This window comes from Leptodactylus fuscus, chromosome 2 (genome assembly GCF_031893055.1).
Source record: "Leptodactylus fuscus isolate aLepFus1 chromosome 2, aLepFus1.hap2, whole genome shotgun sequence".
In the NCBI taxonomy this organism is placed as follows: Eukaryota; Metazoa; Chordata; class Amphibia; order Anura; family Leptodactylidae; genus Leptodactylus; species Leptodactylus fuscus.
The window spans coordinates 33977689-34049777 of NC_134266.1; the positions used below are offsets into that span (position 1 = coordinate 33977689).

General features: G+C 42.7%; 1 protein-coding gene across 1 annotated transcript; it reads left to right on the forward strand.

The window, feature by feature from the left end:
- The first annotated feature begins 1323 nt into the window (after positions 1-1323).
- Positions 1324-59996, forward strand: FOXN1 (forkhead box N1). The gene is made up of 10 exons (XM_075263576.1): positions 1324-1550; positions 8411-8534; positions 29732-29880; positions 33456-33905; positions 36934-37059; positions 53156-53283; positions 54385-54481; positions 56658-56865; positions 57739-58233; positions 59731-59996. Exons 2-10 carry the CDS (start codon positions 8474-8476, stop codon positions 59994-59996), a joined length of 1980 nt encoding a protein of 659 aa, XP_075119677.1. The 5' UTR covers positions 1324-1550; positions 8411-8473.
- The last annotated feature ends 12093 nt before the right edge of the window (positions 59997-72089 follow it).

Sequence of the window (72089 nt, forward strand, 5' to 3'; positions counted from 1 at the left end):
CACACTGCACCCCACATCTCTACCCCACAGTACACCCATGCACCCCACATTTTACCCCCCCACACACAGTACACCCATGCACCCAACACCTCCAACCCCACAGTACATCCATGCACCCCAAATCCCTCCCCCACACACAGTCCACCGTGCACCCCACATCTCCCCCACACACAGTACACCCTGTACCCCACATCCCCCCACACATACAGTCCACCCTGCATCTCTTGAGAGACCACACATCTCTCCATCTCTTCCTGCACTATACGGGATACAAAGACACACCTACCTAGTCACGTGACCGTCTGATGTCAGACAGGTCCTTCTGAGTACAGTAGTCAAATTTTCCCCTGATCACCACCCGCTCTTATCCTGGTTACAACCCTTTGACTGTTATAAGAGCCGATGGTTATTGGGGGAAAGTTTGTTAATAAGCAAAACACTTCAGGGCAGAGCGGGACATGCGGTAAACCGTGCAGGACAGCAGTCTAAAATCGGGACTGTCTCATGAGATGCGGGATGGTTGGGAGCTATGCTGACCACGTCCTAAGAAGTTAGAATTTTAGTCACTAGGTGTACTTGGCTTAAAAACGGCAACGCACTGGGGTCGTGTTAGGTCCTTATGCCATATATCTCTACTCAACCAAAATAACCCTAAGGCAAGGTTCACACCTGCGCTTGGGATTTCTGTCCCTAAATCCGCTTGAAAATTGCGAAGAGAAAAGTCCTACAAGCATGGCTTCTCTCTATGCAATTTTCCCACATTTTTCGGGTGGAAACCTAGCGGACCCCATTATAGTCTATGGGGTCCATGGGTTTCCAGAGGTAAGTGCTTTATAAGTGGATTAGGTTTCTGTTTTTCAGGTCCCCAAGTGGACATAAAGAACGGAAACCTGAGCGCAAGTGTGAACCTAGAGTAAGACTAGGTAGGCACCCATGTAAAGGACACCATGAGCACAGTATTAGTACTCCCATAGTATATAGTTGTTAGAAATGTTTTGTGCTTTTCCCCATGTTGTCTGGTGCTCGGCACTGATCCTACAGATTCGTCTGTTCACATGAAGTGCAGCTTGAAGAACCTGTACCTTAGTCACTTTTTTTCATATTACATGCAGATTGCCTGGGGCAAGTAAGAGCTGATATAATAATTGGCTCACACAGCCATCTGCCTGCCTTATTCCAACTGATGTAATCTCACATGTATTTCGACATGCTTTTTTTTTTTCCTACCTGATTCCACTCCACTTCTGACATATTCCCTGATCTAATTCCTGGGCTCCAGCAGCAGCACGCTGTTGTGCTTCACTAGGAAAGTAAGAGGAGACAACCTACATCTTCCACTCGCTTTCTGCAACTCATGCGTAGACGCCAAAGTAAAAGAAGAGTACAAGTACAAGGCCCAGCTATTTCATGCTGAGGATCGACGAGGTGCCATACAACTGGAATACAGTATTTATACAGTCTCAACGGCAAGAACCATCATCATCATCAGCAACACTTGCAATGTACAATACAAGGAGCCAAGCACTCTGAATACAGGACCGGAAAGTAGGGTAAGTATTCTGTGCTGCTAATATATTAACAATTTACTTGTTTCTATGCATTTTTTTGTATTTTTTCATGTTTTTACTCATAGGGTTTTTATGTATATTTCAGCTATTTTATTTAGATTTGCTTTAACACTTGACCTAAATTATTCTTCCTACACTTGTTGTGCTTGACAAGGTCGCAGCTTATAATACGCTTTTTGGTACCTAGGTCAAACAGAGACAAAGTTTTAGCACTTGAAATAAATAATGACAAGATGTCCAAGGTCACAAGAAGCAACTCTTGGAATGTAGAACCGCAGCCTCTAGCAACATTGTAACATATCAACTAAGAGACACTGTAAGATGTTCAGTATCCCAATGTAAAAGTGGTCAAGCTTTGACTTTTATGGTATTATTACTACTGTATATGCCAGCAAGTATATAGAGGAATAAAAACAGATCAGCAAATATTTACCCCTGTAAGTCCTGGTGTGAAATCTCACCTGCTATCATAATAGACAGATTGCTATTTTTTATTAAAATATTACACCTATTTAAGGGATTTAACCATTTCATCACCTTATTTTATTAGCTGATAGAATTACAATTGAGATCATTAAAAACTAGTGGATACCATAGGATGGGAAGCAGGGACAACAGATACAGCTGAGGTTTCTAGTATTGCCTGCACAGGTTCTTATAAAATACATTATTTACTTAGCATTTGGCTTCTTTGCACTAAACCGTAACACACTTGTTCCTAACATGTGACTCTCCAGCTGTTGCGAAATGAAAACTAGTAACCTGCTGAGAGTTGTAGTTTCACTATAGTAAGGATCACTGCAGTAAAAAGTTGTTACAATATTGCAACATAGTTTTAATAGATGTTGTCCATAGACTTAACAGTGTTGTCTACAAACAACCAATACCTCAAATTGGTTACAATGTTGTCAGTTTCATTGATAGGACATGATTTATGAAAGAGCAGACATGCTGCTTCTAGATTCCAATAGACGAAACGTGTATATAATACGCTGCATCCTTACAATCCATTGGAAATGTTGTCTTGTTTATATGGTCCGGCTTCACGGTCATGGACAGATCTGATTTGTCTTTTTGCTGCTGCTATGGAATATCTGCCGCGTATCCGAGTCGCCTGGATCTCCCATATTACTCCGATCTCAATCTGTTATTCTGCTGTATACTCTTTACAGAATTCCAGAAATGTTTCTGTTAGTGTCCGCCATGGGAATTTGTAATGCAGTTTACCATCAGCCGGTTTCTAGTTTGCACTGATCTGTCAGGTTTTCGTTGCAGAATAGTATGGCTGGTAAAAAATAGTAATCTGACATTTTGGTTATTTTTCATTAAAGACGCATTAGGATTTCTTAAAGACAGTCCTTGTGTGTCGGAGTTGTTGCCTGAATTGCTGAGAATTTGCTACAGATTTGCTACTACCATTGCAAAGGGTAAAATCTGCGGTGAAAAGCGTCAGCATAAATTGACAGGCTAGGGATTTAATATCTACGCCATGGGTCAATTTCCATGTATATTTTGTGCAGAATTTGTTTGCACCTAATTAGTAATTTTATAAATAAATTTATAAGACTATAGAATTATAGAATTGTTATCCATGAGTTACAATGGCTACTGTCAGCGCTTCAGATCCACAGCACGTCTGACCCATCTGATTTACGGAAACTATTGTCACCACTTATTTTGTTATAGATGCCCAGTGCTTATACATTAGATACATATTAAAAGTTCCTTGCATATATTTTACATTCTGATATTCCCACATACTAAAATTTTAACTTTGCAAATGTTTATAAGTTACGCCTTGAAGGGTAAAAATAATCTCTAACATTTACTTAAGGACTAAGTAGCATTGAATGAGCAGAAGAAGGAGACACATAATTCCTTTGTTATGTAAAGTAGCACAAACAGAGATTACGTAAGATTCTATTTATTGTCACTGTGATGTAAAGCCACAGTACTGTACATGGTATATATATATATATATATATATATATATATATATATATATATATACAGAAGCAGCAAAGGTTAACATAACTCAATGCAGAATGTTAATTCAACTCTTCCAATGGGGTTTCAATGACTTTTGGAGTCTTCTAAGATATCGCACCGCAGAAAGTCAAGTTATGTATATACACTGTATATACTTCCAATGTCATCTTAAGAATGAGGTACAGAGGAAGCCGCCTGCCTGTTTGCTTTATGTTGTGTATATCATACATCATAAGATACTTTCATACTGGCATTATGAATGTCCATTGATTTCATCCATCCTACGGTGACAGCAATGGTCATTACTAGAGATGAACGAACACTGTTCGGATCAGCCGTTCCAAACAGCACGCTCCCATAGAAATGAATGGAAGCCCCTGGCACGGCGACCGGCCACCGGCAAAGTGTACGTGCCAGGAGCTTCCATTCATTTCTATGGGAGCGTGCTGTTCAGAACGGCTGATCCGAACAGTGTTCGCTCATCTCTTGTCATTAACAGCAGTAGAGTGACTGATGCAGATAGATCCCCCTCGGCCTGGGGTCCGCCTGTATTCACTCTAATGTTAAAAACTTGACAGAAGTTTTCTTCTATCTTGTTTGCTATTTTTCGGATGGGATGCAGAAATTTTTCTTCCATTAGAAAAGTAAATAATATGACCGAAGAAAGCTTCCGTAATTTTAATTTTTTTTACATTAGAGTCGAAAAGGCCACCAAACAGAGGGGGTTCTGTCTGTATCCATCATATCACCATAGTGTCTGTTGCTATGATCCTATGATGGATAAGAGCAACAGATATTTTTTAACAGTAGTGTGAACATACCCCTACATTGCTGTTCATTTATACTCTATACAATACTTGTAACACAGTCCTTATAGTTCTGGTCGTCCAAAAATCTGACAGACCCCATCATCAGTCAAGGAGATCCAATAGGAGACATTGACATCTGTTTGAAAGTGGATCCATCTCTCTCCTGTGCCATGGTGTTAGTGTGAACAGAGTCTAGAGATGAGCGAGCACTGTTCGGATCAGCCGATCCGAACAGCACGCTCCATAGAAATGAATGGATGCACCTGGTACTTCCGCTTTGACGGTGGCCGGCCGCTTAACCCCCCGCGTGCCGGCTACGTCCATTCATTTCTATGCGAGCGTGCTGTTCGGATCGGCTGATCCGAACAGTGCTTGCTCATCTCTAGAACAGACCCTTAACACACTTACCAGTATACCACATAAAACCGCCATATATAAGTAATAAATGTTATCTGGATTCCAATCCAAAAATCTGCCATCGGGGGCATCTGAAGCGTGACATAAAAGTCATCATAGACTTAATAGTAGTTTCACAACAGGTAAAACGTCATCTAATTCTTAAGTACTTTATTAAAGGAACATGGCTAATATTTAACATAAAATACAGAGCGGACGGGACATCTTCAACATTTCCTATAAAGTAAGTTCCATTTTAATGTAAATCTTCATAGGTAAAAATACTCAATGCTATGAGATATACCGTACTGTAGTAGATGGATATAAACCGTAAAAATGACATTTAGAAATAATGTTCTTTCCTAATATCATAAATTATATTTGGAACATTCTGTTTCGCCATCACCATGGTGCTAAGTCACAGGTCAGGCACTTACTGTACTTTGGGTGAATGGTGCCTTAGCGTGATAAGGGATTGAGCAATATAGTCATTAGTTATAGGCAGCCAAGGAGATGCGGTATTATGTAGGAGCCTTAGGAAAGGGCATACAGGTGTTCACTATGCACAGCGCAGATTTTGTAACACCTGATAGAAAAATAACTTCAATACAAAATCTATAAGTCCTCGCCTACGATGTGGGTCTTCTCCAACACCACGGCCTTGGTGCGACGGCTACTTCTGCATCCCCTATAGTTACGTCTCTTACAAATACAAAAGCTATAGTCATACACAGTATACAGCATATGCCAGTGCCACAATACTATATGCCATCCTTTCATGTCCTATGAAGACGGAAGTATCTTTACCATTCTGCATAATTGAGTACTAAGCTTATGCTGCTGCTCATAGACGTCAAAAAATATATTACCCTCCGTTCTAGCTGTACCCTTATAAGATTTAGCTAAAACTTGATTTCTATTTTAAAGCATTGCATTTAGGTCATAAAATGTTATGGCAGGAACACTCTTTAGGCTAAGGCTCCACATAGCTAGCCGCAGTAAAAAAAGCGCTGTGGGAAAATCTGAGGAGGCAATGCATCACAGTGTTTCCCGAAGTGCTTTTTACAGAAAGTCTGCAGAGGTTTCCTCTGTGGACGTTCTCCTTCCACATTTTGGAAATTGCAGCATGTCTGCTGTGCATATTTTTCCGCAGTATGTGGATGGGATTTGCTACAATCCCGTCTACTTTACTGTGACTGATATATGTGCATCTGCTTTTAGTGTCTTGCATTGTCATCTATCTGTATCTGCCTATCTATCTATGTTTCAATCTATCTGTCTATTTGTGTATCATTTGTGTTATGCAGAATCCATTTGGCTTAATATGTGTTCCTATTACCTAAACCGATCTTTCCTCTATTTCTCCACCCTCTGACTTCAGTGTCTTCTCCAATTCATTTCATATATAAAGTTAATAAATAGGACTCTTAGCAGTGGCATAACTAAAGTCTTGTGGGCCCTGGTGCAATCTTTTGTCTGGGCCCCCTACCTCATCCCTACAGCAAATTCTTTATAATGATGGTTACGGGTGCTAACGAGTTTAATCCACCTTAGTGTGGTTCGGGTAATCTGTGGGTCTCCTTGGCTTATAGGCCAGATGGAAGCTGCAATCTCAATACTGATACCAGTGCTTATGGGCCCCCTAAGCCTCCTGGACCCTGCTGCAATTGTCCCCTCTGCAACCCTCTCAAGTTATGCCCCTTGTCTTTTAGATTATATGATCTGATCATAATTCATATTCCATTATGGGAACTGAAAAACTGAAATTGAAACATAGACAGATCTCTTATGATAGACACAAACAGTTCCAGGTGGACCCAGTTGACTATAATGGAGTCTGGCAGCTATTCTTTCTAAAGTCTATCACTAAGTCTACAATTTTTGATGGAATCTGCTCCTAATGAAACCAGTACAGATGTGAACATTGTCTAACAGTGCCAGAAGGAGTCTAAATAATATGGCTATAAAGTACCCAAATAACAGCTCAATAGTTACATGCGGTATAATGTACAATATGTTTCAATCCAGACTTTCAGGTATGACCATAGGTAGTCCATGCATGGTAAAGATGGAGTTGTAAAACAGGATGCATGGTTAATGTGTTGACTACGGCCCGGGCCCCACGGACCGGAAACGCCGCAATTTGCCCACAGCGGAGATGCTGCGGGAAAAATCACGGCATTGTACAGTGCAGGCAAAGTGGACGAGATTCATGAGAATCTCATCCCCACTTTGCGGAAAAGATCACAGTGCGGACACGCTGCAATTTGCAAAGCCGTTGCGACTTTGCAAATCGCAGCATGTCAATTATATCTACGGAAACGCCAGATATAATGTTAAGAGAAAGTCCGCAGAGGAAAACTCTGTGAACTTTCTCTTAAAAGTGCTGCGGAAAGAACCGCAATGCGTTCATGCAGCGGTTCTTCCCGAAGTGCTTTACTGCTGCGGATACGACCTGCGGGGCCTTAGCCTTAAAGAACATTTTGCCCAAACCTTAGCCATTTTATCATTACAGTTATATAACAATATATTACTAGCTATTAAGTCAATTGTAGAGGTAGGTTGATCTTCATAAGTTTTTGCAAGACAAGTTAATGACAAAGGACGGTCAAAAGACCATCAAAGCTGAGACAATGGATGTCATCGGGATTCATTTTTGACCAAAACTTCTTGTGTAGTTATTCATCCTGGCAATGGACGCCAATTACGCCAAACAGGAATGTAGAGAATACAACTTCTTCCTGTTCTGCGGAAACTATCTTTATTGTTCCATCCATTGTTCGGATGTTAAAGCCAATGGGATAATGATGTGAATAATGACATTTCTTTCTCCATCCCACATATAATTGGATACAATGAATAGGAAGAATGAAAATTAGACAATTGATGGATGATATTTGTCACCAATCTTTTTCATGGAGGACAAATACCAATGATACTGATATGGCAATTATAACTATCAATACTAATAATTATATCACAAAATATACAAAGTGACCCAAACATGTAGAGTTAGTAGAATTCCAGTGGATTGGGAGCCAACAGAACCTGCACTGGTTATAGCCATCACATGTAGGCTATCCATCCATTCTGGGGGGGCCAGTTTGTTCCATTTTTGGACTTCTACAACTGGGACCCCATGAACCCCACAAACTTTTATAGGGTTCAGTGACTATCCTTTATAGTGTCCATCATTTTGCCAGATGAAAAAATCCTGTATGCAGAATTGTCTGTGATTTGTGATTGAATCTGAAATTAACTCTATAGAAAAAACAAAAAACTTGAGAGTCTTCAGTAGTTGATACCTTTTTTAATGGCTAACTAATAATGATGACGGATTACAAGCTTTCGAGGCTCTCGGCCTCTTCCTAAGGCCAAGAGCCTTGAAAACTTCTAATCTGTCATCATTATTAGTTAGCCATTAAAATAAGGTATCAACTACTGAAGACTCTCAAGTTTTTTGTTTTTTATATTCCATATCCACTGGCTAACACAGTACAAAAACATACTATTTCCTTAAAGTAACTCTAGTAATGGAACCTCTGCCGACATTTGAACATAGCCTTAGAGAGATGTCAGGACTGCCCTGTGTCTAAAATGTTGTACTATATATAAAACCTTAATATTAAATATTTCTCTCGTCCATAGAAAGACGATTTGGCAAAGGCACTGATGGATGTTAAAGAGACAGATTTTTGTCAATGAGATCACATGGAAACTGAAAAGGACGATTTCTCTCAGCTGGAAGAAGAGATGGTGAATACACAATCCGGTAAAGAGAGAATCTATTATTTATAGCACATACTGTACATGAGAGCAAAATGCAAGGTTTCTGTAATGGGGTCCGTCGGGTTTCCGCTCAAAAAGTGCAAAAAAAATTGCATTTTTCAAGCAGAATGAGGGACGGAATCCTCAAATGGAATCCAATCGTTGGTGTGAACCCAGCCTGACTGTGCTTATAGCTCAGTAGGGACGGTGCGGATGACAGACTCCCATTAAAGTATTCAGTAATCCAATTTTGTGTGTCAATTTAAAACAATCTACAGGCAAAATATACATGAAGGTTTAGTAACTTAAGTTTGTAATTTTCTACTGCATTAGTGATGTTTTCTATTAGTAGAGCACAGAACCCACTGATCTAGGGGCAAACAATTGGGCATGTTGAATTTCAACATGGCCCGATCCATTATTCTGAAGGGAAATACGCCACAGCCTGAGCTATCTGGCAGCCGCTTACGCCCTTTCATGTGTGGACCAAGCTGAGATTTCATGCATTTGGCAAGTCAGTAGAAACACCCATATGCTGAATGACTGAAGGAGTGTTTGACTTGTGTGGAAGGATTTTTTTTTTTTTTTTTAAATTAAAGTCTCCATATTCACTTCACTTATCTTGTTCCAACATTGCTTGTGTCCTCGGCTAGTCTCTACTTCCAGGTCACTCTGAACACGGGCCAAGGATTGGAACTTAAAGGTCCTTAGGATAGGTCCTTAGGATAGGTCATCAATATAGGATGATCGGGGGTCTGACACCCCCCCTGGACCCTCACGATCAGCTGTTTGAGGAGTCTATGTCATGTGCCGATGACGTCATGTGGTACATCAACAGCTCAGTCCTATTCAAGTGAATGGGGATGAGTGGCGATACCAAGCCTTTCCCCTATGATATATACTGCATATACTGTGCAGGGGTCACGGCGCTCACCTGAACACTGCAGCCTCTTCTGACTATAAGGATAGGTCATCAAGTCCTCAAGTCCCAGAAACCCCTTTAATGGCGCCCCATGACATATAACATTCAGGGCGCACACCCCACCAGTTCGCACTTTGCTGAGCACCTGTGCCATTTTCTTAAGCATGCTGATCGCGAAATTTTTACCGAGGCATACTGGTTAATAGACTAAAGCGCATGCTAATATTTACAGGCTGCAAGTCTAGCCAACAAAGTAAGCTACAATATTAAAACAATTACACAGGAGTACAAGGCAATAAATTATGTAGATCAAAAGGGTGAAATTTGTGGTATCACAGGGCCCCACCTAGGGCCCCTCCTTCATTCATCCTTAGGCTTTGTCCCTCAAGGCTCTAATCATTTTCTTAATAGCCATGTATGAAATCTGAATTGGATGACTTGCCAAACCTAATGAAGGGCGTTCATCTGAGACTTTGCAGAAAATATGGAGTTAAACCAATTTTAATTCTGCCCATAAGGTGCTCAGTATCAATACACGTGCGCACTGGTTTTAGTTTTATACCGTCACTTTAAGCTCCGAATGTGTTGCCAATTTCTATTATTTAAATTAATTAAATAAAACCAGAATTTTTTTAAAATTAATTTTCTGATTGTAGTTTTTCTTATTCTATTTTCTGTACATGATTATGGATGGAGCCATCTGGCCTGAGCTTCTCCTTTATAGGTTAACAGCATCTAGTGATATGCGTTACAGCACAGTTATGGCCATAGAGAGAAATAGTCTGAAATCAAATCAGCCCCACAGAAGTTAATGGAGCCCCAGTCACGCAACCGAATTGGCGCTCCATTCACAAGGAGGCCTTAGGGGGACTTATGTTTCCTCGTCCTCCTCATCACTAGAGGTCCAGGCAACCAGCCTGATAGGGGATAAATGTCCATAATGGAACAACCCCTTTAAGCCTTGCATAATGTACATGTAAATCGATGGGTTGTCTGCGCAAGGCAAGTGCAGGTGATTCAGAGCGAGAGATTCTCCAAAAGATGAGGATGCTGAACCCAGGATCCTCCTAACATTGTATAGAACATGGTTATCTAATCAAGAAGACCCCTTTAAGGAACATCTATAGGAAAATGTAATTATCTTACTTGTATACGTGATATGTAGCACACTTCACACTATATTTAGGAGTAGGTTAAAAGGGGTGCTGTGTTTCCTTAGGGAGACATCACGAATGCAGCCTGTCTTGCAGTGTGCGGCGTCTCAAAAACTGTGCATGCTCTACTAGTAATATTGGGAAAGGAATATGCAAGTTATATCTATCAGCTATCTAATATGTCTGTCATTCTTACTGTTATGTGTCAAGACTGAGTAAATGATTGGGACAAACTATAAATGTGTGACTATAGGCAATCCTAATATCATAAGACTAGATTGTCAATCTCACTTCGATTATATATACTTTATTAATAAATAGTAAGATAGATACATGGATGGATAGATCTATAGATAGATGGATAGATAGATAGATAGATAGATAGATAGATAGATAGATAGATAGATAGATATGGGATAGATAGATAGATAGATAGATAGATAGATAGATAGATAGATAGATACATAGATAGATAGATAGAGATGATAGATGATTGATAGATAGATAGATAGATAGATAGATAGATAGATAGATAGATAGATATGGGATAGATAGATAGATAGATAGATAGATATGAGATAGATATGGGATAGATAGATAGATAGATAGATAGATAGATAGATAGATAGATAGAGATGATAGATGATTGATAGATAGATAGATAGATGATAGATGATTGATAGATAGATAGATAGATAGATAGATATGATAGATAGATAGATAGATAGATAGATAGATAGATAGATAGATACTGTAGATGGATGGATGGATGGATGGATGGATGGATGGATGGATGGATAGATAGTTTCCAAAATGTACAGTCAAATACAGTAGACAAATCTCATATCCAGTCATGTGACATCTTCGGTCAGCCACCAGCTACATCAGTACAAGTCAGCCTGAAGGTATACAGTACACCGAATTTGTGCTTTTGTTGGTCATATATAGTGGATTTATCCATGTTTTATTGTCACGTCTTCATCAATTATTTCTTGCTTTGCTTTCCATGCATCATGGACGTGTGTGTTATAGAGTCATTGAAGCAACTATAGCTCAGATACCCATGGACAACCAACATGAACTTAGTTACGGCAGCTGTCATCTCCTAATATTATATTCATTACATAGGTTTATATGAATATACTGAACCCCTTTAACTGGGCTATGACATAAGAGATAAAACTGAGAACTGAAAGTGTATCCAGCATCCAGGTGCACTTAACCACTGAGCTGTGCTGCTGGATGTAACTCAGTATCACTATTAATCATATATGGGTTCCTCTTAAGTACAGTACAAGGTCTCTATCATTTGCAAATATTTGTAAGGAAATATGTGAACGTGGAGTTAAAATGAATTTCATTACAAAGGTCAGGTTTAAGCTTGTCTGGGGACTGGAATTTGGTTAGAAGACAAACTGATTTACGTTGATATTCTTCATATAGTGCTGTCCTCTCCAGGGATAGTATCTGCAATGAAGAATGTTATGTAACAACATACAGAGTCATATCAAACAAACTAGAGCACTACTATGTATCTGAGCTGCACAATACAGTGTCATAGCTCACAGTAATACAGTAATAGTGCACGTGTAATATAACCTAGTCATGTATGTAACACAGCTAAGTCTCTGAACATAGTCATTTATATTGAGCTTGTACTGAGAGTCCAACCCAAGATTTGGAGTCTGGGGGCTTGTTGTGTGGCGTAACTTGAAGTTTCTGGGACCAAATCCGAGATCTGTAATGGGGCCTCTACCTAGCTTGTGGCCCCTCATGGTCCAGGGCTCAGTATAGACTTCAATCACTGTACCCCCTATAGCTATGCCCTTGGCTGTACCCACCAACAAAGATCCAAAATGGCCCCTATTACAAAAGCATGCAGCCATGTTGGATTTTTTTTTCAGCCAATCGAATGTCTACAATTATGTGGCCAAAAGCTAGAAATCCTTCACTACTCATGCAAGAGCAATTTTCCTAATATTGTGTGACATGGCAGCCACTTCAGTGTAGTCCCTTAACGGTGGACGTGCTCCGATGTACCAGATATTCACAATCTAGTGTGTATGAAAGCTTTAATATGGTCACTGAAGAAAGAGAGTTATTTATTTCCCATTGCCTATATATAGCGGTAACCAATCTACTCAGTATTGATTTTGGGGTGTACTTACGTAAACGCTGTTGCTTACTGTATAGGTAGAACGGAGAAGAAACTCTGAGGATTACCTGCAAAAAACACTGCGAGAAAAAAAACGCATTGCATTATTTGGCTGTGTTTCGCTATGTGGGGACTTAGCCTACGCATCATGTCTCAGCCCCTTAAGCTTTGTCTCCTTTTAGTTTCTTTCTATCACCAGAATCCCAATATTAATGACTATAAATACTTTGTATCACATTTTGTTTTATAAACATCGCTAAGTTCTAGTCTCACTTTTTAAAACATAATTAGTAACATTCACTGAAATGACACTGGTAAAACCTTGGTACTTTCCAAAATATTAGACCCCACATGATCATCACTTAACTCATCTGCGGGATTTTTTGTAAGGGGGAGAGGAGCCCTCTGCAGAAATCAACTTGTCTTTAATTTTCTTAAATAGACAGCTTGCTATACATCAGGAGGAGCTCTGCAGAGTAATAATATATATATATATATATATATATATATATATATATATATATATATATATTAATATTCACAGATCCGTATATACTGTCTACAATCGCGATATAAAATCTCAGTTACTCTGTAGCTGAAGATCACTATGAAGTCTACAATAAGAGACAGCACTGGAATTAATATATACACCATTGCTCTACCAGCAGAATGTTAGTGTTGGCCCATGCCAAAGTAAGATAAGATGAGATTATATGAGATAAGATAATCCTTTAATAGTCCCACCATGGGGAAATGCCAGCATTTACATCAAGGTCTTTACTGATATCTTCAGGATCCTCATTAGTTTTCTCAATCATTTTGCTTGTATGAACCTACTTTTTATTGTAATACTTTACCACCGATGTGTCATTGTAGATTCAGTGCCAGTAGCTGTGTCAGCACACAGGAGTTTTGTGAATCATTGCTGTACGGAACTGAAAAATCCCGGTGTCCTGTTCTGTTTGTGGCAGTCTAAAGCTGGACATGTCTCATGTTAATATGTCCTAGCAGGTCTATTGATATAGAAGCTAAATACACAGTATGAAAGCAAACAAATACTGTATGTTTACTGCTAGTCCGGTGTTTGTCTTTGATAAATTTAGTAAGCGTTGGTAATGATAATGTGTAATGGTTAATGTTACTTATGTATAATAAGAAGAGTATAGAAGGAGAGAACAGAATCCCATTAACTATCCATGAGTTCATCTCTTCTTACTGTGAAGTTATTTGTTATGTGGTGGTGCCTGGAAGTGGCCATTAGAGATGAGCGAACACTGTTCGGATCAGCCCACAGAAATGAATGGAAGCACCTGTGACGCCGGCCGGCGGCAAAGTCAGCGTCACAGGTACTTCCATTCATTTCAGTGGGAGCACTGGAGGTAGTCAAGCAATATGCTATCGCTATTTCTGCTATTCCCACTGCAGGCCCTGTTCCCACGGAGTAACGCTGTGCTCATTCTGACATATAAACACAAGTCAGAGTGATCGCGTCAAAACAGAAACCCATTGACTTCAATGGGTTCCGTCTTATGCGCGCTACACATTGAAATCAATGGGAGGCTTTTTAGCCCATTGATTTCAATGCGTTACGCGCGTTAAAGCGTTTCCCCGCTTTCAACACTCATGACAGACCTAATGCTGGATGAGAAATCTGCTGCATCCCTATAATGTCTAGGTTACGTTTATACGACCTGTTACTTTGTGCCAGAAGTTTACACCAAAATTTTGCACATATTGTTGCATTACGTCTTTTCCATCTAGACTAAGCCCGCTTAGAAAATAGGACCTAAAACTAGATGCGACATTGTGTGACTAAAATGCATCGGTTATCAGCCCCCCCCCCATTTCCTGAACTTTGTTTAATTTAATAGACGCTTCTAGATTGATTTGCCCCCACTATTTCTGGCAACCGGTGCAGGTAGTTTTGGTGCCTGATATGATAGATAGGCTTCTACTGTTTAGTGAGTGGTGTCAGGCAGAAGCAAGTAAGGGGGTGTGATTTCGAGATCTCTGATGCTGTCCAACCAGAGACAGTGTCAGGATTCTAAATCCCTCCCCCTTGCCAAATCCTGCCTGAGACCACTTACATGACAGTCAGGAGTCTAGTTATCACATCAGCCACTGATTGCTCAGGAATGGTGGGGTCTAGAGAAAAATTCTAACTGAGGTGCAACGCTTCTTAGACAAGGCCCCATGTAGCATCCCAAAGCAAATAAGCACCATGGGCAAACACATCAGAGGTTTCCTCAGAAGTCGTTCTGCTTCCATTATACCTATAGGGAAACCTCTTGCATTTGCATAGGCATTTCCGCAATGGTTTTGGAAATTGCAGCATTTCCACTAGGTTTATTTTTCAGGGATTCTCTAGAATCCCATCCATCTTGCGGTGACTCTAACACGCCATGTTTTTTTCCGTGGCGTTTATGCCACATGGGGCCCCGACAAAACCGTAGAACACAATTGTTTAGTATGGTTATTTATTATATATACCTTTAGCACTCTATATCAGTTGTGTTGCTTTTTTTTTTTAATCTAAAGCGAAAAGTAATACAATATTGCACTAGATATTTCCTATTATTGGTTTCTTAGGCTTCTATCTAGTCTATTTGTCTCCATGATAATGGGCAGAATACAAGTTCAGTCTGATACTTTCTTCCAGTTGTCTCCTTCTTTGCGCTAGCCTATATCTAGTAGGTTAGCCAGAAACAGAGGACTGACAAACAAGGACTAGGTGTGCAGATTCAGGAGAAACAGTGAAGTGACACAGTCAGCTCTGCTACATCACAGGCGATGTGATCCCTCAGACTAGCAGCAGACTAAACAGCATGTAGCAGGTACGAGGAGAAAGCATTCTGTAACCGTGCGCCTGAAAAGACAGATAATTACAGAGCTTAAGTTTTAGGCAATTCCCAGCAGGTCGGTGGGAGTGACTGAGGATTGGTTGATAATTGATGTTCTGAACAGGTCCTATAGTCCCTGTTAGGAATATTGTACTGCGAAAGCAAAACAGGGGAAGATGGGTCTGCAGCACTTTCATGTGGGTTTACACCACACCCAGCATAAAACAAGCTGCCGCAGCCAAGAACAGAAGCAATTAGGGTGGGACAAGGAACACACCTTCCTGGTAAAGAAAGGCCGATGGAACACGATCCCTGAGCGAAGTATGAAGACCATGCGAAGAGGTTGGATGGAAGGAAAATGGAAACAGGAAACAATAGGGACCACTCATCAAAAGCCCAACCTTATGACCAATCCAATAATAGGTCCCGTGCGCAGACAGGTCTCAGCATTTCCTGTCTGTCAGCAGTCAGGACTACGTCTACATCACTCACCTTGGGAGTCACTACCTGGCGAGGCTTTCCGTTTTGAACTTTTATAGTCTGAATTGTTTAGATCATGAGAATATTTCAGAATTGCTGACTAATTAGTTATTTATGAGAAAAGCCATTCGCTTCCAAAGGTAATTGCTTATTTCTGAAATATAGTCACGAATAATCTGAATGAGTCTGCAAGTATCGTACTGGCTCTCTAATACTCTGCACTGCTGCATTAGCTGATTTATATACTAGGACTATGTTAAAGGCAACCGGTCATGTTTAGCATGGTGTCTGCAGGGACATGTTATGGATACTGAGCAAATTGATATATAGTTGGGTCAGGAAATAGTTAATATAACTTTGATTTGCAGTGCTGAGGTCCTGGGTATGAGTCACGTCCAGGGCAACATCTGCAAGGAGTTTGTATGTTCTCTAAAATATATTAATACGTAGATTGGCTTCCCGTGACCCTTCTGGGTATGAGGATGAGCACCTGCATGGCAGCATTTTGATAAAATGAAGCAGAGTTAAAGACAACTTTTCACCACCTTTGCCACCTAGCTTCACTAATTCCAGCACAGTTGGATTTTTTTCTCTAGCCCCCGCCATCCCTGAGCAACAAGTACTGTTCATTTTGGTGCCTCGTAGGCTCTGCAGGTAAGCAGTGTCAGGCAGCTGCAGGCAAGGGATGTCATTTTGGACTCTGATTCTGTCTACCTCTAATTGGAGCCTTGAATCACACACCCTGCCTGACACCGCCCACCTGAGCGCAGAGCCTAAATAGGCACCAAAACTCACTGCACTGATTGCTCATCAAAGGTGGTGCTAGAAAAAAAATTCCAACTGTGCCAGAATCAGTGGTGCGGCATCTATCGAATGCCAAGAAAGCTCTTTTTTAAAGTGCCCGGTGAGGGCCATGTCATTTCTTCCTCTATGAAGTTAAATTGAAAAGACAGTAGCCTAAAAGATTGCTCAGCAAGATTGGGCATCTTGTCTGATAGATGTCACGCTACACGTGACTGGGCAGGCTCATATCAATAACACATAAACAATCATATTGACTGACATAAAGATACTCAATCCTTGCATTAGTAAGTTGCTGATGCTGTAGTGGGTATTGAAAGTATACTGTCATCTTATAATGCTATAGTATATCACTAGGATATGCCATAACATTATAAATGTTGGGTTCAAACCACGTGGACCCTTGTTGACAAATGTTGTGTTCTTCCAGCCCAGTGTTATGTATAGTATGTGTGTCCAAAGTGCCCCGTACCGCTGAGCAGTGCAGGGACAGACTATCGGCCCCCTCTGATCAGACATTTATAGGCCATCCTAAGGACATCCCAATTTAACAATTGTTTCCTGTAATTGTTGATGGACCCTAGGCCACAGAATGTCATCTAACTTTCCCCAGTCTGCGTGCAGCAAATCGATGAATAATGTAAAATCTAGTAGAATCAGTGCGTATTACTGGCTTGTCCCTGCTAGTAAATATTAGGTTAGCGAATAAACATTTATTTGAGCAGGTTCTCATGTCATATGCAAAATATCTCATCAGGAATAATGTACCTATCGGATTATTGTCATTGACAATATTTGTCTTCTAGAGTATACAGATGTACATGTGAGCTTGAACAGGAGATGACTATACAATGTCAGTTGTTGCCTCGGGGAGCAGGAATGAATGTAGACCTTCTTGTACAGAGGGCAAATATTCAGTTTGGTACTGTTCTCTTAAAATGAAAACACAAATTTGCAAACTTGTTTCCTCCCTGTGCCTAAGTATAGTAATAAAAAGTCACATAGAAGTGAGCAGCTAAATAGTAGATCGATATACGTAGGTCCTATAATAGAGATAAGACCAGCTCATTCACTTAATGGAGTTCTGCTGCAGGAGCTCTACGGTGCAAGGAAAGACTGCAAGGCCTCATGCATACGACCTAGTATGGAGGCCGAGTCTCTCCCAATGGCTGGTGTCCAATGCTCCATTTTGATGACAACAAATTGCAAAAAATGCAGCAAAATGTACAACAAAAAACGCAGCTTTTCCGTCACGTGGCCTCAGCCTAAAGTGCTGAAATGGCGCCGTGTCTAGAGACGAGCGAGTACTGTTCGGATCAGCCGATCTGAACAGCACGCTCCATAGAAATGAATGGATGCACCTGGTACTTCCGCTTTGACGGCGGCCGGCCGCTTAACCCCCCGCGTGCCAGCTACGTCCATTCATTTCTATGCTCATCTCTAGCCGTGTCCTCTTCATTATCATGATAGATGGGGTCTCAGATGCCTCCTATGGGGGCTCAGATGCCTCCTATGGGGGCTCAGATGTCTCCTATGGGGGCTCAGATGTCAACTATGGGGGCTCAGATCCCTCCTATTGATCATAAAAAGACAACAAAATGTCATCACTTTCTAAGATGAATTGGTTGTTCAAGCTTACCTTGACTAGTACACATATCCATAATAATATCTATAAATATATATTAGTTTCCAAGTATGAGTCATCACAGTATTGGTAATAGTCACTGGTACCGTCTTATATAATAATGGCACAGGATCACTATATGAAACCGATGAGCAAGAACCTGTAAAGACTGAATGTTGTAACTAATAGCAACAAAACACCTTTCTATTTACCGTGTGTAAAGGTTGGTACAGTCACCGCTCTGACTAATCCTACATTAGATCATAGTGTTTTACATTACATGTGATCTTCCCATAGAACAAGTTTTCTCCTATCCATAAAGTAGGGCATAGCTTGCAGATCAGTGGGAGTGCAACTTCTAAAATCCCCACTGATCAGGAGAACAGGGAACTTTTCTGAGCGGATCGGTGGTTGCGCACCTTCCACCGTTATATTCATGTAAATGGGAGCGCCAGAGAGAGTTGAGCGCTGTACTTTAGTTATCTCCAGCACGTCCATTGAAAAATCCCCTGTTCGGTTGATTAGTGAGAGTCTGAGCAGTCGCACCCACACTGATCTGCATGATATCCCCTACCCTAATTAACTGAATTAACTAATTAACTAAATTAACACACTCACTGTCTGTATTTCTGGACTATGACTGTAATAAGACAACTGACTTGATGGGAACAAGCAGATGAGAGTAGACGTGGACCCTTCACATCCTCATCCTAACTTAGGGGCTTGGTTGTATTGGCGCCTACTGGGACCCCTATGACTATACCATTGATTGGCACTTGACATGTTAACCCCTGGAACACTAGGGAGCAGTGGTCCCACCATTGCAGAGAGGTCACTGAGCAAAGGAGCCAGAGAAAGATGGGATATCAGGAGGATACAAACCGTGTTGTCAGCTTGCACTCTGTGGTTGGTGCAGTTCCACATGCACGAGGGCAGACCAAGAACAGACCAAGAATGAGAGCCTGGGGGAACATGGAGAGGAGTCCTGAATTGAAGATTATTCAACAGCATATTAGGTCTTGGTGAACTAACAATGGAGACCATTCCATGAGTTCAGCCCCAATATCACTGTGACTCATTTCTAGCGAGAGAGGGGGTGACTCCCCATGCAACGTGGTGAATACAATGATTAGCAGTATCTAGTTCAAAGGGGTTGTCCTGTGGTGGACAGGGGATACGTGTACATAGCACAGGCCCTCTAGCTCTTTGTTTCCTAACATTCTGGTTCGGGATTCCATTTGAATCCTTTCAATAAAGTAACTTGCGCTTACAACTTGTAGTCATTGTGTTATGCTCCTGCAAATCGCACAGGACACATTCAGAGACTTTGCAGAGTCCCTACTTTAATGGGTTACATTCATTATAGTGGCACACATTACTAGGCAGATGGTTTTAATGTTATGACTGTTCCTATAGACTGTATGTGTCTTGTTGCTGAGACTCCTCAGGATGGATTTGGTTGAACAGATCGGTAATCCCCAATGTAAATATTGCCAATATTATTTTACCTATCCTTTACTAGCGTTGACTTCACATCACTAGTAACTGCAATCGTAATACATTCAAGGCTTGAGGAACCAATATTGCTTCCAGTTCAGGCCTTCTGGTACATTTTACAGCAGCCATATTGCCACCCACGGCCTGCTATATTTTATATAAATGCAACTAAGTGTACTGTATGTCTAATACCAAACACGTACCCAGAGAACCGCTCATTGTTGGAGATACGTAGTACCTTGTACATTGTTATCATAGTGTCTATAAAGAAGGCGATGGTCAATTTTATACCGAGGGTTTACACCACTGGTATTCAGGACACGACTGATGTTATTGTATAAGAGTTGAATAAACTGTGTATTACATAAGATTCTATGTGTATCTGATGATATCCACATAAGGCAGTGCATATATCAATGAGAACAGTGTTACATAAGAAGACATTAGAACATCTTTACACATTCTTCTATAATTACAATTTATAATGTTGTCCTTTGGTGACTCCTTGTCATATCCATCTGCTGTATATCAAACCTGGATCTGATGCCTGATAAAGGCTTTTGAACATGGCATATTCTGAAAAGGTTGGCAATGTATTCTGTTCAGGGGTAATGTGAGATGTCTCAGCCTCTATGGACCTTTCAACCTTTTCTCCCAATATACAGTACATCCATAATAGCAAAATGAAATAAACAATCTTACAGATATACAAAAGAGAAAGTTACCCCTGAGCCCTCCTTAAAGGGGTTGTCCATTTCCAGCAAATATCATTATGTGTGAAATGAAAAGATGTGTAATTTTCCAATATACTTTCTGTAACAATTTGTAACATCTCTGCCTGTTCAAGTCACTGCGCCACCCTCTGCTCCGATGCAGCAGTGCAGGAGGCGTGTGCAGTTTAGTTCCTTGCTCAGAGTTTTTGGTTGCACTGTGTGAACATGGCTCTAGTTCTGTAATTGAATTTGCACCACACCCGTCTTCTGCCCTTGTCTGCCTCTGTCCGTGAAGTAGTTAAATTTGGTCTTGCCCTGTGATTGACAGCCTGCCTTCCTGTCAGGTCCAGGGCGGGTTCATCCTCCCCTATTTAGTCTTGCCTCATATTCAAACTGGTGCCTGTTATTGCCTTGTGCTTGCTGGCTTTCTCTTGCTGTTCTGTTACTTATATTCTTTATCCTGACCTTGGCTTTTCCTATTGACTATTCTTTTGGACTTCGATTTGGCACTGTAATGCTCAACTGTTACCGGACCCTTGACTAGCTGACCTCCCTTTGTTGTTATTTGTCTTGTCTGCGTTTTGTGTGTCACATATATAGGAAGGGAACGTCTCCAAGTTGCCGCCTATTACATAGGATAGGGCCTGGCAATAGGAAGGGACAGTGGGGGGCTTCAGCTTAGGGCTCACTGTCTCTTGCGCCTCTTCCTCCAGGGTTCTCCAGCAGCAACTGGGGAATTGTTATCTAAGCAATTCCCTAACACAATTCCTTACAGTTTTATAGATCTCTGCTTGCTATCAATTATTCTTTTTGCTTACTTCTAGTGGATGAAAAGCAGAACATGGTCATGTGATATATATACAGTCCATGGTCAAGTGATATACAGTTCAGGGCCATGTGACATACAGTCCCTAGTCATGTGATATACAGTCCATGGTCATGTGATAACGAATAGGTGCACAGCTTGTTACCAGGTAGATGTCTGATTACTGTGCTGTGACTATAATGAGTTGTGCATCCCATGTAACCATCACATGACCATGGACTGTACATCACATGACCATGGACTGTGTATCACATGACCATGGACTGTGTATCCCATGACCATGGACTGTACATCACATGACCATGGACTGATTTTTATCCACTGGAAGTAAACTATGAATGACAGCAAGCCGAGATCTAGAAAACAGTGAGAAATTGATACAGAGAGTATATTGGAAAATTGCTAGCCATTGACAAAAGATGACAGCTATAACTCCCAATTTCTAGCTCAGCAAAACAGGATATGTGGACTAAACTTGGAAAGAGGAGAAAGACAACACCCCTGACAGACCCCTCTGGTGGTTACATGTATCCCCATAAACCATTGGGCATCATGAAAACCAACCATCCATCCATCTCCTGCCAAGTCGGACAGCTGTGTACCCCTTAGATGGTTGACCAATACTGCCCAGACCAGCAGGTTCAGCGGAGAGACAATCCAATATGTAATATCAACTTAAGAAACCAGCATGGCAGAGCTATAAAGCACCATAAGAGGCAGAAGATAGCCTAGATGGCTAGTGATATCTATGTACACACCTTTGCTGATATTTATGCATGCCGTTTACATCTAACGCCTGTGGGAATTATTAAAATTTTTTAGCATATTTCTTGAATACCTTCTTTTCATGTGATTCATTCTAAAACTTGCTGCTTCAGGTTCTATCATATTTTAATTATGACTATGGATGGACATAAACCTTACAGAGATCTGTCACCGCTCCTGACATGTCACTTTTATTAAAGGGGTTTTTCAGGATTTTGCCGCTGATGCCCTATCCTTAAATATGATGTATGCCATGTACGTCACTTTTCTGCCACATGTACAATTTTGAGATCACCATAGAAGTGAAATGCATGAGCGGCTACCTTTCCTCACTGGAGTCGGGGGACCCCCATTCTTGAGATAGATGTGGATCCCATCCCATTTCTGAGACTGGAATACCCCATAGCAGTGAGCAGTAGGAATGTTTCTATACTTGTGTACGGCTATACATTGCTCTATATAGGTGCAATGTAAACAAAGAGATCGCTGTATAGATAGAGACTGATATATACAGTACAAACATCATGTGAGATGAGAGTTATCGAATTTGTCACCATAGACAGCCTGGTGCCAGGACGAGACCATGTGTTACATGCTTAGAACTGTTTTCTATGGGATGTGTTGGGAAATAAAACAAGATATTGTCTCGCTATGGGCCACCAGCCAAGGATTCCCTATTCATGCAAAACGAATGAATCAGCTCTGCTATTATCCAGCATCACCAAGCTCACATCTTATCTTTCACGGTCTCACCTCTTCTTCCTCATTGCTATACTCTCTGAGCAGTGACCTGGTAATGGGAGTAATGGGCTGTCATGCAACATTTACAAAATGCGGTAACCATATAGGCCATTTGTCAAAGGTATTTCCAGCTGCCGACATTCAATACTAAAACAGCAGCTTTAGGCTTTCCTGCCATACAAGTCATATCCGCCAGTGTAGAAAGACGGGGCCACTTCCATTTTAAAGTAAAATCTGTACAATACTGTATCATTGTGTATACATTAGTATGTGCATACACTAATAGGATAAGAATGCTGATATTCTGGATTATCCGATCATCGTAGAAATTTCTATCAAACTCACACTTAATGCTAGAAATTTCATGAAGGAATAAACTAGTAACACAAAATCTGCAACTGTTTTTATTAAAGGGGTTTTCCACTTTGTGGTATTGATGGCCTCTCTATAGATCTAAGGTCATTTATTTATGCATGAGGCCCCACGTTGTAGAAACGCAACTTTTGTTGTTGCAGATTTTGCTGCTTTTTTTGAGCCAAAACCAAGAATGGCTACAAAAGGAATGGGAAATATATAGGAAGCTCTTATATTTCTCCCTTCTGCTTAATCCATTCCTAGCTTTGGCTCAAAAAAACACAAGAAAATTTGCAACAAAAAAGCTGTTTTTCCACAACGTGGGGCCTCAGGCCTAGATCTAGAAGGCAGCCTTTTTCTTATTTGTTTTTTATCTATTTTTTTTCCTGTGGATGTCAATTGTACTCGGTCTGTGGGTGCATTCACACTATGGATACGCTAACTTAATCTGAACGTTAAAACACGTTCAGAATCAGCGCGTATAAAGCAGTTCCCATTCATTTCTATGGGAGCCGGCATACGAGTGCTCCCCATTGAAATGAATGGGCTGCTATTTTCTCTACGAGCACTCCCATTGAAGTGAATGGGAAGAGCTCGCGTGTGCGGCTCGTGTATGGGCCCCTTCACACGGCGTAAGCGCTCGGCTCATTCCGAGCCGTACACGCGAGCGCTTCCCATTCACTTCAATGGGACTGCTCGTAGAGAAAAAAGCAGCCCATTCATTTCAATGGGGAGCGCTCGTATGCCGGCTCCTATAGAAATGAATGGAACTGCTTTATACGCCGCTGATTCTGAACGTGTTTTAATGTTCAGAATCAGTCAGCGTATCCGTAGTGTGAATGCACCCTATGGGTTCCACTTTTGGTTGTAATTGGTTGAGCCCAAAATAATTCTTTAATAGTGGACATTTATCTAATATGCTAGAATTCCGTTACGTCTTTGGCTTCTTCCTCTGTTTTGCAAAGCTTGAAAGCTGTAGGGGAAAGCTATAGCATACATTGATACCCTGCGGCTGCCAGTCTGCAGTGCCAGTAGGTTTGCACTGTAGTGATTTTTGATATCCAATGACTACGCTGTTACTGTCCCTAGCAGTAGGTTAGCTCCTGGCGAGTCCATGGCAGCTACTGTGCTGTATGTATGTCCCATCGGAACACAGTCTTAGGGTAGGTCAAGATGGTGGAAATACTGTGAATTTCCATACAAATTTGTGGCTGGAAAATCTGAAGTGGACTATAATAGCAAAATAAATGAGGCTTTAAAAATGACCTCATGTAGTGTCTCAAGTTGATATACCCTTAGGAGCTTTCACACGGAGTTTACGCTCCGCTTATTCAGACACGTAAACACGTGTCAAAGTGACCGCTGTAAAACACAATCCCATAGACTTCAATGTGTGCCGATTTTACGCGCACTGCACATTGAAATCAATGGGAGGCTTTTAAACCCATGTGTGAAGGCTCCATTAGTCTTCTAAGATGGCTGTGGTTGATGGTTACATGTAAGTTTACTTTGATAGTACATAAGGAATTAGTTGGACACAAATGTAGACAGATGAGTTTGTCATATTCCTCTTGTAACCATTTGTGGTTTTCCACAGGTCTTATAACTAGAATTACAATATACAGATCTTCATGAAAGCGTCCACTCTTAAGGTAGAATGAAATTGTAAAATGTGTCCAATACGCACAATGACCAATCTGCAACCCAACCAAAAACAACATGAACATCTACAAATTGCGAATGTAACAAATATTGTATATATCAAATCCCTGTAGCTAACTATTATATCTAGAAGCTTCTTCTCCAAAGCAATGTTATACACGCTGACATGCTGGAAGGCTATTTAGTAAGTAAACTTAGTAGGTTTTTTCTTATGCTTTCCCTATTTGCCCCTAAGGGTTTATGTAACAATACAGACCGGGGATCAGATTTTAAGCCAAAACTCAATATCACATGTAAATCAAAGACTTCTTAATTCTGCAAGAAAACGGAATCTGCAATTTCTCCCCTATATAATACAGTGGTCCCGCACGCTCATATCTATGCCACTGTTTGCAGAGTTGTTGTAGTGGAGACCTGGTGTAGCTGTCACTACCCTGCAGGGGAATTACTTATTTAGGAGAGACATTCCCAGTGATCACACGTTCAGACCCATTTAGTTTAGGAGGCACATGACTAAGACCTGGTAGAATGAAAGAAATTACATCCTTGTTTGATCAATGTGTCAGACGTCTTTACATATTAATCTAATGCTCAAATAACTTAATCATTAATAAATCTTTGGCTAAGGCCACACATTGCAGAAAATATGCTTTTTGTTGCAGTTTTTCTATGTTTTTTGAGCCAAACATATGATGCTGTAAAAAACATACCCTTTGTTCTTAGGGCAGAGGTGTCTGGAAATAGTTTAATTCTCTCTCCATTTAGAACATATGGCCAGGCCATTCATGCGTATGGGGCGCTAAGGACTAAAACCCATTAGCTATTGAAGTTGTATGGCCAGATTTAGACTTGAGTCTATTGGGGGATCTGTGAAAGCGGATAAAAATTGCATATGTCCTTTTTTCTACGGTGCATTAAGACAAACAAAAAAAGTGGCCATGTGAATAGACACATTGAAATCAATATGTTCTATGAACAGATATTTAGGCCGTAGTGCTTGAAAGGATTCTCCATAGTTGAAATCACTACAGTACAAAAAGTGTATTACTGGGGCATCGTGTTAGAATAATATCACCTAGATCTTGTATTATTGGGGATCCCAATTATCTGACCACCAATCTTTTGTAGGATTTATACACATACGAGCTAACACTATTGTCTCGATTCTGTACAGGTGCCATAGCCCAAAACGTTCCCTCTTAAAATTTATACCTATTAACAAGAAAGTAAATAACATTGAAATAGAAGTTCTCACATTCAGGGAGATTTGGCCACATGGGCCAACCATCACATGGGGCCAAACCTGCAGCCACTCATTGCAGTCAATGGCAGCAAATTTGCGCTGGCATTAGCCATGGTAGGAATTTAGTGGCAAAGTGTGCAGCTGTACTCTTAGTATAAGTTCACACGGCTTATATTGGTCAGGATTTTGAGGCCGTATTCGGCTCCCAGAAAAAAAGAAGCGACATGCTCATTCTTTCAGGTGGATTCACCTTGCAACATCTGAAGACACTCCCTCCCGACTAGGCCCATTCATTTGGGCCTAATCCAGAGCCAAAACCCCCGTGTGAACCCAGCCTTAGAGTCCGTAGACATTAAAGAGGAACTAGCACCAAATAAAAAGTGCTACATACCATACATCTTTTTTTTTCTTGCTGTGCCCCTGAACAATGTGGTGCAGAACCAGCTGCTGAAAACCTATATAGCCAGTGGCGTAAATTGGAATGGTGGGGCCCCGTGGCGAATTTTTGACAATGGGGCCTCCTCCCCTTCCTAACCGACACCGAAGACCTTGATCGACCCCCCCCCCCCCCATTCCTGCGCGCTCTATTATGTCCCTCAGTGGCCCCTGCACACAGTATTATACCCCATTGTGGCCCCTGCACACAGGATTATGCCCCATAATGAACACCCATGAACAATTATTATATTCTGGGGTATTTTCAGACCCCAGAGTATAATAATCGGAGACCGAGGGGAGATACAGACATAAAAAAAAAGTTACTTACCTGTCTCCGGCTCCACTGCAGTCTTTGGTTGTGTTGGCCATCTTTAATAACGCACGGATGTCACATGACACAGCAATTGCAGGCAAGTATGAATACAAACAATGTGTAGATTACTGATCCATCTACTGACACAGACCTCCCCCTCCTCCTAATACACAGATATAAGGACACAGACCTCCCCCTCCTCCTAATACACAGATATAAGGACACTGACCTCCCCCTCCTCCTAATACACAGATATAAGGACACTGACCTCCCCCTCCTCCTAATACACAGATATAAGGACAATGACCTCCCCCTCCTCCACACATACATACATACACACTCACACTCTCACACACACACATTCTCCATTCTGCATCTCACATTAATCCCTCCCCTTCATTACCTAGCAGCACATCTCTCCTTCTCTTCAGCTCTTCCAGGACTGACTGCACGAGCTATAAAGACACGCCCACCTAGTCATGTGACGGCTGACGTCACACAAGCTCCTGCAAGCTTTCCTCTCCTCTTATCGCAGCTACAACAGTTTGTCTGTGATAAGAGCGGGGGTAGCAGGGGTAGCTGTCACCGGGCCCCTAATGTGCCGGGCCCTGTGGCAGCTGCCTCTGCTGCTATGGTGGTAGTTACGCCACTGTATACAGCACTGAGAAATAGACACAGACGTTCAAAGACCTTCACCAGAGTCAGCCACGAAACCAGATAGATTTGAGATCCAAGTTATCAACGCATAAACTTAGGTAGTACCGACTGAAACCAAACCAGAACCCATGATATCTTGTACCTTCCCTTGTTCCTGATCACTTTGCCCTTTTATTTGGAAAATTAATAAAGTGAATTTAACAATAAAATCATCTTCCCCCACAAAAAATGAGCCCATACACAGCTCTGTAGATGGAAATGTGGAAAAGTCCATATGTCACAGGGTGAGCAAAGAAATGTTTTTTTTTCAAAGTTTAAAACATAACAAAAATTAAATTGGTATCGCCATGATCAAGTTTAATTTGTCCGCCAAAAATCAAGCTCTCATGTAGCTAAGTCAATGAAAAATTAAAAAAAAAAAACAACATAAGGTATTCTGAAGGCAGAATTAAAAAAAACATTAGGATGAAGACTGACTTGGTCAGCAAGGGTTAACCTCATTAAGATAAAAGTAAACTTGAGGCTGAGGCCACCATTTGTAGAAATCCTGCATTGTTTGTTGTAGAATTTGCAGCACTTTCTTTATATTTCCCATTCCTTTGGAAGCCTCCCTCAGCTGTGGCTTAAAAAAACTCAACAAAATCTATATATATAAAAAAAGCTGTTTTCCCATAAAGTTTGCCCTTAGCCTAAGGCTTAGACCCCACGTTGTGGAAATGCAGAGAATTTTGTGGCAGATTTTGTTGTGTTTTTTCAGCCAACATGTGACATCAGACACTGAGGGAGATGTCAATCATGTCCTGAAGTTGGTATTAGCAAGAGGAGATCCTGACTAGTCTGAAGCTTCTCTCCGCCCATGTGACTACTTAGGGTGATTTGCATATGATAACTTTTTATGTTTTCAAACATTTAGAACTTCACTTTGCTACAATGTAAAGATTACAAGGAGCATCCAATGAAAGCTAAGTACATGATGGGGCCATTTTATGGTTAAAACCAAAACACCTGTCAGGCTCCCTTTAAGTTGCATCCATTGAGTTCAGTCTTTCAGTCTTATCAGGACAGAGGACAGCACTTTACAGCTGAACTCATGATGACACCTCTTTTTGTACATACCAGTTTTAGATCTCGTAGTTGCACCCTGAGGCCCTATGATAAAGTCACTCAGCTATGTTTTGTTTTTTTTTCAGTCCTGAACTTGAACTTAAACTTTATTAACCATGTTAGGCGTAGATCAGATGCCCGGGGGACATGTATTCGGATTTATAAATGATTCGTACAAATTTTTAATCATTTTAATGCGTTTCAAAGCCAAAAAAAAGGTCATAAAATAAAGAGGACCCATTACCAAATACAAGATGCTATAGGACATACCCTATTTGATTACCTCAGTGCCCCTGATCAATTATTTTTTCAATTTTTTAATTTATTTATTCATTTATTTATTTTTGTGCAACCATTCAAAAGACATGGTCTCTGGAAAGTCATACGTGAATTATCTTTTATTCACAGAGTAGGCAGTTACTATGCATTTGGAGAATAAAAGTTAAAGGGGTTCTCTAGGCAAAAAATGTTTTTGAAAAAATGTCTGTTAGTGCTATTAATGGGTTAATAAATGCACCCATATACCTTTAGCTGTGTTTTGAGTGATGTCTGGCGTCTCTGGGAGGTCCTGGTATCTCCTGCATTTGTTTACTGGGTTCAGCTTCCTTTATGTATAACCTTGCAGGGGCCATATCTTTTGAATGGGCGGATGGATTTTAAAACTAAAGGCACCATATTGATCAGGAGCACAGACCGCATTAAATGCTGTACGATATTTAGTATTTTGTACTTGGTGACGGATCCTCTTTAAGCTAATTGAATATTAACTCTTAGTTATGCAGCAAAGGATGTATTGGTGTAAATTAGGAAGATCTTATGACATCTCATATGTTATTGGCATTATACTGTCAGGATAGTTAATAGGTATTAATGATATATTACTTTGTATTTAACCTCTTGTTCTCTTTGCAGGTTTTATATCCAATCAGAATTTAATCATGCAAGATCAGCCAAGTATGACTTTTACATCTGGATCTCTAGATGGTGAATGTTCTCCCATAAACCAAACTGATGAGGTCATTCAGGATCAAGCAGGTTCAATGACATCTTGTTTGCCCTTGGTAAGTAGAAACGAAATCAGGAGTGTGGCTCTTTACTTAATAAATTTACTTAGTAAAAATTGTTATTTGGTAACCCCTAGATAGGTAACTCTGTCTTAGCTGCATTGGATATCTCATGTAGTTCCTTAGATGCATGAAAATCTGCCTCTTATCCCAAAACAAACACAGGTTGTGGCTTCCATGCTTTACAAAGCAGCTCTTAAAGGGGTTACCCAGGATAATGGATACTGATAACCTATCCACAAAATAGGTCATCAGTATCAGATCGGTTAGAGTCCGACACCAGGACCCTGTGTCGATCAGCTAATGTGACCGTCAGAAGCCGTATATGGTCTGGGTTTTCTGTATATAACTCTGCAAGGACATATATATATATATCCCTCAATAAGCACTATCATGTATACAGCATTGGTAGCCACCATGTCTTCTCTCCAGCCCAATAGTCACATAATCTACCAGGTGCTGCTGGGTCCTAGAGTACCCACATCAGTTCTGTAGCGCATTTTAGTATGCTGCAGTCCTCCTGTAAAAGGGGCTGATGTATCAGCTCCAGTTACATGGAAAATCCACTGCCGCATAGAAAGTTATGTAAAATGTCCCCCTGAGGTCTATGGCCCAGTTACCATTAGTTAATGGTTGTTGTTGTGTACTGTGATAAGATATTACACTACAGCGAGTTATCAGACTCAGTTGGTAAATATGAGGCAACCAGTTTAGGAAGATTATTTGGAAAGCACCAGTCTTTACATAGAATCGGAATTGGATTTAGTCACAGTTACTACTGGCTGATGATGTTTTGCCTTTAGGGGAATCCCAAAAGTATCAATAGAGAATCTATAGGAGCAAGTAGAAAATGTACAGACATAAATATTTGTAGTCCTATAGAAAGCATAGGTGACGCTATGCCATCCTGGGTTCATATTGCCAATGGTAATCCTATATATAGTACTGTGGTAGATCTATACCGGATCATTGATATAAATGCATGATAATAAAAGTTCCAAGCCCTCACCTTCGCTTCTTATTCTAGATATAGGCGGTCTTCAGAGGGGCGTTACCTAAATAACATTAGATATAAGTATTCAAACATGACGATACATTTCTATTGTTATCATATAGTTTAAGCAAAGTGTAATTTATTATATATTACAGAAATGATGTAAAGATAATATCCATATTAAAGGGGCTCTATCAGCAAAATTATGCTAATAGAGCCCCACATATGCCTGAATAGCCTTTAAAAAGGCTATTCAGGCACTGTAAATGTTATATTAAAACCGGTCCCGTTCTTAAATAAATGCATAAAAACATATATGCAAATCTTACTGAACGTGCACCATGGGCAGGGATGTATGATGCTATGTCATCCTCGGGCACGCCTACCTCTTCTTTCTTCTTGGAGCGACACCCTCTGGTCCCGTCTCTTCTGCCGGCTTCCTATTGGTCTTCAAATCCCGCGCCAGTGTAGTAGCGCTTCCCTCCGGAAGCACACATAGGAATAGGCTATTCTTCTCCTACCTTTAGAAGACTTCTCCGCGTCACCATTCGGTAGATATTCCGCTTTTACATTGGTATGCAAATGAGTTTCCTTGCAGCACTGGGGGCAGTCCCCAGCGCGAGAGAAAACTCTCCAGCGACGACCTCTTCTTCCTCTGGAACACCCTCTCCACGACGTGTTCTTCGGATGGCTTCTTCTGGCTTTAAATAGGACGCATGCCTGCACCCATTTTCTTGTGGCCGCTTACACGAGCCACAGGCATGACAGAGTCTACTGCGCATGCATCCCATTTAAAGCCAGAGGAAGCCATCTGAAGAACACGTAACGGATAGGGCGTACCAGATGAAGAAGAGGCCGTTGAAGGAGATTTCTCATGCAGCATTGGGGACGCCCCCAGTGCTGTTTGAGCACTGAGGACCGCCCCCAGTGCTGCAAGAGAACTAATTTGCATACCGATGAAAACTGGGATATCTACGGAACGGTGCTGCGGAGAAGACATCTAAAGGTAGGAGAAGAATAGCCCCTTTTAAGGCAATTCCTACGTGTTAGGGAGAAAAAATGCAGTTTTAATGATAATATCCCTATAAGCTTTGAATTGTAGCATGGCCAAGTGATTTGGCTTCCATAGTTGACATGTACAGTCTACATGATAATAATAATCTATATTTCTTCCACTCACACAAAGGAACAAAAGAATGGATGAAATAACGCAAGTGTTATCCAGTGAGCAGTATATACACAGTTCTAAGACACATCTGCCACAGGCACACCACTAGCAGAGGCTAAATACCTAAATTAGGCAGGGTATATTAAATATAGAACTGTCTATATAAAATGGAATGCATATTTTAGGTGATTTCAAGGTTACAGTACATACACTGCCTTAGGCACCTGTTGGCTGAAAGGTGACCCACACATCTAGGAATAGTTTTTTGGTTTCTTGGTAGGATCAATCGGCTATATATTTCCAGTGTGATCTTATAATGACCCCAGAGATATAATAACATAACTGTCATTTAATATCTTGATCTTGATAAAAGATAAGACAACTCAGATTACAATTTAAGGAATGTAGCAGCAGCGCTCTGGGGTATAAACCAAAAGCACTTATATAGCAATTTATAAATAAAATTGCATTGAGTTCAAACACAGTTATATACAATGTATCAAGTATTAATGACTGGGAGGAAACTTAATAGCAAGTGTCAACCAGTCAGTAGTTGCTTGAATAATGTAAGCAGATCAGTTATAGATCATCTACTACGGACTGGAGCCAATGTATAGCAAATTAGTGTACTTGGCCGTATCTCATACATTAGACATTCTCCATGTTCGGCTGCTTGTATACATTCTTACGGATGTTTACATAGCATTGTTGTGAAATTAGATATCTGGCAGGTAAACTATGAGGCTTACATGACAGCTAAGGGCTATGTACACAGGTATTGATCTGAAGAATTTATTGTTCTCCTGCATGTGATTGTGTTATACCAGAATTCCCCTTACAGGCAACACATTTTCCAATCTAAAACCTACAAAACAATTATTGGTTGGGTTTGTTTTATATTTTATATTTATTTATTTTTATAAATTTTTTTATTTCTATTTTTTTTTACTTTTTTCATTTTCCTATGTGTATTTTTTTTATTTCAAAGGGGTTGTCCAACCCCATAAAATTTTGGAAAAGCTTTAAGGGCACTCAAAAATTCCCCTGTGTTTTTGGTGCTGACACTCCTCTGGTCCCCTGTAGTCTCCTGCTCCAATGATTGGCTGCATTGATTTGCAGTCATGTTGATTCCTCATCCATGGAGCAGAACGGGAAAAGATCAGCAGGGGGCCATGGAAGTATCAGAATGAGAGTGGTAGGGGATTGGTAAGGTATTACCCCCCTTTGTTAGTTTGTACCACTGTAACCTATTCTTCATTCAAGGGGTCAGACAACCCCTTTAATAATCATAGTATTATTTCTAAATTGAATATTTTGCAGTCAGTCTCCTAATATGTGAAATTAGTAATCTTTATACAATGTAAAATCTCATCCTCATAAACTCTCAACTCTGTTTTTTGGGTTTTTTAGGACAATTATGGTGGAAACACACTCGATTCTGACAGCCAGACTGAAAGAAAAAGTTCAGATTCATCCATGAGTCCTGCTCTTTCCTTGTCACCCCAAGACCACATTTCCGTCAGATTTTCAGGAAAAGCATCTCCAGAACAATACAGAAGATACAGCTGCGATGACCCCACAGAAAGTAGTTTTGGTAAATTCATCAAAGAGAAAAACCAGTTCCATCCTTACAAGAGGCAGTTCAGTGATGTCTTCCCAGATACTCTCCATTCTTTGTCTCTTGGGGAGAAACCTTTCAAAAGCATGGATGGAATAGACAACTTTGAAAGTGTCTGTGGCCCCACATGTCCTGACGATAATGACTCATTTGCCACACACATTCCCAATATAGCCACGGAAACGGCCTGGTGCAATTCTATACAGTACAGCACCAGTCATGACGAAGGCTCACAGATTATGGTAAGATGATGTTATAAAGATGTCTTACATTTCCCTTTCTTCAGACCTTCCACTCATGTAGGCACAATAGACAGTCCATTGTGTTTTGCAATTCACTTTCGAGCTTCGCTGTATAAACTAGGACAGGATGAGCAGAGTCATTTCATTATAATTAGAGGACAGGGAATTTAATAACCAGTTTATTGCATTGCTGGAATCCTAGATGAGGAAAGATAGCAAGGGCACCTAAAACACACCATTCGACTGATAGCTTTTATATGACACTACCATATAAACCGATATTAGTTTGCTTTAGGGGTTATTTCACCAGAGCTTGGTGATTTTCTATACCTGTCTTTTCTTCCGCTGTCACCTAATATTACATCTCATCTCTACGTCTTTACTATTTTTCAAGGTGGTTCTCACTAAATATGGCTTCAAATAAACTATGTAATGTCTTGTAACCACTGGCTTGGGACTCTGCTGGTAGAAAGACTATGATTCTGGTCATTGTCTGGCCATTCTCTGGGGCAAGTATGAAGGGCTTCTACACGGCTGGGAATTGCATCGTCCCACTTTCTGGCATGTTCTTTTCCCATTCCAAATACCTATCCTGTTCGTATTTTCTTACAATTGTCAAACGTTGCATGTGCCATTGGTCTGCATGTTCTCTGTGTTTTTCACTTACACATACAAAGAAATGTCCTAGTATTTTCTACAGCATTAAAATAAGCCACATACAGCTTACCATAGGGAAATATACAAAATAAGAAGATTTAGTGATGAACTTGTCTGCATGCTAGATCAATCTATGGCACATCCCATTGGAAACCACTGGGCCATACGGCCTGTAAGTGCAAAGAGCAGAATTATAATGTATTTTGGATCAGCAACTGGAATACCTTGAAAAATAATAGTAGTGATTTGTTCGATGTTACAGATGCGTCCAACCTTATTTTAGCTCAAATTTTGTTAAGGATGCCGATTTTTCATTAAACCAATTTTATAATATACCCAAACTTTTCCCAGGTTGTAATTCCCAAAACTACCCCTAGGTGTCCACACACAGACACATAAAGGATAGAAATCTCATGAGAGAATATTGCCAAATCATGTTATTTTAAAAACACTAGTCATCTTATGAAATGTCCAGCCAAGAAGAAAGAAGAAATGAAGGACACATCTGTACATCCAGATGGTTCATTTTCTACAGATTTTTTTTTTCTCTGTACGTGTCAGGTAAATACAACAGGTCACAATTCTAAATGATTGTTTAAAAGGATTGTCCTGTTTCAGCAAATATATACTATTGTTTGTAAAATGAAATGTTGTACAATCTTCCAATATACTTTCTGTATCAATTCATCACAGTTTCCTAGATCTCTGCGTGCAGCCATTCATTGCTTATTTTCATTGAGTAAAAATCAGTCCATGGTCATGTGATATACAGTCCATGGTCATGTGATGTACAATCCATGGTTATGTGATATACAGTCCATGGTCATGGGATATACAGTCTATGGTCATGTGATATACAGTCCATGGTCATGTGATATACAGTCCATGGTCATGTGATGTACAATCCATGGTTATGTGATATACAGTCCATGGACATGTGATATACAGTCCATGGTCATGTGATATACAGTTCATGGTCATGTGATGTACAGTCCTTGGTCATGTGATATACAGTCCTTGGTCATGTCATATACAGTCCTTGGTCATGTCATATACAGTCCATGGTCATATGATATACAGTCCTTGGTCATGTGATATACAGTCCATGGTCATGTGATATACAGTTCATTGTCATGTGATATACAGTCCATGGTCATGTGATATACAGTCCTTGGTCATGGGATATACAGTCCTTGGTCATGGGATATACAGTCCATGGTCATATGATATACAGTCCATGGTTGTGACACACAGGTGCATGGCTTGTTCAGTTGTGTGTCCATAATATAATTGTGGACTGTCAATTACATGACTATGGACCGATTTTTATCTACTGGAAGTTACAGAAAGCAGAGATCTAGAAAACTGTGATGAACTGATATAGAAAGTATACTGGAAAATTGTGTAACATTTCACAATACAAACAATAACATTTATTAGCTACAACCAGACAAATCCTTGAAGGATCAATAAGCCCCAACATTCATATGAAGTTGTACAAGATTAGACAATATGGCTGCTTCTACAAAAAACAGACCAAAACTGTGGATTTTCTCCGATATTGCAGTTCAGCTGCTTTGACATTAAGGCCAGTGCCAAAAATTGTGAACACACAGCGTCTTTTGCATTTCTTACAAAGTGGATGAGATTCTGGTTAATTCCATCCACACATTGCAGAAATCTTACCTGGGTTAGAAAAACATGGCTGATATCTTACAAAAACAATGCCACAGCTGTCCATGTGTGTCTGGTATCACAGTTCAGTTCTTCTGAAGCGAATGGAGCTGAGATGTAATACCACATGCTACCACTGTTTTTGGAAGAAAGACCCATATTTTTCTAATCCTAGACTGTCCCTTTAAGGACCCTATATTGCAGATCAATATGCAACTGATAGACTAATCTGGTGCTGGTTTTGACAGATATCCGTCATGTGTTTTTTCGATTCCTGGACAATCCTTATAGGTCTCATACGCCCAGCCCTATTACAGATCCATATGGTGGAGATTGGTAATACAATTGTGCCATGGTCCATTGTATTCTATATAACCGAGGTATACTACCCTCGACTGCCTCTATTTGCTCATTGGTCCTTAAAGGGACGAGTATGGCATGGTCATTGTCCTTTTTTTTGGAATGTTCTTGCATGTGCTGTCTGCATTGTGTACTGTACATAGCATGCTCATATTATAATTATACAGGAGTCCAGGGTTAAAGAACCGGTAAAACACGCACAACTGTACATGCTGCCTTATTGTTGATGCAGCCATTAATATTGCTGTCTTTGCAGTTGTTGCATAAAAATAGACTGTGGAGACATAAACAATCTATACATAAGCTTACAATAATACATGTGCCATTCTCTTTGTAGCTGGGATCAGAAGTGAAGCTGAAACCACCATCTTTACTTATAAGACAGCAAGAAAAGGAGCAGCGGATGTACTGGTCCCAATCCCAAACCCAGCAGATCTACTGCGCCCCACAGACATTTCCGCAGGTAAATCCCACATGTAAACCCACTTGATTTTTCAAGTAAAATAAAAACTAGTAGAGTTGGTATAATGTAGTATTATATGGTAGTGTTATATTTCTCCTGACCACTGTTAGTGTCAATTCTTTATGGGGGGGACTCAAGAACATTATACTGTGTGCGGTTCAGTAATGCAAAAATATACAGTGTGTGGGGAGGGTACTAAGGAGCATTATACTGTGTGTATGAATTCACATCGCCATCCAATTAGAGAACAAAGAATGGACCTTCCCGTGTCAAAACATTTCTGCAATGAGGATCATAATATCACTGATCACATGAAAATTTTGGTTTTAAGAGGGAATTCTAAATCAAGGAAAGAGCGATGGATTTATGAGTATACACTTATGACCCTGCTTCAAACACTGGAGAAGGGGTTAAATCTGTCACATGGGTTTCCCTGTCGTCCCTACCAGCGGCACAATGTGGGTATTTCGTGCCCCTGTGTGCTGGTAGGACAGGCGGAATTTTAATTAGCCATGTATTAATTTCACATGGCTTGTTCCCTTTAAGAGGGCACAGATACCTCCCCCCTGTGCGTTTTTTTCTGTCCTGTGTAAAGGATCGGACAGGTGGGGAGGACTCTGTGTCCTCCTAAAGAGAAAGAGTAAGAAGAAGTTTCAGGTACTTACCTGCTCAGACCTGTTCAGGTGTCTTCAATGATGCACTCTGCCCCTTTGGACTTCTGTCGGTCCTGCAAAGAGAATAGGTAAGATTAAAGTTACCTATTTTGCCCACCTCCCTCACGCAATCCTACCTCCTGTTCCCCGGCATCCAGTCCTGCTGGGCTTCGGAGCCGCGCGCAGCCAGCCGGCGTGTTCGCGCGGCTCCATGAGGGGAACTTCCGGTTTTCGCGGAACCTTTCCTCTGCGTAGGAGGGTTCCGGCCGGTCGTTTAGAAGTGTAACACCGGCAACTTCCGGTTTTTCGGCATTCGCCGCTCCGGGACCACGCGAACAACAGCGTTGGACACTGGAGGTCCTCAGGAGATTAAGGTACGTGCCAATGTAGTTTGCTCAAGGGGGGAGCGTGACTTGAAGGGCTAGGAGTGTTATGAAGGGCAAAGGAACGGAGCTTTTGACTAAGGCCACGCCCCTTCCGGATATGGGGCTGTAAAAAGGGGGCAGGTTGCATCCCTCATTGCCTGCTAGTCTAATCCCTAGCTGGTTTCTGCGCTGTGGCTTGTGGTTACCGCTTCAAACTGCATTTATTCTACTGCAAACTCTGCTGAAGGTTGGTAAGTGGTCTGCAGAAGCTGGGTGAGTCTCCTCATATGGTTCCTTGAATGTACTCCTCTGATGTTTCATATTCCATGCTTAGGTATCGCTGAAAGCTAGCTTCTATTTGTCATGTCTTCCTCTTCTACCCCTCCCGGGGATCAAGTAAGACGGAAGAAGTCTTCTAAAAGGAGACACCTGGCTTGCATTGATTGTGACGTTCCACTACCTGATGGTAGGTGCGGTTTTTTCGTCTGCTAATTCTCCCAATGGTGGGAGTATCCTGAATGTCATTGTTTTGCCTTTAGGCTATGACTGGTCACGCTGCCAGCAATGCAGGGGACCTCTGCGGGAGGAACCCGTTACCAGTGATATGGTAGCATGGGTCAAGGAGTACATGGTGAGTACGGTTGCCGCAAAGAGGGGAAGGGTCCCCTCCGGCTTCTAAGTATCCTTGTGTTTTTTGCAGGATGATTCTTTAAAGGATATCCGTACTTCACTGGCTCAGCTCACCAAGAAGCAGCGCGTGGAAAGGCGTTCTGCTTCACTGCCCTCCCTGGAGCGCCTCCAGGTGGAGGAGGTGTCCATATCATCGAACGATCAGTCCTCCTGTACCAGCAGACCAATTTTCCATCGGGAAAAGACTAATAAACTGCTGAAGGCCATCCGGTCGTGGGACCAGGTTGGCGAGGGGGAAGCCTCTGCGTCCACCTCTGGGAAGCGGAGGGTTTTCCAAGTGGACGCCTCCATGGCCAGCCTAATGGAACAAGAATGGAAGCAGCCGGAGAAGGCTTACGTCACCACCAGAGCTTTCAAAGCAGTGTATCCGATTGATCCCTCCCAGCTGGATCGCTGGGGTCCACCACCCAAGGTGGATTTAGCCATCTCTAAGCTTTCCCGTCGCACTGTCGTGCCCATCGATGACGGGTCAAATCTTCAGGATTTGCTTGATAGAAGAGTGGATTCAACGCTCAAGAAGGCGTATTCGTCTGCTTCAGCCCAGGTGACGGTGGGCATCGCCTCAACGGAAGTAGCTGATAAGCTTCAAGCCCGGCTGGACCGCCTGGAACGGGATATCGACTCCGGGGTTAACAGGGACGACATCCTGGCATCCATGGGGGAGATCCGTCTCGCTACGGATTTCCTGAGAGAATCGGCAAGACAGCAGGTGAAGCTGGCTTCCAAGGCCATGGCCCTCAATACCGCCGCCAGGAGGCCCTTGTGGCTCAAACCTTGGCGGGCTGATGTCGCCTCCAAGTTTTCTTTGTGTTCCCTCCCCTTTCAACCTGGGAAGGTTTTCGGCCAAGGGCTGGACGATCTGATGGAGGGATTGGCTGATGGTAGAGGGAGATCACTACCACAAGCAACCAGAGGAGGAAGGCCTCCCCCTTCTAGGGGTCGAGGCTCCACGTCTCAATACAGGCCTCAACAAGGAAGCCAGAGACGCCCCAGATACCGTCCGAAAGGGGCGGGTCGCGGGATCCCCAAGGAGGACCCTAAGAAGAAGGGGTTTTGAGGAGACGCCGCTCTCTGTGACCAGCTCTCCCGTAGGAGGGCGCCTTTCGAATTTCCTTGTGGCATGGCATCTTCGCATTCTGGACCCATGGGTCTTTCAAGTTGTTCAGCGAGGATACGCAATAGAGTTCTCCCATCCTCCGGTGGATCGTTTCATCACTACGCGGGTCTTACCAGCCCTACAACAAGACTGCCTGGAGGCTTCCGTCGCAGAATATCTCTTAAAGGGGGCCCTGGAAAGGGTCCCTCCTCCCGAAGTGGGTCAAGGAGTTTATTCACCCGTGTTCTTGGTTCCAAAGTCCACAGGAGGGTGGCGGATGATTATAGATCTTCGGTTCCTCAACCTCTTCATAAAGATAAAACCTTTCAGGATGGAGTCCATAGACTCAGTAACCAGTTTCCTATTGCGCAACGAGGTCATGGTCACCCTGGACCTGAAGGATGCCTACTTACATATCCCCATCTTCCCGCCACACAGGAAATATCTATGTATAGCCGTTCTTATGGCTGGTCACAGAGAGCACCTACAGTTCACTGCTCTGCCATTCGGCATATCGTCAGCTCCGTATGTATTCACCAAGATGGTCGCACCAATTGCCGCCGGTCTCAGACTTCAAGGCCTCTTCGTGGTTCCCTACCTCGACGACTGGCTTATAAAAGCTCAGTCTACTTCAATTCTCCATCACCACCTCCAGATAGCCATCGCCTTCCTCCAGGAGTTAGGTTGGCTGATCAATTGGGAGAAGTCAGAAATAGTGCCATCCACCCGGAAGGAATTCTTAGGGTTTGTTCTGGATTCCCAGAGCATGCAGATTTTCCTATCTCGTCCAAGGCGAGCAAAAATAGAAGCTTCGGTTCGGGGCCTCCTCAGGTCCCGATGGATCACCATTCGCACCGCCATGCGGGTCCTAGGCCTGATGTCTTCTTCAGCCAAGGCGGTCCCTTGGGCTTTATGGCACTTGCGTCCCCTTCAGATGGAAGTGTTGAGAGCCTGGAACGGATCTCCACGGGGACTGCTCAGGAAGATCTGCCTTTCTCCCGGTACCCGTCTTTCCCTCAGATGGTGGAGACACCTGAAAGACGGAAGGTCCTCGGTTCAACCTCGTTGGACCCTGTTGACAACAGATGCGTCCCATTCGGGATGGGGAGCCCACCTGGACGGCAGGACTGTCCAGGGTCTGTGGAGGAATCCAGAGGTAGGAACCTCCAACCTGAAGGAGCTAAAAGCAGTGTATCTGGCGCTGAAGTACTTCGCCCCCTTTCTCGAAGGGAAGGCAGTCAAGGTCCGGTCAGACAATATGACGACGGTAATATACTTGAACAAACAGGGCGGCACCAGGGTTCCAGCCCTACTGAGAGAGGCGAACTTGATCTTCACGTGGGCAGAGAAGAATCTGACCCACCTATCCGCTGTTCACATCAAGGGCTCCCTGAACATAGTAGCGGATCAGTTGAGTCGGGGTATCCCTGTATCAGGAGAATGGTCTCTCAATCAAGACATATTCCATCAGATTGTCCAAACATGGGGCCTTCCGGATGTCGACCTCATGGCAACCCGACTCAACGCCAAGGTGGAAACCTTCTGCTCTCTGTACCAGGAGGACAATGCCTTGGCAGTGGATGCCCTGTCCATCCCATGGAGGTTCAGGCTGATATACATTTTCCCTCCAGTTTCCATCATACCCAAGGTATTGATGAAAATCAGACAGGACCAAGTCTCGGGAATTGCCATAATCCCGTTCTGGCCGAAAAGGACTTGGTTTGCCCAGCTCATGTGGATGAGTCAAGGCAGGTATTGGAGGCTTCCCCCCCTCCCAGATCTGGTGACACAAGGAGAGCTGAGACACCACGATCTGAGGAGATTCAATCTGACAGCCTGGAGGTTGACCAGTCCCTATTAAGGAATAGAGGACTGTCTCAAGGCGTCCTAAGGACTTTAGCCAGCGCCAGAGCCACCTCGACCAATAAGAATTACCGTAGGATCGGTAATATTTTCCAGGCCTGGTGCACGGAACACGAAGTGGACTCCTCCGATCCCCCTGTGAGGGCGATCCTGGATTTCCTTCAGGACGGCCTAGACAGAGGGCTTGCAGCTTCTACCCTGAAGGTACATGTAGCCGCTTTGTCCGCCTATCTGGGGAGGCGGTTGTCTCAGGATCCTTTAGTGAGCACCTTTATCAAAGGGGCAACTAGGCTGAGACCAGCAGTTTCTGCTCCTGTCCACCAATGGGACCTCAGCAAGGTCCTAACGGCACTTTGTGTTGCTCCATTCGAACCTCTGGAGGAGGTGGATCTAAAGTGGCTGACCTATAAGGTATCTTTTCTCCTCGCTATCACCTCGGCAAAAAGAGTAGGGGAGCTTCAAGCACTCTCATCGGAAGCTCCTTACATTGCCTTCTTTGAAGACCGTGTTCAGTTGAGATTTCTGCCAGGATTCAGGCCGAAAGTTTCTTCTAGGGCGAATGTGAGTCAGCTCATTTGCTTGCCAACCTTTTTTCCCGTGCCCACTTCCCCTGAGGAGGAGAAGTGGCATACCCTAGATTTAGTCCGGAACCTGCAGATTTACCTTCAGCGCACACGCGCTTTCAGTAGATCTGAGAACTTGTTAATAAATTATGTAGGGGGCCATAAAGGCCGCAAGGCTTCTAAGGCCACCATCTCTCGCTGGGTGAAGGAAGCAATCAAGTTGGCGTTTGTGAGTCAGAACTTACCTCCGCCGACCGTCCTAAGGGCCCATTCGACGCGGGCAGTATCGACCTCTTGGGCAGAGGTCAAGGCTCTCACCTTGGACCAGATTTGTGCAGCAGCATCCTGGTCTTCAGAATTGACCTTTGTGAAGCACTACCGACTTGATCGGTATGGCTCAGAAGCTACTGCCTTCGGGCGTACTGTATTACATTCTGCTTGTGTTTAATCTCCCACCCTTATGGGGATTACTTGCTATTTCCCCACATTGTGCCGCTGGTAGGGACGACAGGGAACAAAGGATTATGTAGATAATCTTGTTTCCCTTAGTCCTAACAGCGGCACAAGGATTCCCCCCCTATTGTTGTTTATTTTGGAATGTATGTATTATTACTTGTTATTTACGCACAGGGGGGAGGTATCTGTGCCCTCTTAAAGGGAACAAGCCATGTGAAATTAATACATGGCTAATTAAAATTCCGCCTGTCCTACCAGCACACAGGGGCACGAAATACCCACATTGTGCCGCTGTTAGGACTAAGGGAAACAAGATTATCTACATAATCCTTTGTTATGGCATCTTACAGAAATCACTGACCTGAGAACTGATAAGAACCTGGAATTGTTTACATTGTTTCTACCAATAACTTATAACCCTCTACCCCCCCCCCTTCCTCCTGGAATTTTATCCCTATGTGTCCTTTTGTACATAAATATGCCTCCTTCAGAAATGGTTTTTAAATTTACTCAAGAAAGGAGCCGAGAGTTCCGAAACGTTGTAATCTGTCATCATTATTAGAGATGACCGAACACTAAAATGTCCGAGGTTCGAAATCCGATTCGAACAACCACACACTGTTCGACTGTTCGAACAGATTTCGAACCCCATTATAGTCTATGGGGGGAAATGCTCGTTTCAGGGGTACGCAAAATTCGATAAAATTATACTTACCAAGTCCACGAGTGACGGTCGGGCTGGATTCTCCTTGAAGTCTTCTCCCGGTGCAGCGTCCCCACGTCTTCTTCCGGCTGGAATTCACTCTGCCAGACATCGGAGCCTATGCAGAGCCGACTGCGCATGTGCGGTCATGCGCGGACATGCGCAGTCGGCTCTGCCCGGCCCGACGCCTGAACAGAGCCGACTGCGCATGCGAGGGCATGCCCGCGCATGCGCAGTCGGCTCTGCCTAGGCCAGATGCCTAGGCAGAGTGAATTCCAGCCGGAAGACGCCGCAGGGACGCTGCACGGAGAAGACTTCTAAAGGTAAGAGAAGAACCAGCGTTGATTGGCAGAATGTATAGCATTCTGCCAATCAACGCTGGTTCTGCATCGAACCTTAAACTTCGAACAGCTAGCAGTGTTCGATCGAGTACGAGTATTTCGAATACTGTAATATTCGATCGAACACCTACTCGATCGAACACTACTCGCTCATCTCTAATCATTATTAGTTAGCCATTAAAAAAGTATCAACTACTAAAAGCTATCAAGTTTGTTTTTTTTTTTGTTTTTTTTTTTTTTATATTTCCTACCCACTGGCTAACACGGTACGAGAACAAACATTTTCCTTGGGCACCAATAATTAATTAATATATGGAGGAAACTAGGGAGCATTATACTGTGATGTGGCACCAATATATAGAGATATTAACTGAGTAAGGGCACTAATGTCCCCAACAAGATAACATACTGCGTTACTTTGTTCATGATTTCATCATAGAATCTGCAACGCAATCTCCTAAGGAACCTTCATCACACGTGTGAACATAGCTCAAGTGTTCTGTTTACTCTCTGAGTAGTTGGTACAATGTATTCCCTGCAGTATTTCTAAGTGCCAGGACATCCTTGTAGGGTGAGGCTTCATTATAATGTATTCTTCTCTTCTTGGGTACATTCTAATAGCTGCCTCTTTATATGAGTTCTCTCCCGCTCTGCCGGCTGTCATCTTGTTCCAGCTACCATGTTCAGCAGTGTAGGTGTCCTGAAGTCAATATTGCTAAAATCATATTTCAAAATTGTGGAAAAGAAAAGCCTCCTCCCTTGCTACAGTCAGGTGCCAGGTTTACTACAAGATGTTGGCATACCTCCTTGTAGAAACTGTAGCAAACAAGAAAGTGCCTTAGGCTGGAGCACATAGTAGGATAAGCCACAACTTGCTCATCTCTTATATTACCAGTATCAATCCACCTGTAGACTGGCAGCCTGACAAGCTGTCACTCGTGCATCCCCTAGTCTTCTAACCCTAGGGGACATTTCTCAAATGTTGTGCTAGGTTACCACGTTGCAAGGTGTATATTCTGCATGCAAACTGTCTGCTGTGAACAAGGATATTTAAGAATAAAGCAAAAAGTGTGCAAAATTAGATTTTTTTTCATGGAAATATTTTTTAGCATTAAGGCTGAATTCACATCTACATTAGAGGCTGCGTGCATGCAGCACTACTTCTTCACTAGATACCTTGGCAGAACATGCTGCGTTTCCGCAACGCCTAAGGCTGAGGCTACACTTTGTAGGAAGAGAATTTTTGGTGGTTGTCAAATGTCACAGAAAAAAAGTGAAAAACTCATGCCTTCTTGTTGTTTCTGCTGTGTTTTTTTTCTACAGCATTTTTTAGCTGCAATTCACTAGTCACTTATTAAAATAACCTAGAATCAGAAATGCCACATAGTAGCTGGGAAAGAAATCTTGCTACAGGTTTTGCATTGGAGTACATGAATTTCAAGATAACCTGGTTGGACTGTCAGTGAACAAACATTAAAGACCCAATCTGAGAATAGGAGAATGTTATAATTCCAAGGAAAACCATTTAAGGCAAACATATCAGATGATTTCTGCTGCCCCTTTTCATAGCAGGATATGATAGAGGGAGAGAAGCTGAGCTCTGTGATATATAGGGTTATATGATAGAGGGAGAGAAGCTGAGCTCTGTGATATATAGGGTTATATGATAGAGGAGAGAAGCTGAGCTGTATGATATATAGGGTTATATGATAGAGGGAGAGAAGCTGAGCTCTGTGATATATAGGGTTATATGATAGAGGAGAGAAGCTGAGCTCTGTGATATATAGGGTTATATAAGAAGAGAGAAGCTGAGCTCTGTGATATATAGGGTTATATGATAGAGGAGAGAAGCTGAGCTCTGTGATATATGGGTTATACGATAGAGGAGAGAAGCTGAGCTCTGTGATATATAGGGTTATACGATAGAGGAGAGAAGCTGAGCTCTGTGATATATAGGGTTATACGATAGAGGAGAGAAGCTGAGCTCTGTGATATATAGGGTTATACGATAGAGGAGAGAAGCTGAGCTCTGTGATATATAGGGTTATACGATAGAGGAGAGAAGCTGAGCTCTGTGATATATAGGGTTATACGATAGAGGAGAGAAGCTGAGCTCTGTGATATATAGGGTTATACGATAGAGGAGAGAAGCTGAGCTCTGTGATATATAGGGTTATACGATAGAGGAGAGAAGCTGAGCTCTGTGATATATAGGGTTATACGATAGAGGAGAGAAGCTGAGCTCTGTGATATATAGGGTTATATGATAGAGGAGAGAAGCTGAGCTCTGTGATATATGGGTTATGTGATAGAGGAGAGAAGCTGAGCTCTGTGATATACAGTATAGGGTTATATGATAGAGGAGATAAGCTGAGCTGTGTGATATATTGGTTTCCATGAGTCCCAATTGACAGCCTTCTATGTCCACACTGATACAGAGAGAGCTGCCAATCATCCTAGTCAGCGGGGTGAGCAGGACTCTTATTGTCTCTACTAGGAGTCCTGTAACGGATTATTCTGCTTTTTACTTACAAATCCTGCTCTAAATCATAGAAACCTATATATCACAGAGCTCAGCTTCTCTCTTCTTATATAACCCTATATATCACAGAGCTCAGCTTCTCTCTTCTTATATAACCCTATATATCACAGAGCTCAGCTTCTCTCTTCTTATATAACCCTATATATCACAGAGCTCAGCTTCTCTCTTCTTATATAACCCTATATATCACAGAGCTCAGCTTCTCTCCCTCTACCATATCCTGTCCTCAGACACATTCTCTTCGTAGTTCTGTTATTGTGAAGTCCAGGATATCTGTGTGACAGGCCATGTGGGAGCTATACAGGTAGCAATACCGATTGCCAGTCCAGAAAATCATTAAACAATAGCTATATGATATTTACCTAATTTTAGCACATTGCTATCACCTGAGCTTGAGATAAATCTCTTATGGCTAACAAGCCTATGACGGATATTACTTTTCAGCAGAATTTAATGTACAAATACAATAATACAAAAATACATACAGGGGATTCCATTGGCATATTATGTTATATCACTATATAGGGCAGGTTCTATATTCCTGAGCCCACAGTCACTACTGGTGGGAAGTATATATAAAATACAATTTGTGTCCCAATCAAATATAAAAAAATTACCTATTACATGTGTTTGGCACGACTACATACAAGATAATAAAATGTTCTCTGGGATTTCTATTTTAAGGCTTGCATGTGCTATCAAGTCTGTACATGGCTTCTTTCAATTGAGGATCGAAGTAGGGCATTAGCAATCCAGGGAGACAAGTCTTCTGACTAATAACTTAAATGATTCATCATTACATGTTTCAGATTTGTTTGGTATGTTCCCATAAAATACAGAGAGAGGATTATAGAGCCGTTTATGACTAAAGCAGTCTGTACATCGATGGAATTCACTTCTATGGCGCCCACTATGGACCATTGTGCAGCATGGAACATTTTGGCTTAGTATATGCTGTAGAGCTGGTTTATGTGAAATTTGGTACCAAAAATGTGGCGTGTTAAGTATCATTACAATTTATACTAGACAACGAAATTAGCGTCTACCTAGGTGAAACTATATTACTAGAGATGAGCGAACAGTGTTCTATCGAACACATGTTCGATCGGATATCAGGGTGTTCGCCATGTTCGAATCGAATCGAACACCACGTGGTAAAGTGCGCCAAAATTCGATTCCCCTCCCACCTTCCCTGGCGCCTTTTTTGCACCAATAACAGCGCAGGGGAGGTGGGACAGGAACTACGACACTGGGGGCATTGAAAAAAATTGGAAAAAGTCATTGGCTGCCGAAATCAGGTGACCTCCATTTTAGACGAATAGTGGATTTCAAATCCGGGTCATATGAGAATGTGAACTTTGTGACTATGAGACAGGGATAGCTGTACAGGCAGGGATAGCTAGGGATAACCTTTATTTAGGGGGGAATGTTATTAAAAATAACTTTTTGGGGCTCTATCGGGTGTGTAATTGTGATTTTTGTGAGATAAACTTTTTCCCATAGGGATGCATTGGCCAGCGCTGATTGGCCGAATTCCGTACTCTGGCCAATCAGTGCTGGCCAATGCATTCTATTAGCTTGATGAAGCAGAGTGTGCACAAGGGTTCAAGCGCACCCTCGGCTCTGATGTAGCAGAGCCGAGGCTGCACAAGGGTTCAAGTGCACCCTCGGCTCTCCTACATCAGAGCCGAGGGTGCGCTTGAACCCTTGTGCAGCCTCGGCTCTGCTACATCAGAGCCGAGGGTGCGCTTGAACCCTTGTGCACACTCTGCTTCATCAAGCTAATAGAATGCATTGGCCAGCACTGATTGGCCAGAGTACGGAATTCGGCCAATCAGCGCTGGCCAATGCATTCTATTAGCCCGATGAAGTAGAGCTGAATGTGTGTGCTAAGCACACACATTCAGCACTGCTTCATCACGCCAATACAATGCATTAGCCAGTGCTGATTGGCCAGAGTACGGAATTCGGCCAATCAGCGCTGGCTCTGCTGGAGGAGGCGGAGTCTAAGATCGCTCCACACCAGTCTCCATTCAGGTCCGACCTTAGACTCCGCCTCCTCCAGCAGAGCCAGCGCTGATTGGCCGAATTCCGTACTCTGGCCAATCAGCACTGGCTAATGCATTGTATTGGCTTGATGAAGCAGTGCTGAATGTGTGTGCTTAGCACACACATTCAGCTCTACTTCATCGGGCTAATAGAATGCATTAGCCAATCAGCGCTGGCCAATGCATTCTATTAGCGTGAACTGAGTTTGCACAGGGGTTCTAGTGCACCCTCGGCTCTGCTACATCAGATTGCTACATCTGATGTAGCAGTGCCGAGTGTGCATCAGATGTGTAGTTGAGCAAAACTGACTCAGCACTGCTAAGTCTGCATTCGCATAGGAATGCATTGGCCAGCCTTCGGCCAATCAGCGCTGGCTCTGCCGGAGGAGGCGGAGTCTAAGGTCGGACCTGAATGGAGACTGGTGTGGAGCGACCTTAGACTCCGCCTCCTCCAGCAGAGCCAGCGCTGATTGGCCGAATTCCGTACTCTGGCCAATCAGCACTGGCTAATGCATTGTATTGGCTTGATGAAGCAGTGCTGAATGTGTGTGCTTAGCACACACATTCAGCTCTACTTCATCGGGCTAATAGAATGCATTGGCCAATCAGCGCTGGCCAATGCATTCTATTAGCGTGAACTGAGTTTGCACAGGGGTTCTAGTGCACCCTCGGCTCTGCTACATCAGATTGCTACATCTGATGTAGCAGTGCCGAGTGTGCATCAGATGTGTAGTTGAGCAAAACTGACTCAGCACTGCTAAGTCTGCATTCGCATAGGAATGCATTGGCCAGCCTTCGGCCAATCAGCGCTGGCTCTGCCGGAGGAGGCGGAGTCTAAGGTCGGACCTGAATGGAGACTGGTGTGGAGCTATCTTAGACTCCGCCTCCTCCAGCAGAGCCAGCGCTGATTGGTCGAGTTCCGTACTCTGGCCAATCAGCACTGGCCAATGCATTTCTATGGGGAAAAGTTAGCTTGCGAAAATCGCAAACTGACAGGGATTTCCATGAAATAAAGTGACTTTTATGCCCCCAGACATGCTTCCCCTGCTGTCCCAGTGTCATTCCAGGGTGTTGGTATCATTTCCTGGGGTGTCATAGTGGACTTGGTGACCCTCCAGACACGAATTTGGGTTTCCCCCTTAACGAGTTTATGTTCCCCATAGACTATAATGGGGTTCGAAACCCATTCGAACACTCGAACAGTGAGCGGCTGTTCGAATCGAATTTCGAACCTCGAACATTTTAGTGTTCGCTCATCTCTATATATTACATTATTTGATATAAAGATAAGTTTCCTCTGAGCGTAACCTATGCCGTATGTGGTGCGACACAAGTAGATTTTTTTATAATATGGTTTTGCAATACTCCATCATGAGACATCTATCATGTGTATGTCTATATAGGGCCATCTAGTGGCTGAACTGTGAATTTCAGGTTGTCCGGGGCCTTGCTGGCATGTTACAATATTGTTTAAAATTTGTTTTATGAGAAATTTACTAAATTCAAGTTAAGGTACGAGTAGTCATATCTGTATAGTGAATAGTCTGATTTCCTTCAAGGGGGTTGTGCCATCAAAGCAAGTTGACTTGGCAATCTCCAGTGGTCGCACAGAGATTTAATAAAATGGTAATGGCCACACTACTTGTGCTTTATTCACAAGGGGGTGCCGAGACCTCATATTTGGGATTAGTAGGTGTCCCAAAAGCTGGACCCTCACCGATCAACAATTTAATAATCTATCCTGTGCCCAGGCCATAACTGACTATGATGACACAACAACCCCTTTAAGTAGTTATAAGCCCTGAAACGTGTTTCCTTAGGGCAAGGACGTAAAGGAAAGGAACAGAAGCCAGATATGTTACAGAAGGAGAAAGAGGGGCTAAAGATGGTACTGGAAGTTACCAAAATTAGAGCAATCTCTCAAGGTTTAAAGGGGTTCTCTGGTGAAAATTAGGACACAGCAAATTTGTTGCAGTAATTTCATTGAAGTTCCTATTAATCTGGTTGGGGCCTACAGAAGTCCATGTGCTGGCCACCATAGCAGATCCAATTAAGTTGAATGGAACTGATTTTGAGTGGTAGAAATTTCTGCCAGATGTGAATTTACCTTAATGGTAGGGCTCTATATGGCCATACATATATACTGTATATATGGGGTAGCGAACAGGTACGACAGTAGACCAGGATAGAGTAATGATAACCTTCTCCATTGCTGCTGTATAATTTCTGTACAAATTTGTAGTCCCTCATCATGACCACCCTTGGATAGGCTAAGGCCTTACTCATATGACAGTGAAAACCTTCAGTGTGATGGCCGTTTCTTCAAAATTTTACACCTGTTTTAAAACCCATGAACGTCTATGGGTCCTTTTGTTCGGTAGACTATTTTACACGTATGCACGAATAATCTGCTCTTTCCGGCCATTTTAAGCTCCTATTTTAACACTATACATTTAGAAGGACCCAGGTGCACATATCTGCAGGTGTACAATCCATGTGATTAATGGCCATGGGTGTCATCTTCTTAAGTGCGGACATACAAATGATTCCTCTGTCTAGGAGCTTGTCTGATATCATTAACACCTTCTATAATGTCCACGAGGAGAGTGACACGATGGCTGGGATAGAATAATAGCTGAGATTGCAAATGGCATAAATTAATGGCAAATGTTGAGATAGAGAATCTGTTAGAAATGAGAAAAACTTTATATATTCCGGAAATTTGAGGAGACCGATGATGGGAAGTCTTCATTGTTTCTTGGGTCGGGGTATGATGACAGCCTCTAAACTTCCAATGGCTACGCAATGCAATGTAGCTAAAGATCAATATTTAAGGACACCATTAAGTACGGAAACATTGGTCCCATGCCACATCATACATAGTGGGAGGGTTTAAAGGGGCTACACAGGGAAAACCAAATCTTGCCAGTGCATTCCATGCACGGAATAAGCAATAAGACATCCCCATCCCTTGACACTATATTTAATACCTTTACAGAAGACAGATAGGGAGGCCAAAATGCTTGTTCTCCTTCATCTTATTCATCTTCTGCTCATGCTCCAAATTTTGGTCACATGATCTGCTTCAGGAATTAAGAAAAAAAAATTGACATTTTTTTTACGTGATGTAGTTTTTGCTGCGTTTTTCATTTTTGCAAAAACCACATCAATCATGCATCAAAAAATTCATCACGTTTTTTACGCCTTTCATTCAATGGGTTTTTTCAAGGCGGAAGCCTTTTAAAGATAGATCATGTTGCTTTTTTATTCCCCTAGCTGAAAAAAATCATCTAGAGGGAAAAAACAACAGACGTCCATTGAAATGAACGGGAGGTGTTTGTCTAAAAATCAGCCTGAAAAAACTCTGTGTGAACATACCCTTAGGGTGGAATGGTATGGAATAAGAAAAAAACACATGAAATAGAAAAGAATCTTCAAATTGTCTTTGCGGAACTTTTGAACAAAAGTAAATAGAATAAAAACTATATAGAAAATCTTATTGTAGAGATGCCTGCTGTTACATAACTGAGTTTTAGTAATATGACTGTGCATGATCTGGTGGAACTTTTTATATCATAAGAGTACAATAATAGAACAAAATTGACTTTGAAATGTCTTAATAAAATCCAATAAACTGAAGTTTAATACCGAAGAAAAGTACCTGAGTGCGAAACCTCTCTGAAATCTTAGCAGAGACATTTAATAGGTCTCTTATTTCCACCCTCAATAAAACTGCCAAGTATGCCTGTACTTTGAAGTCTGATATCCTGACTGTAATAATCATCGGTTATATAGAAAAAATAATCTCCGGCCATCCTTTGCCTTCATCCCCTATGTCCACACCTTTCCATATCCTTTCTGGTTCGCAGTTTAGGCATTGAAAGGAACACTAAACCAAGAAAAGAGTCATAAAAGTAAGCAGAGGAAAAAGTTGCCCCCCACCATTTGCATTAATTTGCTACTGATCTTCAGGGGAAGGGGCGGGGCCTTATGATATTTGTGGCTTATTGTAGATAGGGCAGAGGGGGAGGCTCCTGCTGCAGCCAGTTGTCTTACAGCTAGACACAGAATAGTGTTACATAGAGAACATTTTATTATGCAATGGATTTATCAGTTTTAATTGCAATATAGGATCAAAGGACATACCCAGGAAACATAGGATCTGATATACTCTTTTTCAGTGAATATATAATATAATTCTGTATCATCTATTCTAATAACTTTGTGATGTGACAATCTGCCTGCTACAATAATCACAACCGATGCCATCAGGGGTGAACCTACCTTTTTTTCCACCCAAGGCGGACAACAGAAAGCCGCTCCCCCCCCAGGAGGAGGGGGCGGGGTGGAGCAAAGGGGGCAGGGTGGAGCGGTGTTAGCAGGCAGAGAGCAGGCAGGGAGAGGACCTGCTCTCTGCCTGAGTGTGAGGGGAGGCCGCTGGAGCAGGGCCTCCCCAATCCACCGCTCGCTTCCTGTGCCGGGCTGCCGAGACAGTGACGCTAAGGTCGCCTCATGGGAGGTGCGGCGCTGAATGCCATACTACAGAAGTATGTGAAACTATATAGACTATTTGAGGTTTCTCTATGGATTGTCAGATCTGCATGTATCCAGTCTTGAAGGATTTTTCCAGTCTTCATTAGACTGCAATGATTTTGAGGACAGAGTCTATAGAGCCGATACTCTACATGAGTATCCAGTATAAATTGTTAAAATTACATTTCAAGTTCTGTATATTGCTGTGACCGCCGGGCTAACCAGACCTTATCTCTCATTTAGTATTCCACAGGAGGAAGCTATCCTGTTACCTACATTTCCACATCCCATTACCCTTACCAAAGGATTGCACCACAAGCTGGCATGGAATCTCAGCAACCCCTATACCCAAAACCCATCTACTCCTACAGGTACAACATTCTGTTATAGAATATGCACATGCACTGTTTTGCAACCAATTGTTGAATTGCTACAATGTATCTACGATAAAAAAAAAAGTACTTTTCTTTCCGCTGGTTTTGGTATAAAACCAGCAGACACCTGGTGAACCCCATTATAGACAATGGGGTCCATGGGGTAACGGCTTTTTTAACAGGTGGGCTCTCCATCTTTCAGGTCCCCATGCGGACCTGAACACCGGAGAGGCGAATGCTAGTGTGAACCTAGCGTGAGGCTACATCAGACGATGCAAAATGGTTGTGAAAAACATCCATCTGTCACAGACATCTTGCACCCAAGGGGCACCTGTTTTCACAGATCCCTCATGCATTTGCGTATATGGAGGGATCTGTGTAAATGGCCAAAACAGGACATGTCCTATATTTTGTGAATAGCCCCAGGTCACTGACATTGAATTTAATGCTGCCATGTTACATCTGTACAAAACAGACTCCATACGTCCACTAACCATACATGCTAATACTTGAGAATGTGCGACGCTATTGTAATCTATGGGGTCTGTAGGTTTCTGCAGGTAACAGCTTTTTAAGCGGATTAGGATTCCCAAAATGGATCCAAAGAGTGGAAACCCAAATACAGTTGTAAACCTAGAGTATAAATGAGGGGACATTTCGGATCTCTTTAAAGAGGACCATTCATTACATCTGTCATGGCCATTTTATAAAACAGTTGCATTCCCCCTAGTGTCACCGTTCTGGAGCCTCTTTTCTTAGTGTATTGTGTTTTTCCTCCATTATTCCACGTAGATATTAATGAATACATTGACAACTGGGTGTTGCCAGCTGGAGACATGACCCTGCACAGAACATTCCCATCAGACCCAACAGTGTCAGACTGTCCTGGGACAGACCACGTGGCAAGGGAAATGATACCGCCTAGTTGACAATTTGTTCATACATTTCTAAGAGGAATAACAGAGGAATGAGCTGATGAATTAGTTATTTCATGGAGAATAGAAGGATTTAATAAACAGACGGGTCTTCTATAATTCAGGTTGTTCTGTATACACGAGATCATTGCCGCTGACACATCCATTTGTATTTCTTCCAAAGCATCCTGATATTTATGGCTCTTAAGAACAGTAAAACCGGCAGCCTTCCTGTAAGCGAGATCTACAATTTTATGACTGAGCACTTTCCTTATTTCAAGGTAAGATCATCACGACTAGTACATCCCATCCATACGTTACCCTATAATTTGTTCCTTAGAATAAAGTTTAGTTTGTATAGCAACTCCAATACAGAACCATCAGCCATCCAGACCAGCTTGACAACTATACAAACATGTCATGCTTCTGTATACAAGACTTTTACGACACTCACCATAAAGATCTGACAGTCCCAGTACGGCCTCTCCATATATCATTAACCATTACCTGTTAGGAATGTCTAATAATGACATTTGTACATGTTAATAACTAGAGATGAGTGAACACTGTTCGGATCAGCCGATCCGAACAGCACGCTCCCATAGAAATGAATGGAAGCACCTGTGACGCTGACTCTGCCGGCGGCCGGCATCACAGGTGCTTCCATTCAAAACAAGTAAAAAATGTAGCTCTAGCCCCCACCATTCCTGAGCAATTGGTGCTGTTATTGTCAGAATCCAATATGCTAATTAGGCTCTCTACTGTCAGCTGGGTGGTTTCTCTCTGTCTGCTTCAACCTTGGACCACCCACCTGACAGTAGACAGCTTGATTAGCATATTAGGTGCTGAAACTTACAGCACTGATTACTCAGGATCAGTAGGGGCTACAGAAAAAATTCTATGCCAGAATCAATGGAGCAAAACCAATTGGAGTATGGAGTTGTGAAAGTGGTGAAAGGTCCTTCTTAAGATGTTGGACCTTTTGAATGCCAGCCATAATACTTGAACAGAGGATATAGCAGAGGACAACTAGTTACATTTGATATTCTGGAATATAGGAAAGCTCTGTGACCAACTCTTTAAACTCCATTGCTAAAACAGGGGATATATTGTCACCTAACTACGTAGACTTGGTATATAAGGGCCAAGGAAATATTTGGGGTGGGAGAAAACACACAAAATGCTATTTAGTATTACAAATATCTTAGAATAAATTGAAGTTATCGACACTGCCCCTTTTTTTTTTTTTTATATAAGGGTTTCCCATCGATTGCCATTTTCTAGGACTCCCAGTGTATTCATTATTCCTGCAGCGCCTCCACGGGGGATATTAAGCATTACACAATTCTCATTCAAATCAATGGGCAGTCTGTGTAATGGCTTTCTGGGTCCTCCTGTGGGAGAAACTATCCTTACATGAACAGGGAGCACCCCCACAATACCTAAATCAGAAACCCCTTTATATACCTGACATGGTGGGGATTGTAGGCTCCACCATAAATATAGTGGGGGGGCTTCATATTTTATGACTGCAATTCCAAACCCCTCCCAGTATTTAGAATCCATTAACGGGAATGAAAATTCCTCAGCAATTATCTGGGGTGGAAACCACTTGATAGAAGGCTGAATATGGCTGTTATTAGGAACGGAGACACAGACACAACTATAAAAGTGATGCATGGCATATGACAGTTGTCTGACTGACACAACTTCATTTACGGGCTGGGAGAGTAGAAAGTGGATCCTGCCCGGGCTCTGTACATATTATGTAGGGTATTAGAGCTTTTCTTAATGTAATTGTCTACCTACAAGAAATTAGCAGCTAAGCTGTTTTCCATACTTTAGTCATGGTTCTTGTGGAAGCCTTTAAGACTCTGACGTGGATATTTTTACGTAAATCCTAAGACCTAAATTCTTAATTTCTAATGACATTTTGCAACAAAACACATCTTTTACTAAATTCTCAGGGAAAAAAAAACAGCGTAAAAGGTTAAAAAGTTCTTGTACAGATGAGCGAACACTATTCGAAACAACCGTTTCGAATAGCACGCTCCCATAGAAATGAATGGACGTAGCCGACACGCGGCGGGTTAAGCTATGCTGACATCTGTATTTTGATTTCCATTCTTCTGGTCCATCGGAAGACCACATGATTGGAAAAATGGGCAACAATGGACCCCAACGGTGCCCAAGGGACTCCATTGACTATAATGACTTCTGTTGGGTGTCCAATGGAAATGGCCTGACTAAAGTGTCGCGCTTACTACTCTTTTCTATCCAGTGATTTCTTCCTGACAAATACCTGGTGCAGATAACCTATATACATATTATCCCTGGATATTATAATGCATATGGTACAATAAGATTTTTTCTTTCTTGGTATATGATGTTTTCTTTTTGGGCGCAGAGAGTTGTAAAATCAACAAACACATGACAGGAAAATCTTGTATTTCTTAGACGGCTCCAGATGGGTGGAAGAATTCAGTGCGCCACAACCTGTCCCTAAACAAGTGTTTCGAGAAAGTTGAGAATAAATCTGGAAGTTCATCCCGGAAAGGATGTTTGTGGGCTCTGAACCCAGCCAAGATTGATAAGATGCAGGAAGAACTACAGAAATGGAAACGGAAAGACCCGGTGACCGTGAGGAAAAGCATGGCAAAGCCAGGTAGGGGAGCCTGGGGTCACTGGGGGGGAAGAGCCGACTCTTCCAGGAGTCATGCAGACATTCTGAGAGAGTAGACATTACATAGGGAGTTCTTATACTTCTACCTTCTGCTCAATACAATCCTGGTTTTGCCTCAAGAAAACGCAGCAAAATCTGCAACAACGAAAGCTTTGTTTCCGAAACGTGGGGCATCAGCCTAAAGATAATTTTTTGCATTGTGGATGTGTACTTTCTAAAGGGCGTTTATGTCTTCCAACATATGTGTTGAATCGCATTACTTGACTATTAGTATCTGAGTGTTCGACAACAGGTGTGTGCTTGTTTATGCCTAGATCTACAATCTACATATATTACTCATGACGTGCCTGCGGGCCCGATCCCTATGAATACGTATACCATAGATATATTGAGTTTCAGAAAGTGAACAGTAATAGAAAGATAAAAAAGAATAGTTGACTAGTATTTAGATGTACATCAAAGGTTTATTCCTATGGGTTGTGGCTATAGCCAACAACCAATGCCTAGGATTGCACTTGCTGCTCCCAACATATTTAAGGGTCCGGTTTATTTTTATTATATTTTATACTACAATTTATTATATATATTGCTGCTAGTGGGGTCATAAACATAACAAAAAAGAAGTCACCTCTTCCTGGGTCCTTGTCTCCAGCAATGGCAGCTCATTTTGCCAGTATACAGATCCCATGTTGTTTTTGCTGCAGCAAATCACAGGTCTCAGTGGTGAACTCTTCACAGCAGTCATATGCCTTTTGTGAAGAGGTCACCACTGAGGCTTATCAATGGATGAGGTTCCCTAACACACACGGGACTAACATTGCACCATATGTTTGTTTGTTTTTTTGTTTTTCTTAGAGGATCTTGACAAGCTGATAGGAGAGAGAACAGAAAAACTACGATCCTCGCTCCTGGCTTGTAACCCGTCCAGTATCATGAACACATCCTCCACCATGCACTTGTCTATCCAGAATGAGCAGAACCTTTCCTCTGCCATGCCTGTGGCACTACAACCAATGCATGATGTTTCCGAATCTTTACATGTCAAAAAGCCACCGCCAAGTTATTCTTCACTCCCTCATGGGTACCCACAGATCTCCCCAGCCATGATACAACAGCCTCATCCAATGCCACAAAATCATTTTTCTCCACCAGAGAATCAAAATGAACTGACTACCCAACCCATTAACCCCCAGGACTCTCCTATTCCTGCCCACACCCCTCCTCTCCATAACATGAAGATGTTAACGGAGCATTCCCCTACCAGAACCATGCAAGACCAGCTGATCGAGGGCGAGCTGAGCAATGACATAGATGCTCTCAATCCGTCTCTTACAGACTTTGAACTTCAAGGTACGTTGTAATATGAATACTGGAAATCTACAACATATTGGGGAAACACACACATATATATATATATATATATATATATATATATATATATATATATATATATATATTTTGCCAAAAATAGCCCAGCGTGCAACTGTTTAATGAAAGGGCAATTCATGTAAACCTTCAATTTCCATACAGTAGATCACCTATAGAGACAAATGATAGTAATAGTAATTTTATATGACTTTCACTATGAAGAGATGATTCACAATATTGTTATTCAATGTCTGTTGCTCTCATCCATCTCAGCATGAGAGCAATGGATGTTAAATTGGATGTCCTAAAGTTAAAAAAAAAAAAAAAAAAAACCAAGATAGAAACTTTATTTTGTTATATTTTTTTTTAACTTTTCTAAAGGAAGAAAAAGTTGTGCAAGCAAGACTTTTTCTTCTGTTACAAAATTAAGTAAGGGGTCGTTCACACTTGCGCCCGATCTCTGGTTTGTGCTTTCTGATTTCCGTCTTCAGCCCCAGCGAAACTGGACAGGGAACAGAAACCCGGCAGTCGGCTTTAAAACTCATTCACTTGAATGGGTTTGTAAAGGTAACCGCCGGTGTCCGCTTGCGGCTTGTCCGCGGGGAAACAATTTTATATAGCCAGACACAAAGTCCTGCATGTCCGACTTTGAGTCTGGCTTAAAAAAACATGGTTTCTCCACAGACAAGCCGCAGGCGGACACCGGCGGTTACCTTTACAAACCCATTCAAGTGAATGGGTTTGTAAAGGGGCTCTATCATTGGGAAAAGTCATTTTTAAGTCATCACATCCTTGCATAGGTTTTAGAAAGTCTATTCCACACCTACCTTTAGTATGTAGATTGCCTCAGTGGTCTCTGAATAAGTCCGTTTTTATTCATATGCTAATGAGGTTCCAGCCAGCACAAGAAGTTCCCAGCAGCACTGGTCCCTGCTATTATCTCCTATGTGTGTGTGTGTGTGTGCAAACAGGAAGCTGAGTCATCATCATCAGAAGCAGCAGTCTCCCATACGAAACAATAGGAGAGGAGTGCACGATGTATCGTGCACCAGTCTAATTAGCATATGAATAAAAACTGACTTATTCAGAAACCACTGAGGCAATCTACATACTAAAGGTAGGTGTGGAATAGACTTTCTAAAGGCTATGCAAAGGTGTGATTAGTTAAAAATAACTTTTCCCAGTGGTAGAGCCCCTTTAAGCTGACCACCGGATTTCCGTCCCCTATCCAGTTTCACTGGAGCTGAAGACGGAAACCCAGCGGAAAGTGTGAACGATGCATAACTAAGATGGAAGTGTCTGTTAGTTTACTTCTGTCCATGTCTATGACTGCCACCCTATGACAACAATGGACTGTAAAAACAGTAGTGTGAACACAGCCTTATGCACATTTTTCACACTTTCATAGTATTTGCGAAACATTAAAATCCATCTACTTTTCTGTGTACATAACATTGTTCTCTGTATTTCAATTGACAGGAAACCTATGGGAGGAACTTAAGGATGACAGTCTGGCACTGGATCCCATAAATCTCATATCTTCCTCGCCAACTCCACCGCCACCACATTACTTCATGCACAACGGAAACTGCAGCAGCAATGGCATCAACTCCCCCAGCAGAAACTCACACATGGGATTGGGTGACATCCATCTCACCAGTGTTTATTCCTCGTACATGGAGATGGACTCTGTGGTGCCATCTTACATCAATGGATCTGGATCTAAGCATGTTGCAATTGTTTAAAGTAACGTCTCCATAGACTATACTGAATATAGGAGAACTTACCCCGACTATTTATATCTCACAGATGCAGAATGAAAGATCTCAGATAAGAGCTACACTCTTCTATTATAGAGAAGATGGACAGTATGCGTTTTAGGGTATTGTTGTCCAGCAATGTCCTGCTCATGGATAGACTGGAATATACTGTATATTAAATTGCACAAAAGCATAAGCTTAGTAAATACGTCAAAAAATAAATCAGCTAAAACTAAAGAATGTTCAGACAGACGTTAGATACCACCAAAGAACTTAATTTATGTGTAAATGTTACATTTTACCTTTTTAGTATTTAATATACTATTATTGTATCACGACACCAAAGTAAGTGGCCAAAGCTATTTACCAATATTGGACGGCATAAATGACCGTGATATATGGGTGCGGTATTTATGTCTTCCTTCCTCCATAGAGGACAGTGTAAAACACTGGAACGGCTAGCATAGAATAACCCAGCATGCCAGTGAGCACCTTCCCTAAGACAGCAGCGTCTTTGGTTCTTACTATGGAGGTAATCCATGTGCCAGTGTTTCTCTCTATGGCATTGTATACCTACTAGAGATGAGCGAACACTGTTCGGATCAGCCGTTCCGAACAGCACGCTCCCATAGAAATGAATGGAAGCACCTGGCATGGCGACCGGCCGCCGGCAAAGTGTACGTGCCAGGTGCTTCCATTCATTTCTATGGGAGCGTGCTGTTCGGAACGGCTGATCCGTACAGTGTTTGCTCATCTCTAATACCTACCCTTAAGGGCAAAATACCTCCACAACGCAGCAACTGCTAAATGTGACAATTATTTTGTCAGAGTCATAAGGAGGCACTTTTGTACATAGCTGAGCTGAGTTAGTGAAAGCAGATTTTCAATAGCACGAATTTCATATATTCATCTTTCTATAATATCCATATCACTTACTATATAGACTTGAGAAACACTACCTGTACAAAAAGAAAGAAGTGTTCCATGTTCCATTCGCAGTCCTTCTAGGTTGTTTGCACTAAGCGTGCCGCTATATGTCATCTTCATATGGCATTTTTATAGAGGTATTTTCCATAATGTGGTACTTGATGGATCGTAGAATGTCGGAAAAACGGGTTAGTGATATGAAGGTACGGTATAGCCCTATAAACTTTTATGGCACCCATATTACATGAGCCCACGTGGTACAAACTACAGCCCAGTAGAAGGAGAGTGATGCATAGTGGAAGCAATGTTAAGGAACATGCCTATCCGATCTTCAGTGTCTCTGTTCCTCATTTCTACTATTGCAACCAACAACAAGACACAAAGTTGCACTAGGGCGCCTGGAGACTGATCATGGCGCCCTCCATGAAGCCACACACAATATTGCATTTGCTTTCAGTAACTCAGCTGCGGAGATGGAGCTTCATTTTTAACTTCACACAAAAGAATGTTTTTTTTCCGAATACAAGATACAGATGTTTTCATACAAACTTGACTCGGGGTAACCAGCATAGGACTAACAGCCCCGATATTTCATCAAGATATGGAAAGAAAAGCAAAAACTTTAATACAAAGACTCATTTCACTCTTTATAAAAAATGGCACAAAGCGACGATTGACGTCGCGCAAAAGACGGAAATGGAAATTTCAGAGTCCTAATATGAGCAAAGAACTTTCCAGGAACTCAGAAGCATTTCAGTTCTGTGCAGAAATCCATGTTTCTTCCAGCTTGTCTAGGAATATATGTGAATATATACGCAGTTCATAAAGCAGGTGACGCTTCCCTTTCAGCTGTGCACTCCTTGCTTATTGGTGGAATTCCTTATTGCACTTTTATTTCATGAATATTATGTCATTATTTCACTTGGCGTTGTCCTTTCTGGGGAATCTAGCGCTTCTCCGAGAAGGACAATGTCCCATTATTTGTATTGTTCTATTTGTCTATGTGCAGTATTAAAGAACACGGATGGATGAGTAAAAGGACAGAATATTAATGGAAGGCTTTAGATCAATGGCAATTGTCAAAAAGTTGGCTTTGGTTCATCCATAACTTATACATCATCATATCAATGTGCACATCCAGCCAACAGTAACATAACACGCCCCAGTTCTGTTTCATTTACATTCTCTGTTTGTGAAATAAACTCATCTATCTGCAGTGGATGTCAATGCTCTTATGGATTTTTGTGTTTTGTATTACTTAGACAGTCGCTATTGTACCATAAATGGGATTATCAGACCCAGTTAGCTTAGTTCTAGAGATGAGCGAGTACTATTCGGATCAGCCGATCCGAACAGCACGCTCGCATAGAAATGAATGGACATAGACGGCACGCGGGGGGTTAAGCGGCCTGCCGCCGTCAAAGCGGAAGTACCAGGTGCATCCATTCATTTCTATGGAGCGTGCTGTTCGGATCGGCTGATCCGAACAGTACTCGCTCATCTCTACTTAGTTCATGTTTGCCTTACACAGTCGGGCAAATTTATTAAGACTGGAGTATCATATACAATATGCTGCAGCCTGCGGCAGTAAGGAATTGTTGTAGATTTCCATTATAACTCACACAATAACCACACAATGTGGCAAAGATGGCGCGGATCAGAGCTTGTGGTGCACATTTGGTCCAAGAAAGGGCCTAGTGTCAAACTTCAGCCTCCATGTAAGATTTTGAGCCCACAGAAAAAAAAAAATGGACACCAGGCGGAGAGGCTGAAAACACTCATGGGTGGTCACCTTTGAAAACCCATTCAAATGAATGGGTTTTAAAGCCAACCGCTTGCAAGTCGTCTGCTGTCTGGTTTCACCGGGGTTTACCACGAACACCCCGGGGCGGACAGAAGCGGCAGTGTGAACGCCGCTTAAGCTTACTATCTCACTACAAGCGCATTAATACAGGTCCATACTTGCGTAAACACAAAAATAGCAACAGCATTTTGCTGGCACCAAGAGCATTACTGCTATGCCTTCTGTGTATATACATACCGTATTTTTCGGACTATAAGACGCACCGGACCATAAGACGCACTATGGTTTTAGAGGAGGAAAATAGGGAAAAAAACTTTTTCATTTGATTGCAAGTCCCATAGACTGCAATACAACTGTCAAGGACTTTGCCGTGGAGAGCACAAAACGCTCACCGGCGCTCACGGCTGGACACGGTCTGACAGGTTTCCACACGGTGGCTCAGTGGTTAGCACTGCAGCCTTGCAGCGCTGGAGTCCTGGTGTTCAAATCCTGTCAAGGTTCTGCAAGGAGTTTGTATGTTCTCTCCGTGTTTGCATGGATTTCCATCCCATATTACAAAGACATACTGGTAGGGGAAAATGTACATTGTGAGCCCTATGTGGGGCTCACAATCTACATAAAAATAAATAAAAAAATAAAACATTCAGTTTCTGCCACACGCAGACTGGTGGGGCTGTGGTCACTAGGTATGAGGTGAGAGGACCTAAACCCCGCTGCTGGGTTTAGAGACACCAATCCGGATGCCAGATTTGCTTTAAATCTTAGACTATGTCAACTTTATATAACTGAGATTAGACAAAGGACACATTCATGTGATGTAATACTTACAGATGAACACTAGATGGCAACCTTCATATAGTTTTGAAACTCAAGTCGCCTGATGCCTAATTAGCACTTTTATACAGTAATTAGAGCAGAGTGTCCTGAGTATAAGGTGTCGTTCACATCTGCGTCGGTAATCTGTTCAGGAGAGTACGCATGGGGACCATGACCCATGCGAACAGCTATAGTCTATCGGGTCCGTGTGCTTTCACTGCACACTACTTGCAAAGGCATTCGGTATTCCGTTCAGGGTGTCTCCACGTGAACTCCCTGAACGGATTACCAAGCGCAGATATGAACCAAGGGTACGGGACATGTAGAAAAGGGGCAAACAGCTATAGGTAGAGTCATACACATGTCCAAAGGCTCTTCGTACAAACCCCCCCCCCCAAAAAAAAAAAAAAACCTTTTCTTATGGCACATGGTACTCCGTATGGATTTTGCACTAGGGCAAAGAAGCTTTGCATTAAAGGGAGTCAAATACCACCAAAATCACTTCTAAACTACTTATATGCTGTTGTGGTGCCGATTAGTGACATTGCAGAAAATCTACTTTTAATCCAAATGTACATAAGTTGTTTGATGCCTCTTGAGCAGGGCCACGTCTGGCCGGCATCTGTCTTTGCCTGTATTTTACTAAAGTGAGAACAAAGTAGGGGCTTAGCATTAAAGCAGTTTTATATAACAGATGGGGTAGGACTGTGGATTTCTATCTTTAGGAGGTACAATGTTGTATGGGCCACAGTAGGTGGACATCTGACCATCATACTCTATAGGAACATGTTACGATATAGTGAGGCCCCATTTTACAGCTATAAAAGCCAACACTCTGCTACCTATGTAACTCTGGAGAGCCAAAGGTTCCCTAACCCTGCTCTAGAGGGTGGTCCTGCCCTAGAGTTTTCTTTATTGCCTAGCTGGGAAAAAGCCCACCCCTAATATCTCTGACAGAAACAAAAAAAACTCTTACAAGTTTGGTCCCCATGGGTGGACTATGCAATTCCATCCAGTGGCATAAACAAAGTCTTGTGGGCCACATTGAAATCTTTGCCCAGGGTCCCCTAGCCCATCCTTACAACATGTTCGCCACAGTGGAGGTTATTGGTGCTGCAGCAACATCCCACAGACTTGAAATGGATACAGTTATAATACCCACAACAGCAGTTATCGAGAATTTGCTGAGTGAGGAGCACAGCACCCAGCATAGAAAGAAAGCGGTGTGTGCTGGGAAACAGCTGATCTGCAGGAGTCCAAACAGTCAGATCCCCACTGATCTAACATTTATGGCTTTTAAAGGGCTATTAAAGGGTTCCTTTATATATGGATAATCTAGCCTTAAGATCAGTGGCGTAACTAACTAGGAATGGCGGGGCCCGGTGGCAACCTTTTGACATTCCTGCACGCTCTATTATGCCCCAATAGTGGCCCCTGCACGCTCTATTATGCCCCAATAGTGGCCCCAGCACACAGTATTATGCCCCATAGTGGCCCCTGCACACAGTATTAAGCCCATAGTGGCCCCTGCACACAGTATTATGTCCCATAGTGGCCCCTGCACACAGTATAATGTCCCACAGTGGCCCCTGCACACAGTATTATCCCCCATAGTGGCCCCTGCACACAGTATTATCCCCCATAGTGGCCCCCTTCACACAGTATTATGCCCCATAGTGGCCCCTGCACACAGTATTATGTCCCAAAGTGGCCCCTGCACACAGTATTATGTCCCACAGTGGCCCCTGCACACAGTATTATGCCCCATAGTGGCCCCCTTCACAGTATTATGCCCCATAGTGGCCCCTGCACACAGTATTATGTCCCACAGTGGCCCCTGCACACAGTATTATGTCCCATAGTGACCCCTGCACACAGTATTATGCCCCATAGTGGCCCCTGCACATACTATTATGTCCGTCAGTGGCCCCTCCACAGAGTATTATCCCCCATAGTGGCCCCTGCAGGGGCGGATCCAGGGCCGGGCGAGCCAGGCAACCGCCCGGGGCCCCGCGGCCCGGCCCTAACAAAATGGTCCTGGTCAGCCTTGGAGTCGGCATAGTTGAGCAAGTGCCGGGGCCCACAGAGCCTCTGGGGGCCCCCCAGCACTTGCCTGTCACGATTTCAGCTCATCGGCGTCCGTCCGCCGATGAGCTGGAATACATACGCGATGCAGGAGCTGTGAGATCAGCTCCTGCTTTAAAGCTCCGGCCCGGCTTGCGTGTGTAGGCGCGATGACGTCATCACATCACGCTTACACACGCAAGCCGGGCCGGAGCTAAGCAGGAGCTGAGGTCACAGCTCCTGCATCGCGTATGTGACTGCACTGGAGTGAGAGAGAGAAGCGTCGGGGGAACGATGGAAGGTGAGTGATGGAAGGTGAGTGTAAGTGTTTGTTTTGTATTAAATATTAAGGTGGAACATAATGAAGGGGGCCCAATGAAACTGGGGGGGGGGGGGGCAAATGAAGGGGAGGGGGGGAACGGCATGACACTGGGGCAGATGGAGGGAGGGAGGGGGGAGAACGGCATGACACTGGGGCAGATGGAGGGGGGGAGAATGGCATGACACTGGGGCAGATGGAGGGGGGGGAGAACGGCATGACACTGGGGCAGATGGAGGGGGGGGAGAACGGCATGACACTGGGGCAGATGGAGGGGGGGAGAACGGCATGACACTGGGGCAGATGGAGGGGGGAGAACGGCATGACACTGGGGCAGATGGAGGGGGGGGGAGAACGGCATGACACTGGGGCAGATGGAGGGGGGGAGAACGGCATGACACTGGGGCAGATGAAGGGGGGGAGAACGGCATGACACTGGGGCAGATGGAGGGGGGGAGAACGGCATGACACTGGGGCAGATGGAGGGGGGGAGAACGGCATGACACTGGGGCAGATGGAGGGGGGGGGAGAACGGCATGACACTGGGGCAGATGGAGGGGGGGAGAACGGCATGACACTGGGGCAGATGGAGGGGGGGAGAACGGCATGACACTGGGGCAGATGAAGGGGGGGGAGAATGGCATGACATTGGGGCAGATGAAGGGGGGAGAACGGCATGACACTGGGGCAGATGAAGGGGGGGGAGAATGGCATGACATTGGGGCAGATGAAGGGGGGAGAACGGCATGACACTGGGGCAGAAACGGGGGGGGGGGACATGAAACTGTGGGCAGATAAAGGGGGAGAATGGCATGAAACTGGGGACAGAGATAGAGGGGGGGACATGAAACTAGGGGTAGATGAAGGGTGTATATGAAAATGGGGAGAGATGGAGGGGGAACATATAATTTACGGGTGATTGTAGGAGGATTATACTGTGTGGAATCACATGACAAATGAATGAGAATGGGCGGAGTCAACATAAAAGTGGGCGGGGCCCCTCAAACCCTGGATCCGCCACTGGGCCCCTGCACACAGTATTATGTCCCATAGTGGCCCCTACAGGACTAAACACTGTCACGTCACCCGCTGACCACTATACCAGGACAATTGTGGATAAAAAGTCTGGTCATGTGCATTACAATTTAGTAACTCCATGTGCCTCATATTAATAGCAGTTAACCCCATCATGTCCCTCACATTAACCCTTGTGTACCTCACATAAAAGTTACTGATATGTGAGAGACATGGAGGTAATAATAGAGTATATTCATTATTATTACCCCATATGTCTCACATATTAGTAACTCTTATGGTGAGGCACACAGGGGTTAATATGAGGGACATGATGGGGTTAATTGCTATTAATATGAGGCACATGGAGTTACTAAAACAAAATTAATCACCCCAATGCCTGATATTAATAAGCATAGTAACTCCAGTATGTCCTGTGTACCAGTGGCGTAACTAGGAATGGCGGGGCCCCGTGGCGAACTTTTGACATGCCCCCCCCCCCCAAAACCGACGCCTTAGACCTCAACCGACCCCCTCCTCAGAACTCTATTATGTCCATTAGTGTCCCCTGCACACAGTATTAACCCCAATAGCGTCACCTGCACACAGTATTAACCCCAATAGTGTCCCCTGCACACAGAATTAACCCCAATAGTGACTCCTGCACACAGTATTAACCCCAAGTGCCCCCTGCACACAGTATTAACCCCAAGTGTCTCCTGCACACAGAATTAACCCCAATAGTGGCCCCTGCACACAGAATTAACCCCAATAGTGGCCCCTGCACACAGAATTAACCCCAATAGTGGCCCCTGCACACAGTATTAACCCCAATAGTGGCCGCTGCACACAGAATTAACCCCAATAGTGGCCCCTGCACACAGTATTAACCCCAATAGTGGCCCCTGCACACAGTATTATGTCCCACTGTGGACATCCATAAACAATTATTATACTCTGGGGTCTTTTCAGACCCCAGAGTATAATAATCGGAGACCCGGGGGAATAAAAACATTTAAAAAAAAAAACAGTTGCTTACCTGTGCCCGGCTCCTAGGCTGTCGGCTGCCGCTCTTGTCCTGCATTAATGACGTCGGACGTCACATGACCCGGGAAGCAGACCCGGGTCATGTGACGTCAGACACGAATGAGGGAGGCCGGAGGCAGGATCGTGGAGAGGTAAGTAACACTGTTTGTTATATTCCTTACGTCTCCCGGTCCGCTGATCATTATACTCGGGGGTCTGCAAAGACCCCCGAGTATAATGATAGTGTTTGTGGGGCCCGCGGTGTCACTTGCCGATCCCGGCCCAGCCAGGATCAGCAAGTGAATGGGGCCCGTAACGGACTATTTAAAAAAAAAACGCAGTGGTAGCAGCTGTCACCAGGCCCCCTAATAGCCCGGGGCCTGTGGCAGCAGCTACCACGGTAGTTACGCCCCTGCTGTGTACCTGTGTTTTGTTTTTTTAGTTTCACTTTCCTGGAGCTTCTTCTCTTGTGTGCAGGAAGGCAGGAGCTCGGCAGGGGTCCATTTTCTGTATAGGGATAAGCCCCGCCTCCTGGGCTCTCCTCAGCCCTCTCATTGGTGGGCAGAGGACAGCCAGAAAAAGCGAGGGGGAGGGAGAGAACGCGTCCTGAGAGCGCTGAGAGGAGCCAGACCTGCAGCTCCTGCATCGGCTCCTGTGTGTCAGCCGTTGCTGCAGCTTCGGTCTGGGGTTGCTAGGTGGGGTGGCATAGACACAAAAGTCCAGTTGCTTTAGTCCAAAACAAAAGGTAGATTTTATTTTCACTCAAAAAGGTAGTGCAGCAACAAAAGGAAACAATACAAAAATAAATCCCTGCCCGGCTAGGCTCTAACTAGGTTACCTCACCTAGAGTCACAGAAATCAAAAAGCCAGTAGAATCATTCAGGACACAGCTCCAAAAATATGACCTCTCTGTCAGCTCTCTAGCCAAGCTCTACCAAAGCGTTGCTGCTGGAGCTGGCTTCTTAAGCCTCCTTGACGAGGAGACTCTCTGCAGCTGAGTCGCTGCCGGAACATCCCCAAAGTGTGGAGTGGAGGGGGGTGGAATGACATTGTGCGATCCTTTAGCAGGGTTTTTCACTGAGGAGTCCCAATTCCAGTTTAATGACAGTAGTTGGGGAAAGCCTAATACCCAAACTGCTGTCTACAGAGCCGGTGTATTAGCTTTGCAGCAATAAGGAAATCAGGCTTTCCTCCTACCCCTCTGTTACATCCGATTACATCCTACTCGTGATTTCACCCTTCACTGTGGTGAATCCCACCTCCCTGCAGAGACAGGTTTATACTCTCTTCCCATTACACACACACTCTTTTTGTCGTCCTCAGTATAAAATGCGCTCCTGGTTGTCTCGCACGTGTTTGAAGAAGCTCTTAGGTCTTTGTTCTCCTTGTTGAGTATGGATATTTAAATATGCTTTCTCAGGGCACACTACCTGTGCGATGCCCAACAGCAGATGCACAAGGAGTACCAATAACTGGCTATAATGTGTGGGCCACATTCAATATCCATATTATAGTACCCAAATTACAGCTGTAGGACTAGGACTACACCATGGATCTAGTAAACTAATGTGATCCAAGAGTGAGCTTGAGATTACTGCTCGTGGCCATGATGCTTCTTCTGAATGGGAACTGTAGGACAACCTGGACAGCCGCTTTGTGTCACATTCATGGTGCATTACATTTTTATAGTTGCACCCACTGGGTGATGTTGAATGCATTGTGCCATCATTATATCACAAACCATCGTGTATGCTTCACTCATTTTCCCCCCATTTTTACATAGGACCACTGTGCATTTTTAATCACGAGCAATGTCATTCATTCCATCATCACCAGGAAGAAGAAAATACAACTAGAGACAACTTTTCATTTCACTTTTACTCAAAATGAAGTTTTCACACTCCATCTAATAAAAATATACATACGAAAAAGAAAACATAGGCTAATATGACAGTACACAATGGAAACACAGGACTTGTGAACATACAGTTGAAAAGTTTGCAGAATAGTGGGAAACAAGTTTGTTTGGGATAGATGAAATATAACCTACAGAATAAAGGGAAGCAATACTGTGTTATACAGAAGAAAGAAACAATGCTGAACGGCAGGTTGGCCCCAAATCTCTGCATAGGTAAGCCTAGATGCTGGTCAAGATCATGATCTCATATTGTCAAGGAAATAACATAGATGGAGACCATACACATGACATGTATGTTGGCCAAAACCCCTGATCATCTAAAGGTTTATACATCCTGAACCTTAGCTGACAGATGTTAAATTCTATAGTGTTGGCCAAATGTATTGGCACCCCTGCAGTTCTGTCAGAATACTCATTGTCTTCCAGAAAATGATTGCAAGCACAAACTCTTTGGTATTAATATCTTTATTTATTTTGCTTGCAATGAAAAACACAAAAGAGAATGAAAAAAAAAAGAAAGTCATTTTACACAAAACTCCAAGAATGGGCCGAACAAAAGCACCCTCAGCCTAATACTTGGAGTTTCTTACAAGGCTCTGCTGGAATTTTAGACCATTCTTCTTTGGGAAACTGCTCCAGGTCCCTGAGATGTGAAGGGGGCCTTCTCCAAACTGCCATCAAGAGATCTCTCCCCCACAGGTGTTCTATGGGATTCAGGTCTGGACTCATTGCCGGCCACTTTACAAGTCTCCAGGGCTTTCTCTCAAACCATTTTCTAGTGCTTTTTGAAGTGTGTTTTGGGTCATTTTCCTGCTGGAAGACCCATGACCTCTGAGGGAGTCCCAGGGTCTTTCTTGATGACACTGCGCACGGTAGACACAGGAACATTCAGGACTTTGGAGATGGACTTGTAGCCTTCAGATTGCTCATGCTTCCTCACAATTTTGCTTCTCAAGTCCTCAGATAGTTCTTTGGTCTTCTTTCTTTTCTCCATGCTCAGTGTGGTACACACAAAGACACAGGATAGAGGTTGAGTCAACTTCAATCCATTTCAACTGGCTGCAAGTGTGATTTAGTTATTGCCACCACCTGTTAGGTGCCTCAGGTAAGTAACAGGTGCTGTTAATTACACAAATTAGAGAAGCATCACATGATTTTTCAAACAGTGCCAATACTTTTGTCCACTTCCTTTTTTATATTTGGTGTGGAATTATATCCAATTTGGCTTTTTGACAATTCTTTTTGTGGTTTTCCATTGAAGACAAATTAAATGAAGATAATACCAAATTGTGCTTGCAATCATTTTCTGGAAGAAAATGAGTATTATCTGACAGAATTGCAGGGGTGCCAATACTTTTGGCCAACACTGTACATGCCTAATACTTAATAGTATAGTTAACCATAGAATAGCAAAGCGACATGTGAATCCTAGGGGTCCCTTTCAAAGGAGTAAATTGAAGTTCCTGGGCCTCAGTGAAAAATCTGTACCAGACCGCCCCTACTATAAACACATTGTTCTTAGTACTGGGGTCCCCATAATAAGAGATGACACAATTGGCTTCCCAAGGCTCCTGGACTGGGTTCAACTACATTCCCTTAAGTTACAACCCTGGAACCTTCAGCAAAAAGTATAGGCCCACTTCAGAACGTTCCTTTAAGCCAACAAAGACCAAAAACTTAAATCATCACTGGTAAACATGGCAAAGATGGGAATATGCATTATGGTCGAAAGGTCACAGATCAGAAGCTATGACAGCCAAAACTGTTCTATAAGGTTTCCATAACTCCTGACCTAGGATAGTCAGAGACAGGGATATTCCATTCCCATCTCCGTCATGATGGGAATAACCCTTTAACTAGAGATTCAGCTGGATGAGACCAACTCGCATCCTAACAAGAAAAAATAAATAAATGAATAAAAAATACTCCTCTGCAATTAAAGTAATAAAAAATTCTCTATCATGAGAAAAATTGAATTCCAAAATTGTATTTGATATCCCCAAAATTTTCCTCATATGATACAAGTCACTAGCTCATAAAATGCCTAAAACACTATCTTTATTTGAAAAAACCCCAAAAACCACACATTTAAACAACTTGCAATATATTGTCCCTTGATTCTATAAAAATAACATTGCATGAAAAATAGAATGGGATCCTAAGTGAAAGATTAAAGTCTGCTTGTGACTT

What these genes read in the sequence shown, in the direction of transcription:
- FOXN1 (XM_075263576.1), top strand. Translation starts at nt 8,474, where the DNA reads ATGGAAACTGAAAAGGACGATTTCTCTCAGCTGGAAGAAGAGATGGTG. An exon ending in GATGGTGAATACACAATCCG is followed by an intron (nt 8,535 to 29,731) that starts GTAAAGAGAGAA and finishes TTCTCTTTGCAG; the next exon opens with GTTTTATATCCAATCAGAAT. An exon ending in TGACATCTTGTTTGCCCTTG is followed by an intron (nt 29,881 to 33,455) that starts GTAAGTAGAAAC and finishes TGGGTTTTTTAG; the next exon opens with GACAATTATGGTGGAAACAC.